This window comes from Lactuca saligna, chromosome 4 (assembly GCF_052625555.1).
Source record: "Lactuca saligna cultivar CGN05327 chromosome 4, ASM5262555v1, whole genome shotgun sequence".
NCBI lineage: Eukaryota > Viridiplantae > Streptophyta > Magnoliopsida > Asterales > Asteraceae > Lactuca > Lactuca saligna.
The window spans coordinates 246,909,932-246,982,020 of record NC_136420.1 but is presented as its reverse complement, the minus strand read 5'-3'; the positions used below and the strand labels follow the sequence as shown (position 1 = coordinate 246,982,020).

The window sequence follows — 72,089 nt, the reverse complement described above, 5'->3', positions numbered from 1 at the left end:
GTCGCACCCGATAAAGTTGTCGTAATTACGACTTAAATAAAACTAAATATTTTCTAAATGAAATGGAAATATTTTAATGTTTTAATATCTGTTCCAACACTTTTAAAAAATTAATAGAAGTCGCAATAATTTATTTGAAACAAAGTTAATGGAAAATTTTGGAACTTAATGGCTTTATTAACGAAAACGGGTTACTGTGACGGAAAATAAATCGCGGGTTGTCACACTACGCCTAGTGTACTTCGCACGTAAGTGATCCGGAGCCAGCCATGTCAACCCTTCCTTCGTGTAACTCCATGTATATCGCATAGGTGGCACGTCCGAGACCGAGGACATGAGCTGCTACCACGCCTCGTACGCCCAGCGTACACCGAGGCTTCAGTTATCTATAAAAAGGGTGTGAGACAGCCTGATTTTGTTTGGAAACTTTCACTCTCTTACACCCTATACTCAATATTTAGCCCACTTTTAACCCCTCGAAGCCACGATAACATCTCCAACACCCGAAACAAGTCCCAACACTCCGAAGTTCCCAAGAAAATCATATTTCCAGTTGAATCTCTGCCCGTGGAAGGTCCAGTTTTCAACTAAAGCCCCCCCCCCCCCCCCCCCGATTCATCATAGAAATCCAATATTTAGAGTTGAAGTATTGCCTAAATTAATTGACGGTGAGTTCAATATATAGGAACAATTGTATGTTATGTGTTATAGAGCATGTCTCGTATCGATAATATACTTTTGATCATGTAAAGCATGTATTGTATAATTTATGGTATTGGATTTGTGCCTTTGACCATGTAAAGCATGACTCGTATAAATTTTGATATTGGTAATGGGCTAGGTAACGTTGAAAGCCTGTATACGCTAGCAAAATGATAATCAGAAATTGTATATTTTCTGTGCCACTTGGCTGAACTTTATTGATGTATATCAAGTATTGAAATTGTTATGTCTCATTGATTGTATATATTTGAATCAAATCATTTATTGATATGGAAAGCTTATCACATGATTCACATATGCCTTTGTTGTTCCTTGTTCTTCTTGCTTCTGCCATATTGATTTATATATACGGCATACCATTATATTGTATCTATTATTGAGCTCATTAAGCGTCATCGCTTACCCCTCTTAGTGTTTAACAATTGCGGGAAATAAGCATCCAGTATAGTCTTATACTGTTGGAAGTTTTAGAATAGTTTATACTATAACTTTGTATTTGAGTTTTCGTATGTATAAATTATAATATCCTGGGTAATTTTGGAATATATTAAACTTAGTCGGTTTGTATCCAGTCTTTTGTATTAAGACAATCAATGTATAATATAATATGTTTATGAATATACATGTAGCATTTTTGGAGTAACAATGTGTCAATTATGAAAGGGGTTCTTTCAATAATACATTAGAAAGTTAGAAACTTTTATGCAAGAAGGTTGTTTAAAGGAATGTACTTTGAATTTAAAACTTCATTTCCGTGGAATTATCTTGTCACGATCTCCAAAGGAATATTTTGTGATATCGTTGGTCAAGTCTCTGTGACTTTTAGTACCTAGACATTTCAAAAGAATCATTGCATGATAGTTTAGAATCTGAAACTTTCTAGCATAGACAAGAATTAGGAATTCTTACACTTACAATAAAGATTTGGAATTGTGAAATGAGCATCATTGAAACGTTGTCAATCGATTTATTTCACAAAGAAAGGACCATAGGTAAACATAGTGTGCATGCTAGGAGCATGGCATGACTCTTGTTTTAATTCAAGAATTAAGTTGATTGATCAAAACATTAAACAATGAATAATGAGTAATCAATATGGCTCGAAATTTTAGGGGCCATATAGGATTAGTATTATTCTTGTGTTTCACTTTGCAGGTTTTGACTTCCCGAATAACTAGGTTATTCAAAACCATCCATAATTGATCATACTTTGGAAGTAGGTATTGAGGCAAGACTGTCATGAATGGGTTTGTAGTTTGACTAGGTGTTTTAGACATAGCTGCAATATTCATGAGAACTCCTGGAATAAGATTCGAGTGTTGGATTCTACCTACGCTCATTTGAATCACTTCATGGATTTTATCACGAGTGATCATGAGACAATAATATCTTATATTCTTCAAACCAAGACATGTGAGTTGTAATTTACAAGTCGGTTGCACACTGACACATGTAAACGCACCAGTAACTTGGTGTTATAAAACATATTATTGTATGTGATTTGATGAGTAAATGCAAGCAAACATTTGAGTCGAATTTTATCCATTCCTTTTATCCTTGGAGGGATAAAAGCGATATATGTGGGCCCTTCGATGATTTAGTGACGACAAACCAAAGTGCTTGGCCAAGCCTGGACTGATTTGATTTGTCCAATTAGTCGGTCATCATAAATCGGAAATCGGGAAACAACAGATGGACAAAGAGAATGATTATAATCCATGTCTCAGTCCATATTGTGACAACCCAAAATTTCTATCTTGTACAAACCCTACATTTTAATCAAATTCAAGCTTATTTATGCTAACTGTTAGCTCTGTTTAGAGTCCGTTTGGGTGTTTTAACCTTAATGCATCAAAAGAACAAATTAAAGGAAGTACCTTCTAGTGTTTTTGTGTTTAAATCAAGCATTAAACACCATAATGAGGTGTTTACGGCCAAACTTTATGAGCTTGGGCCGTAAACTCAACTTTGGCCGTGAACTCATGCTATAAGCATGAGTTTACACCTTTTCTTCACCATTCCTTCCTTTCAAGATCAAGAACCTCCAATTCCCTCTCAAGTATCATAAGATCTTCATTCTAATCTTCCAAAAATGTAATCATTTATTTTCTTGATTTGTTGTTACAACTACTTATCTAGTGGTTATACATGATTTCATCCATGAAATCCTTTCTTTTTCATTGATCTTCAAGTGTTCGTCATTTCACCAAGAGCACACACTAGTGTTCTTGGACTTTAAACACTCTTACAAGCCTCCTATAAGTAAGTACACTACTCTTGTCACACCCCCAAACCAAGGATGGCGGAAACGTCTGGGGGTGGAGGACTTCATGTACAGTATCACAACAACGCGTATAATAGTGCTCAAAGTAAATACAACCAACACAAATATAATTGCAAAAGTTACACCAAAGTATATGTTTACATGTTTCAAAAGCAATTACATTATGATGACAAAATAAATTGTTGACGGTTTAGCGTCCCATCCTCAAAGCGATGAAGTTTTCCTGTTTCACTGATTTCCTGAGAATACAAGTAGTTTTAAAGAGTGTCAACACAAAGGTTGGTGAGTTCATAAGAGTTTTGTTTGAAGTAGAAACCGTTTTTCCTTGTAAAATCGATTTAGTTTGATTTCCAGAAAATCCAATATTTTCTTAGTTAAGTATGAATAGAAATAATCCTACATGATGCTGTAATGAACCCTAGAGTAATCCGCAGAGTTCCTCTATAATCGTCCAACATATAAAGTTATATAAGACTTAACTTAGATAAAACGTTGAATATAGTGGGTCTGCCCTAGGTCCACAACCCAACGAGGAACAGGAGATGAGGCGGGCACCACCAATTCTAGGCCAATCAAGACTAAATTCTTATATGACTCAACATATACGCTCAGCGACTATAGTTGAAGTCTAACAATTTTAGAGGATGTGTAGTTTTAATATCATAATAGCTTTGTATAGAGACCCGGTACTTCGTATTTGTACCCATAGAGATAAAAGGTGATAAAACTCATTTAGGTTTTAAAAATAAAATCCCGTAAACTTATGGATTGTTCCCTATGTGAGCCGTTATAATCATACTATGACTATGTGAACCTGCCACGACGTTCTCAGTGTCGCGAAAAATGAAATGACATTTGTCACCCGTAGACCTGCAGGTCCAACTGTAGCTAGCAGAAAGGTGTGGGGTGTCAAACCCAATATAGATCTATATACAAGTATCACGTTCTCCCTCAAGGAGATTCTGATTATAACTACCAGGAATTATATCCCGCACTCGGACGTACGGGGAGATAGAGAGATAGAGAGAAAGAAAAGATAGAGAAACTCACAATATAGGATAACAAGTTTATTGTTCCCTATGTGAGCCGTTATAATCATACTATGACTATGTGAACCTGCCACGACGTTCTCAGTGTCGCGAAAAATGAAATGACATTTGTCACCCGTAGACCTGCAGGTCCAACTGTAGCTAGCAGCAAGGTGTGGGGTGTCAATCCCAATATAGATCTATATACAAGTATCACGTTCTCCCTCAAGGAGATTCTGATTATAACTACCAGGAATTATATCCCGCACTCGGACGTACGGGGAGAGATAGAGAAACTCACAATATAGGATAACAAGTTTACGTTAAATGTTTGTGAATATAAATATTTCTTGTATGAATGTACCCTTTTTGTACGAGTGCGAAGAGTGATGTATCATAAACTATACCTATTATAGTTTATCTAAAATGTATGTAATATGTATGAATCCTTTTATGGAGATGTATTAGTGTTGTGAATTTATCAAACCATAGATTAACTTACGTGAGATGTGTGCGAATAGAAATCTTTCTTATATGAATGTACACTTCTGGTACGAGTGCGTAGAGTGATGTATCATAAACTATACCTATTATAGTTTATCTAAAATGTATGTAATATGTATGAATCCTTTTATGGAGATGTATTAGTGTTGTGAATTTATCAAACCATAGATTAACTTACGTGAGATGTGTGCGAATAGAAATCTTTCTTATATGAATGTACACTTCTGGTACGAGTGCGTAGAGTGATGTATCATAAACTATACCTATTATAGTTTATCTAAAATGTGTATAATATGTATGAACCCTTTTATGGAAATGTATCAGTGTTATAAATATATTCAAACTATACTTTTTATAGTTAAATAATACGTGTTCCAAAATGAATGGATAATATTTAATATGAATGTCTTAGTTTCAGTTCATAATGATAAACTAACTAGGAAACACATTCAAACATTAAAACTTATGATTATACACTTTGCTCAACATAATACAAAGTGTTATGATATTTACATGCTGTTGGTAAAATTTAGCAATTCTGCCCTGTTTCGGAAAAATCCTAGAAAAATCATACAAAGTCGAAAACTAGATCCGTAAATTCTGAGAGTTCGCAAAATGTGTCTAGTTTGCTCATAATTTTTATCACAATTTATAATGACCTCTAACTTGGGTGAAAAAGTCCATAATCACAGACTGGTCCGGATTGTTGTTTGAAATGATAGGCAGTTTTGTAAAAATCGCCATAAATTGTAGAAAAATCGTATGGAGATGTGCAAGTAGCCATTTTAAAGCTAAAAACTTGAACTATTTGCACCTTGTACAGTTTTGAAAACAAAAATGTGTAAGATGCCCAAAACAGTCCGTGAATGGAGTTGAACTTTTCTGATGAAGGCTGTTAGAAAAATCTAGTTATGTTCTTAGTGTTTTAACTTGTATTCCCCCCCTGAAAACTTGAGAAAACATAAAAATGTAGGGGTATGAACTCACCTTGAGTGATTTCAGTAGATGATTGTTGAAGAATGGAAGTGTTTAATTCAAGAACACTTGGAGATGCCTTGAAGGTTTTCGAGAATCTAACATCATAGTTAGGGAGTTTGTGTAAGCAACCAAAGATTTGAGTAGAATGAAGTGAAATAATAATAGGGAGGATGAATTTTTACTTACTAAGTGTGGAAGAACACTTGAATCCAGCCTTGGATCTCGAAAATTTGACTAGAAGAGTTTGAGAGAAAAAGTGATGTTTGTTACTTAGTGGAATGAGAGAAATGAGAGAAAATGAGGAGTGTGGTTGATTGTTCCAGCTCAAAAACGTGGGAGTGAGTGAAATTTGAGTGTAAGGGAACATTGAAGTGACATAGGTAAGGTGGGGAGGTATGGCTGGTCATAGAGTGGGTGTGGGGTGGTTGCTTGTGATCATACGTCTTTGGACTCAAAAGTCAAGAACAATGTCTTATAATAGTCTATATCCCATTTTTAGTTTAATTTTCTAAATATATGTGTGGTTGTCTATGTGTGTGCATCTCTTTAAAAATTCTGCAATTTCATCATTATATGACCCCCATTTGCGAAGTTGAGTATTTATTTCCAAAAATGCGAAACTCCAGGGACAATATTTGAAATCTTCTGTTTTCTTCCCCAATTCGCATTCTACTGTGAAATACTTCGCATCTTCATTCTTACACCCTTCGCATCCCTTCGCATTAATCACCTTCGCATTTTCATTCTTACACCATTCGCATCCCTTCGCATTAATCACCTTCGCATTTTCATTCTTACACCATTCGCATCCCTTCGCATTAATCACCTTCGCATTTTCATTCTTACACCCTTCGCATCCCTTCGCATTTTAATCACCTTCGCATTTTCATTCTTACACCCTTCGCATCCATTCGCATTAATCACCTTCGCATTTTAACCTAATTAATCAAATGCGATTCACAAAATTTTTCATTCCAGATGCGAACACAGTTTAGTTCTTGAACTCTAAACTTGCGAAATCAAAATTTTCATATGTTGAACCCATATGCGAATATTAACCCAATTGACTTCAAATTGATTCATAGATGCGAACACTCGATTGTTTTACTTTCGCAAAATGAGCATCAACAACTCCACAATCGAGTTTTTAAATTCTTGCAACCAACAATTTCATAGTCCTTGACTTCGCGTTTTTCTTCACGAATCATCCCTCAATCATCAATCCAAATGCGAATCAAAAACTCATATGTTCTTGCTTTATCGATTCATCGACCTAATACACAAGGTTAGTTGAGCTGACCGGTTTGACTCGTTGACTTTATTTGACTTTGAATTGACCAGAATTTGACGGTTGTCACAACTCTTAACTAGCTACATGCTTAATCTTTTTTTAAACCCTTAGAAAACATCAATAAACTCAAAGAACATATGGTGTTTATGGCCAAGGCAATCTCCTTGGGCCGTAAACACTAATAAGTGGTGCATTTGTGCAACCACTCCTTCCTAAGGCCTAGAACTTGGTCTAGAACACGTCCAACTTGAACTAAGGACCTTAAAAATCAAAATGGTAGAATTCACCATGGGTTTACGACCGTAAACCCATTAGGGAGGCAAACCCTAACCCGTAAACTCATGGGGAGTTTGCTCTTGGGCCGTGAACTCCAATGTACACCCCTACAACCCTTAGATGCAACCCTTTAGGGTGCTTATACTTGTTAAATTAGTTGTTTAATGACTAATTAGATGCATATATGTGTCATTATTGTTCTAACTAGGATCATTGCGTGTGCTTAAGTCTTCACTTGACACCTATTATCTTACACTTAAATCAAAGTGTTTTCCATGTTCTAGGGTGCCTATACTTGTTAAATTAGTTGTTTAATGACTAATTAGATGCATATATTGTTGGATTAATGTTTAAGTCCATAACTATAATTGGTAAGACTTGACCCGACCCGGCATGGTCCATTTGGGTTGCATACCATCATCCACTTGGATAGACTATAATGAGAGAAATAAGACACTTATGGTTATTAATATATTGCAAGTTCTAGTATATTAATAATAAGAATAATAAGATTATTTAATTAGTATTGATCAAGAATTAATCTAGGATTAATTAAGTGATCAAAAGAAGACTAATTAAATATATGGGTTGATTGTGTAAATCATCCATACTTATATAGTGGGCTAATGCTCCATGGATAATCAAGTTGGGCTAAAACCCATAGGATGGTCCATGGATGCTCCATGGTGTATTTGAATCCATGGATCCAAGGAAATGGAAAGCCATGACAATTAAGGATTTACCCTAATTGTAACACTATATAAAGATCTTATCCTTGACAAAAATCGGCCACTAGAATCACATTAGAAAGTGAAGAAAAGGGCTAGCTGATTTCATGAAGTGTAGAACTCTCTCAAGTTATTCTAAGTGTTTTGATGATTGTGATTCCATTTGAGGCTTCCACACTATTGGGGCTAGGCACTCAAGCTTCATGAAGACTTTCTACATCAAAGAGGTATGTATTCTATCTTGTTACACTCATTGTTTTGTATGCTATATTAGGATAATACCTTGGATGTTCTTATTTGCATGTATAATAGAGAAAACATAGATCCAAGGTATTTAGGGTTGCATGTACACTTAGGAGTGTTAGAATGCTCAAAACCCAACAGTGGTATCAAAGCCTAGGCTTGTTTTCTTGTTATACCTGCAAAACTGCTTAAAAATCGAAAGTGATGTTGTTTGATCATCAGACTCGGCGAGTCCATCAAGGGACTCGGCGAGTCCATGCCTAAAAATTGATCAAAACGATCCAACTCGCCGAGTCGGTTCATGCACTCGACGAGTTGGACCCCAGACAACATATTTTCGAGGTTTTTGGCTAGAAATGGACTAGGAACATTACCCTAAGTTGTTTTTGAACTTATAAACTTGTTTTTTAATGTGGTAATGTTCTTGCTAATCCATTTTCAAAGATAATTGTCAATAGATTCATGTTTTGTATTAGTTTAAGGTTTAGACTAATTACATGAAGAAGTTTGATATGAATTATCTTGTTCTTATGAGTTGCTTAGATTAATAGAAAAGTTAATTGAAATAGTTGTTTTCAATCCATTTTAATCTAAGAGTTGAGTATAAAATGTGTTTGTGTAACTTGTCCTCAAGTTACATGAAGAGTCACATTAAAGACTCATAAAACTCATAAAAGTTGGTAATGGTTACAAAATGAAGAGTCTTGTGCAATTGAATTTTTTTTTTATGACTCCATAACTTGTCCTCAAGTTATGGAAGTTCAAGAGTCACTTCATTAATAAATAAATAAATAAATAAATAAAGTGTAACCTTAATTAATTCCATAAGTTATAAAAATAAAGAAAAGTTAATTCTCTTATTAGTTTAAAGTCTTTCATAAGTTATGGAACTTGAAGAGTTTTTTGGATTAAAACTACTTTAAACACATAAGTTATGGAATTAATTAGTTTTGAATAGTTTCAAAACTTGCCCTCAAGTTTTGGAATTTGAAAAGTTTTCACTTATGAATACTTTAATTCCAAGTTAGCCCTTAGAATTCTAAAGAGTTAAAACTCAACACTTATACTATTTATAACATTAATGGTTAATTATTATATATATGTATAAGAACAAGTCGTTTTACCGTTAGTAGGCCTCATTCACTAAACCGGTCTCTAAGGTGGGTATAACGTTGTTGCCTATAAAATGGTGACTTAATGGGTATATACTCTCACCCACCGCTTGCTTGACTGGTGGAGGGTCGTTAGCCGAACGGGTAGGATAATGACTTTAAATTCTCCCTTCATTAAAAGTATTAATGATAAGTACTAAGTAACTAAACTCTTAATAATTCCCAATCTTAGTTACTTTAGGAAAAATGTGAATTTGGTGCTAGCCCATGGAATTCACACTTTGTACCTTACCAAGTCGTTGGTGGAGCGTGTGTGGTTAACCGGCACACTAACTTGGACTAGTAAGGACCACGAAGGGTGACTTAATGTTTGTCATAGATCAATGGAGCGTGTGTGGTTAACCGGCACATTGATTAGGTGATAATATTAAGGGTTCCAAGTGAATTGGTATGGTTATTCACACCTTGTTTTGTGATCCTCGGCATCCCAGTCACAAAATTTGAGAGGGCACACTCGAGATTGAAACATGCCATTGAAAAGTTCAATGAATCTCAAAAGATCTAGGAAATCAAATCCAATAAAAACCTAATAAATTATTTCGTTTTTCATGGTGGAAATTGGTGAATCGTCATTCGCCTACCTTCAAATATTTTATAGCTTGGATTACGGCATCCCTCTTCCAAATTATAAAATATTGTGTTGGGTCCTAGCCTTAATATTTCATATTGGGTGTCATATTAAGGACTTTAAATCAACTATCTTGAATATCTCCCAAAACATGTCTGGTTTAGACATTTTATGATCTTCCCAAATCTCTTGAAACTAGCTTTCCTAAATGAAGATGATGTTCCAATGGAAATCATACTTCTTTCACCTCCTCCAATTATTCTCCCTACCCCACAAGTTCTTGAAAAGTTTAAGGTCACTCGAGCCCTATTGGCAAGTAAAGGTCTTGGTGTGGTCACATCTTGGAGATGTAGTCACATATTGACAAGCCGGGAGAGTTGGGTGTCAAAGTCTTGAGAAAGTTGGTGGTTCAATCACTTTCTAAGTCACATAGTGAGTTCTTTTGGAACACCTATGAAAAAGACTATGACAAGACCCTCAATGATTTTATCTATTTGTTAAGATCAACTTCCTCAAAACTTGATGGACATTGACAATAGTGACACAGGAAATCCAGAAAAGCATTCTCTTCCCAATGGAAAGGGACCGGCCATAGTCAACTCGGTTGACCAAATGGTAAAGAGAAAAACTAAGTCTGTGATAGTCCCGTGTACCATTATCAAAGGGTCCATATGTTTATATTGCCAAAGAAAGGGGAATTGGTTGCAAAGCTGCCATAATTTACCTAAGGATGTTAAAGTCGATAAGTTTGACTCTACTTCAGGTAAAGTCCACTATCTAACTCTGCTAAGTTTCTATTTGGAGATTCTTATTACATAATGTGAATGGGTCACATGCTGATGTGTTTTAAGAATCAAAGAAAAGGTAAAGAAACTTAAAGAAAGAATATGCTGAATCTTATCGCGTAGATGGATTTCTATCGCGTAGTTTGAAGATCGGATTCTTGAGCTACTTCTTAAGAGTTATAATATATTGCTTGTGAATAGATAACAACAAGATTTTCATGTGGGTTGTAAGGATAAGTTTTTCCGCAAAGTTTGAAAATAAAAGAAAAAAAAGGGGTTTTAATTTTGTTTATTTTAAAAATATCCTTACAATGGCATCTGAGGAACATTGTTGCTTATATGTTTCCAGTAATAGCAATATTGGAAAGTGGATTTGATTCTTTCATTTGTGGTAGTGTCTGAATTTACCAAATGAAGAAAGTTTTTCATCACCCAAGTTTCAATTGGACAGAAACTTGGAATCATACAAGTTGTATTGCATGATGAATGAGAATTTTCATCTCTGAAAATTAAGACTAATTCTTTGATCACATGTATATGTGAGTCAATTGAAGGACTAAGGAATTAGGTACATGTCACACCCCCAAACCAAGGATGGCGGAAACGTCCGGGGGTGGAGGACTTCATGTAGAGTATCACAACAATGAGTATAATAGTGCTCAAAGTAAATACAACCAACACAAATATAATTGAAAACGTTACATCAAAGCACATGTTTACATGATTCACATCAATTACATTATAATACAAAATGAATTGTTTGACGATTTATCGTCCCATCCTCAAAACGTTGTTGATTTCCTGTTTTCACTGAATTCCTGAGAATACAAGTAGTTTTGAAAGGTGTCAACACAAAGGTTGGTGAGTTCATAAGAGATTTCGTTAGAAAAGTAAATCGTTTTCCTTGTAAAAGCGTCAGAATATGTATCCAGAAAATCCTATATTTTCTTTAAAATCTGTGTAAGGTAGTCTTATGACTGAAGACCAAAATGTATAAGTAATCTTTCTTATTAATAGAAAATGTTATGTATTTAAATGGACATGGACATGTTTGAACTAAATGAAATTTCTATATGTTCTCAGGTTTGTTAATACATTATATATACGTTGTCCTAAATTAGAGGACCGAGTAATAACAAGTATTGACCATACTTAAAAGTATAAATGTGGTTTCAAATGATGTGTAGTCGTAACTACCAAAACCAAAAGTGTACAGTAATATCTGTACTCATAGAGATAAAAAGGTAATTTTAAATCGACATAAAACTCATTTAGGTTTTAAAAATAAAATCCCGTAAACTTATGGATTGTTCCCTATGTGAGCCGTTGTAATCATACTATGACTATGTGAACCTGCCACGACGTTCTCAGTGTCGCGAAAAATAAAATGACATTTGTCACCCGTAGACCTGCAGGTCCAACTGTAGCTAGCAGCAAGGTGTGGGGTGTCAATCCCAATATAGATCTATATACAAGTATCACGTTCTCCCTCAAGGAGATTCTGATTATAACTACCAGGAATTATATTCCCGTACTCGGACGTACGGGGAGAGAGAGAGAGAGAGAGAGAGAGAGAGAGAGAGAGAGAGAGAGAAATAGAGAAACTCACAATATAGGATAACAAGTTTACGTTAAATGTGTGTGAATATAAATATTTCTTGTATGAATGTACCCTTCTTGTACGAGTGCGCAGAGTGATGTATCATAAACTATACCTATTATAGTTTATCTAAAATGTATGTAATATGTATGAATCCTTTTATGGAAATGTATTAGTGTTGTGAATTTATCAAACCATAGATTAACTTACGTGAAATGTGTGCGAATAGAAATCTTTCTTATATGAATGTACACTTCTGGTACGAGTGCGTAGAGTGATGTATCATAAACTATACCTATTATAGTTTATCTAAAATGTGTATAATATGTATGAACCCTTTTATGGAAATGTATTAGTGTTATAAATATATTCAAACTATACTTTTTATAGTTAAATAATACGTGTTCCAAAATGAATGGATAATATTTAATATGAATGTCTTAGTTTCAGTTCATAATGATAAACTAACTAGGAAACACATTCAAACATTAAAACTTATGATTATACACTTTGCTCAACATAATACAAAGTGTTATGATATTTACATGCTGTTGGTAAAATTTAGCAATTCTGCCCTGTTTCGGAAAAATCATAGAAAAATCATACAAAGTCGAAAACTAGATCCGTAAATTCTGAGAGTTCACAAAATGTGTCTAGTTTGCTCATAATTTTTATCACAATTTATAATGACCTCTAACTTGGGTGAAAAAGTCCATAATCACAGACTGGTCCGGATTGTTGTTTGAAATGATAGGCAGTTTTGTAAAAATCGCCATAAATTGTAGAAAAATCTTATGGAGATGTGCAAGTAGCCATTTTAAAGCTAAAAACTTGAACTATTTGCACCTTGTACAGTTTTGAAAACAAAAATGTGTAAGATGCCCAAAACAGTCCGTGAATGGAGTTGAACTTTTCTGATGAAGGCTGTTAGAAAACTTTTGATAGGTTCTTAGTGTTTTAACTTGTATTCACCCCCTGAAAACTTGAGAAATCATGAAAATGTAGGGGTATGAACTCACCTTGAGTGATTTCAGTAGATGATTGTTGAAGAATGGAAGTGTTTAATTCAAGAACACTTGGAGATGCCTTGAAGGTTTTCGAGAATCTAACATCATAGTTAGGGAGTTTGTGTAAGCAACCAAAGATTTGAGTAGAATGAAGTGAAATAATAATAGGGAGGATGAATTTTTACTTACTAAGTGTGGAAGAACACTTGAATCCAGCCTTGGATCTCGAAAATTTGTGTAGAAGAGTTTGAGAGAAAAAGTGATGTTTGTTACTTAGTGGAATGAGAGAAATGAGAGAAAATGAGGAGTGTGGTTGATTGTTCCAGCTCAAAAACGTGGGAGTGAGTGAAATTTGAGTGTAAGGGAACATTGAAGTGACATAGGTAAGGTGGGGAGGTATGGCTGGTCATAGAGTGGGTGTGGGGTGGTTGCTTGTGACTTGAATTTTTTTTTTTTTTTAACTTGCAAGGCACAATGGAATATATTACTCCTATAAAGGAAATTGACTCAATCAAGGACGATTTCACAATTAAAGTTCGGATCATACGTCTTTGGACTCAAAAGTCAAGAACAATGTCTTATAATTGTCTATATCCCATTTTTAGTTTAATTTTCTAAATATATGTGTGGTTGTCTATGTGTGTGTGTCTCTTTAAAAATTCTGCAATTTCATCATTTTATGACCCCCATTTGCGAAGTTGAGTATTTATTTCCAAAAATGCGAAACTCCAGGGACAATATTTGAAATCTTCTGTTTTCTTCCCCAATTCGCATTCTACTGTGAAATACTTCGCATCTTCATTCTTACACCCTTCGCATCCCTTCGCATTAATCACCTTCGCATTTTAACCTAATTAATCAAATGCGATTCACAAAATTTTTCATTCCAGATGCGAACACAGTTTAGTTCTTGAACTCTAAACTTGCGAAATCAAAATTTTCATATGTTGAACCCATATGCGAATATTAACCCAATTGACTTCAAATTGATTCATAGATGCGAACACTCGATTGTTTTACTTTCGCAAAATGAGCATCAACAACTCCACAATCGAGTTTTTAAATTCTTGCAAACAACAATTTCATAGTCCTTGACTTCGCGTTTTTCTTCACGAATCATCCCTCAATCATCAATCCAATTGCGAATCAAAAACTCATATGTTCTTGCTTTATCGATTCATCGACTACACTCATACAAATGCGAACAATACTCAATTTCAAAATCGATTGAAACTTATAGCAAAGTTAAATCCAACTTCGCATTCAAAGCAGTGTTATTGATTGCATTCATGAAATACTAACAAGATAATATATTATAATACAAATATACATATTTTAGGTGGTGAAATCGTAACAGCCTAACAATTTGGTATGCAACTTTATTAAATCAATAAAAAAAGTTATGCAAATTGGAAAAATAAATAAAAATATATCTTTTGTTGTTTTAATTAAGGAAATAAATATTTTATATGAATACTCACCAGAAAAATGCATATTATACATTCCCGATGAGTATGCAACATGGTTTTCATCAGTTTAATTCATTGATTAGTACGAAGGCTTAGGAAATTTTTAACACAAACTTTTCTCCTGTGATGTTTTCCCATTAACATAGCAAGTTATACAATACGAACATAACACTAACCCTAATACACAAGGTTTAATAGAGTTGACCGGCTTGACTTGATGACTTGACTTGACCGAAATTTGACGGTTGTCACATCATCCCCCCGTTAAAGGGAATTTCGTCCCGAAATTTGAATTTAGGAAAGGAGTAGGCATGAATAATCAAGCTGAGAAGTGAGGATACTTCTTAATCGACCGACTCACGCCCTCCCATGTGACTCTAGGTCCGTGGTTAATATTCCAGCGAACTTTCACTAATGGGAAGTGGCGTTGTTTCATCCGCTTGACCTCGTTCCATGGTCACCATGGTTCTTCTGAGAAGGTGAGGCTCTTGTGGAACTCGATCTCGTCGAGGGGAATTGCAAGAGTCTTGTCGGATAGGTACTTCTTGTAAATTTGGGACGTGTTGGGTAGAGTGTACTTTACTAAACTCGCGGGAGTAGATTGAAGGAGCGAGTTACAGGGCTGATTCTGACAAGAATCTCGAAAGACACAATTATTTGGGGTATTGGCTTTCCATGCTTTCCGAAGCGTACTAAGCCTTCCCAGAGTGAGTGTTTCTAGAGGAATTCGGTCGGTCATACCGGAGTTCTAGAGGTTTCTTCTTCTTGTTTCTCTTCCTGTCAAGGGTTGCTCCCTTTAGGGTCAAAGTTGGGAGGGGTTTCGTATTTTTCGAGAAGTTCCAAAGGAACTAAGACAGTAGGTCAGCAAGACCCCAGAATCTTGGCGTATTTCTGCTAACGCCTTCGGTGCTGACTGTTTCTCTATGGTTTTGATCAATTGAAAGGTTCCTTATGAATTTCCACCCTGGGTAACGATGTGTCTTGGGAATTGAACTCCTCAATTCCTAAACTCGTATCTGGAGAACTTTGGGTAATACTTCTCTTATCGTATTTCTTCCGTGGTTTGTTGTAGCTGCTCTCCTTGGTTTCCTTCTTACTACGAGGGTAGATAAGTAAGTAATTTGTAATGACGATGATGAGTTGATCCTAGTAAGAAGGGTACATCATATTTATTACGTTCATGACTCCAACGAGTGGTTTGGTCCTATCTGAGGGTTATCACTACGAACTTTCAGCGTTCTCATCGAAATTGGAGGATTGTTCTTGGATATCCTTCTTCCATACTCGTGACTGGTGATATTCAGATCTCAGGCCCAATTCCTGAAGGGTACCTCGTTTCTTGAGGTTGGTCGGCCTATTCGTCAATGCGAGGCAGATAGTAAGGGTTTCTATTAGAGATGTTGTCGGGGCCTCTGAAATCGATGGAATTGTGAGCAAATTTGTCTCTCTAATTTGAAGAATAAGACGAGGGCTTTTCAGGGTGGGAAACTTGGTTCTTCAATTTCATTGTCGAGTAGTTCGACAGGTTTGACCTGACAGCTCTTGTAGCTCGGTAGGAAGTATGTGGGTTGGGTTTACGTGACTAGGCCTTTTTGAATGGTAGGACATTCACTCGTCCTTCTAGGCAACCTTAGCCCGAAGCTCATGGCAGGACTCGTACCATATCTGTCCCAAGCTTCTATGCTTGAATCTTGTCTGATACATGTGTGACATTCCCGAAGGTCTCCTGCAAATACAAGTGATAAGGCTTCGGGAAGTATGACACTCCTCTGGTGCGTGTTTTGGAGCTCCACAGTGAGAGGTGACCCAAAGGTCCGTGCTGGGTGTTTACGAGAGACGATAGTTTCGATAATCAGGGGTTAGGCGAAAAGCCCCTTTTTATAGTCGTTTACTCAAGAAGACGAGGGCAATATCAATCAAAATTGGAATACGACAACACTATCTTTTTAGATAGCAGGAGATAAGTTGTATTCGAAGGAAGAGATCACTAGAGTGATAGAGTGTCCTGTATTTCTTTTCTGTGTGTTCCGTTTTGTTTAATGTTATGATTATTGTAGATGATTCATACCACAGTGTCTAGCACTGGTAGCGGGTGTGTTTTCGATAGCCAGTAATGATACTTGATATCATGACTCCTGGAAGGTCTCCTTACGATCGAGCGGTATATGATTGTCGTATGAAAATTGACATCGTGAAATTTGTCGAGTGGGTGACCCCACTCAACCCCTAATACTAGACATGGAATCGGAGCCAGGATGGAATTATCTATTTCAAGACTTTAGTATTTTGATTTTAATTTAACCCCGATGTATGGACTAGGTCATCACAACTTACAGGTAATGCTCCTAAGGTCACATATGAATGTCTTTGGTTTGATTTGTATGAGAGAGAAAATATTTCAGCTACTTTTTAGAAAGAAGGTTACTTTAGTAAGCGTACTAAATTCATTACAAACATATAGTACTTAAACGTATTGTCGTTGGGAACATTACAAAAGTCCTAACATGGTTCCCTTACTGCTCCTGTTGGTGTGTTCATCACATTCCTCCTGTTCCTTCGTCGTTCTTCTCAGTTGGACATTCTCTCTTGAAGTGTCCCGTTTCACCGCATAGGTAGCATATTGGGCCTACCTTGGTGCAGTTGATTGAAGGGAGGTGATGGGCCGAGGCCCTACAGAAACGAACGGTATGCCCTTTCCTGTTGCAGTTTTTACAGTGCATCTCCCGGCAAGCCCCATGGTGATGAAAACCACATTTGTTGCACTTTGGGAGTGATCCCTTATATGGTCTGGCAGGCATTTGGGTGGCAGACCCTGAGGCTAGTGTCGAGGCATTTGTCATGACTGTTGTTGTAATGGTGGAGGCGGCCTTAGGCTGTTGTCTTTTAGTGTATCCCTTTGATTTGTGGCGCTTTTTCATGTCCCAAAACTTTCTCTTCTTGTTCGTAGGTTTGTGGCCTGATGAATTTTTGCTGGTAGGTACCCATTGGTGTCCTTGATTGTTACCACAATTTGTATTGTAAGTATCGCTTCCACCCTTGTTGATGTTGTTAGTATTGAAATGCCCCATGACGGCTGCCACGGCTGCCGTGACTGCAGCTTGAAATGTAGCAGCGTCTATCTGAAGTGTTGGCGTCTTGCTAGTTGGTTTGTTGACTCTTGGTGAAGACATAGCTCTGTTTCATGATGAAAAACGACTTCGTTAGTGGAAATGATTGTCTTAAGTGCATCTCTACAATTTATATTTACGCATATAAATTTTTGCACATTACTGTACTATCCTTAGTGTCTCTGCTAACGCTCCCGAGATAGAGTTATGGCAGTAGGTAGGAGTAGGTTTCATACGGACGTTAAGCTTTACTCCTCTTTAGAATCATGTTCGTCCGAACACCTTGGCTGAGGAATTTTGATGGGATTCCGGTGCATTAGTGCTGGTATGATCGCACCCATAGGTCGATGAAGAAGAAACTTCTCAACTAATGTTTAAAGGGTGAGACGATAATGAGTTTATAGAATGGCTATATGTCGCGAGTTTTCTAACTAAGTTTATCTCATATCGATCTGAATCAAAGTTCGGTTGTTTAGGGTGTTCTGAAAACAATTATAATGAGATTCTTTGTATAATAAACTCATGTATTTTAGTAGTTCGGTATTCAAGTGAAACCTTATACTTGACCCAAGCTAAGTCCTTATCACGACCTACTGATGTGTGCTTAGTTATATAATTAAGGCTAGTTAGTCCTTCGAGTCTGATAGATACATCCTAAGCCCATCTTGTTAATATGACTCTAGAAATCATGGTTTCAGTGAAATTTTTTTTTTTTTTTTTTTTTTTTTTTTTTGACCTCGAAGCAGGTCTACTTCACATTCGTGCATGGGCGGGTTTTGATAGAGGATAGATTTCTCGATTAGAATGACCACTTAATTTGTTGTGTCGCGATTTCACTTACAATAGAGTAGCACCAGCACATACTTATGAAGTTAATTTACCAGGTCTGGTGAGCGGTACGAACTCTACTTACGATGATCCATCCCTTGTGATGCCTGAGGCAAGGTCGATGTAGTTTTGTAGCTTTGCCAATCAGCGCTTGGCTACCATCATCCTTTCTTTGAATGATGTGTGTCCTACCCCTTTTTCTCTCTTTCCTCTTCACGAGTGGTGATAAGGTTCTGGAAAGAGAGTTGGTCTCGGGAATAGTAGTATAATTCTGAGTCACCGGTACATGAGATGGTGGGGTTTATAGTGGCGCGCAGTTTTCTGAACTCAGATTGTAATCTTCCTGTTTTGATCCCCGATGATCGCGATCCGCCGGGTCTTTGCCGGGAGGGCTCTGTCCGTCAGTCCCCCGTGGTTGAGGTCATAGCACCCTCGTTGGTCTCCACATGGTGGTTGTTGTCATTGTTGTCGACATTCAACTCTCGATCACAATTTCTCAACGGGTCACAGGTTCATTATAGTCGAAACGGTTCACGGAACCCTTGCTATGCATGGAGGATTGATTACCTCCGGCCCCGCTTATGATTCTTCTCATAATCGTTCACCATTCCTCGAGTTCGGATTAGGAAAGTAAGGGTCATCCGGTAAGTAGGATTTTGCTATGCCGTATTTGCGAGAATAGGAGGGGAGGAGATAAGTACTATGCGTCTAACTCTATTATCAATTTCTTATAGGGGGAAATCCTTATTAGTTACTTCTATAATGACATAGTGCATACTAATTACATATAACAAGATACGATAGACCTTCGAATAAGTGATCCCACTCTAAGTCCACCTCCAAACAAGGAAAAAGGAAGTAAAGTAATGACCACAAATTCTAAGTCTATAATTTCTAAGTTATATATAACCTTAAGGTATCCACCTAGGGACTATAGACCTATCATTGAGGATCTATTTACTTTTCATATAAATTATGATATTACAAACTACTCCCATAGTATTTTAAACTCATGTTCTATTCTTATGTTCTCATTGTGGTAGTGTTGGTAAGTTTTTAGACTTGTTGCTGTATCACAACTATTCTTGGGCATGTGCTAATCACTCCTCGGACCAGCATAGTTGATCAGGCTATGCCACTCCCAAGACTGACCATACATCCCCGAGCTTACCTGTGATATTCAACAATCATTACTTTTCTTTTGTTCTAGAGTGGTGCTGACCTTAATATGTATGTATGCATGTATACCTTTAATAAGAAACTATTTATTTCTAAAAGTATAGTTGTTTTGAAACTTTAAATCAGAGACTTAGTCCCAATGCATTTATAGTTTGTATATCTTTTGTGGTTTGATATACTGAGTTCACTATAAACAATGCTCTGATACCAATCTGTCACACCCCCAAACCAAGGATGGCGGAAACGTCCGGGGGTGGAGGACTTCATGTAGAGTATCACAACAATGAGTATAATAGTGCTCAAAGTAAATACAACCAACACAAATATAATTGAAAACGTTACATCAAAGCACATGTTTACATGATTCACATCAATTACATTATAATACAAAATGAATTGTTTGACGATTTATCGTCCCATCCTCAAAACGTTGTTGATTTCCTGTTTTCACTGAATTCCTGAGAATACAAGTAGTTTTGAAAGGTGTCAACACAAAGGTTGGTGAGTTCATAAGAGATTTCGTTAGAAAAGTAAATCGTTTTCCTTGTAAAAGCGTCAGAATATGTATCCAGAAAATCCTATATTTTCTTTAAAATCTGTGTAAGGTAGTCTTATGACTGAAGACCAAAATGTATAAGTAATCTTTCTTATTAATAGAAAATGTTATGTATTTAAATGGACATGGACATGTTTGAACTAAATGAAATTTCTATATGTTCTCAGGTTTGTTAATACATTATATATACGTAGTCCTAAATTAGAGGACCGAGTAATAACAAGTATTGACCATACTTAAAAGTATAAATGTGGTTTCAAATGATGTGTAGTCGTAACTACCAAAACCAAAAGTGTACAGTAATATCTGTACTCATAGAGATAAAAAGGTAATTTTAAATCGACATAAAACTCATTTAGGTTTTAAAAATAAAATCCCGTAAACTTATGGATTGTTCCCTATGTGAGCCGTTGTAATCATACTATGACTATGTGAACCTGCCACGACGTTCTCAGTGTCGCGAAAAATAAAATGACATTTGTCACCCGTAGACCTGCAGGTCCAACTGTAGCTAGCAGCAAGGTGTGGGGTGTCAATCCCAATATAGATCTATATACAAGTATCACGTTCTCCCTCAAGGAGATTCTGATTATAACTACCAGGAATTATATTCCCGTACTCGGACGTACGGGGAGAGAGAGAGAGAGAGAGAGAGAGAGAGAGAGAGAGATAGAGAAACTCACAATATAGGATAACAAGTTTACGTTAAATGTGTGTGAATATAAATATTTCTTGTATGAATGTACCCTTCTTGTACGAGTGCGCAGAGTGATGCATCATAAACTATACCTATTATAGTTTATCTAAAATGTATGTAATATGTATGAATCCTTTTATGGAAATGTATTAGTGTTGTGAATTTATCAAACCATAGATTAACTTACGTGAAATGTGTGCGAATAGAAATCTTTCTTATATGAATGTACACTTCTGGTACGAGTGCGTAGAGTGATGTATCATAAACTATACCTATTATAGTTTATCTAAATTGTGTATAATATGTATGAACCCTTTTATGGAAATGTATTAGTGTTATAAATATATTCAAACTATACTTTTTATAGTTAAATAATACGTGTTCCAAAATGAATGGATAATATTTAATATGAATGTCTTAGTTTCAGTTCATAATGATAAACTAACTAGGAAACACATTCAAACATTAAAACTTATGATTATACACTTTGCTCAACATAATACAAAGTGTTATGATATTTACATGCTGTTGGTAAAATTTAGCAATTCTGCCCTGTTTCGGAAAAATCATAGAAAAATCATACAAAGTCGAAAACTAGATCCGTAAATTCTGAGAGTTCACAAAATGTGTCTAGTTTGCTCATAATTTTTATCACAATTTATAATGACCTCTACCTTGGGTGAAAAAGTCCATAATCACAGACTGGTCCGGATTGTTGTTTGAAATGATAGGCAGTTTTGTAAAAATCGCCATAAATTGTAGAAAAATCGTATGGAGATGTGCAAGTAGCCATTTTAAAGCTAAAAACTTGAACTATTTGCACCTTGTACAGTTTTGAAAACAAAAATGTGTAAGATGCCCAAAACAGTCCGTGAATGGAGTTGAACTTTTCTGATGAAGGCTGTTAGAAAACTTTTGATAGGTTCTTAGTGTTTTAACTTGTATTCACCCCCTGAAAACTTGAGAAATCATGAAAATGTAGGGGTATGAACTCACCTTGAGTGATTTCAGTAGATGATTGTTGAAGAATGGAAGTGTTTAATTCAAGAACACTTGGAGATGCCTTGAAGGTTTTCGAGAATCTAACATCATAGTTAGGGAGTTTGTGTAAGCAACCAAAGATTTGAGTAGAATGAAGTGAAATAATAATAGGGAGGATGAATTTTTACTTACTAAGTGTGGAAGAACACTTGAATCCAGCCTTGGATCTCGAAAATTTGTGTAGAAGAGTTTGAGAGAAAAAGTGATGTTTGTTACTTAGTGGAATGAGAGAAATGAGAGAAAATGAGGAGTGTGGTTGATTGTTCCAGCTCAAAAACGTGGGAGTGAGTGAAATTTGAGTGTAAGGGAACATTGAAGTGACATAGGTAAGGTGGGGAGGTATGGCTGGTCATAGAGTGGGTGTGGGGTGGTTGCTTGTGACTTGAATTTTTTTTTTTTTTTTTAACTTGCAAGGCACAATGGAATATATTACTCCTATAAAGGAAATTGACTCAATCAAGGACGATTTCACAATTAAAGTTCGGATCATACGTCTTTGGACTCAAAAGTCAAGAACAATGTCTTATAATTGTCTATATCCCATTTTTAGTTTAATTTTCTAAATATATGTGTGGTTGTCTATGTGTGTGTATCTCTTTAAAAATTCTGCAATTTCATCATTTTATGACCCCCATTTGCGAAGTTGAGTATTTATTTCCAAAAATGCGAAACTCCAGGGACAATATTTGAAATCTTCTGTTTTCTTCCCCAATTCGCATTCTACTGTGAAATACTTCGCATCTTCATTCTTACACCCTTCGCATCCCTTCGCATTAATCACCTTCGCATTTTAACCTAATTAATCAAATGCGATTCACAAAATTTTTCATTCCAGATGCGAACACAGTTTAGTTCTTGAACTCTAAACTTGCGAAATCAAAATTTTCATATGTTGAACCCATATGCGAATATTAACCCAATTGACTTCAAATTGATTCATAGATGCGAACACTCGATTGTTTTACTTTCGCAAAATGAGCATCAACAACTCCACAATCGAGTTTTTAAATTCTTGCAAACAACAATTTCATAGTCCTTGACTTCGCGTTTTTCTTCACGAATCATCCCTCAATCATCAATCCAATTGCGAATCAAAAACTCATATGTTCTTGCTTTATCGATTCATCGACTACACTCATACAAATGCGAACAATACTCAATTTCAAAATCGATTGAAACTTATAGCAAAGTTAAATCCAACTTCGCATTCAAAGCAGTGTTATTGATTGCATTCATGAAATACTAACAAGATAATATATTATAATACAAATATACATATTTTAGGTGGTGAAATCGTAACAGCCTAACAATTTGGTATGCAACTTTATTAAATCAATAAAAAAAGTTATGCAAATTGGAAAAATAAATAAAAATATATCTTTTGTTGTTTTAATTAAGGAAATAAATATTTTATATGAATACTCACCAGGAAAAACGCATATTATACATTCCCGATGAGTATGCAACATGGTTTTCATCAGTTTAATTCATTGATTAGTACGAAGGCTTAGGAAATTTTTAACACAAACTTTTCTCCTGTGATGTTTTCCCATTAACATAGCAAGTTATACAATACGAACATAACACTAACCCTAAAACACAAGGTTTAATAGAGTTGACCGGCTTGACTTGATGACTTGACTTGACCGAAATTTGACGGTTGTCACAGTACACTAGGTGTGCGCTGGTCAAGGTCCACCACAAAGATTGATTTGTCATGATTTACTAAAGATTAGTAAATATGATTATACTTATCAGGTTAAGTGTAATTCTGTAACATTGGAAAGGTTCCAATGTATGGCAGAGCGAATAAGAAGAATCAAATTAGGCAGAAGGATAAAAGTTTCTCAAATCTGAAAAGATGAGAGAGTACTTTAGTATCAGTTTTATGATCATCTTAATGATTTAGAAACCATATCACAAATTCATACTCTAAGGACGTCTTAGTGCATTGTTATGGCTAAGAAGAGAGGTCATGAATTGTTGGATTGGTTAAGATCAAGAAGATGAGTCATACTTCGTTCCAACACAATTCTTAGAGTCTTACTCCAAGATTGTAACATTGAGTGACATAAAGTAAGGTTTAAAACACTTATCAAATGTAGTGTGAAATGTTTCTACTCTTGTACATTTGAGATTGGTAAGTTGTGATGTCTTGGATGAGACAAAGACCAACTAAGACCAATTGTGTGAAGTGTTAGTCTTGATAAGAATCCGCACTATCCCTTGAATATTTGTTTTGTCAAGGAATGATTCTTAACTGGGGAAACTTATATGTCAATGGGACAGTGGGAGCCTTAAAGATCCTGAAAGAGTTTCAAGATTTAATCAAGAGTAAAACCTGTAATTTATCACTAGCACACGACTTAAGGTTTGCAACCTATCGTGTTGACATAATTCTCATTTCTGTACCTACTTCAAATAAGTTGGATTTGCATGTGAGTTCTCAGAGTTCAACTTGGAAACATTGGTGGGCCTTGTGTTACCAAGGTGACAAGAAAGTAAGATTGAATAAGTTTAATCCATGTAAGGCTGAATTTGTCACTAACCTTGTCTTGTGATTATGGTTTTGACAAATTCACATGGATAGGAACTCATACACTATAAAATCTAAGTGTCATAAGGTTTCTCTCCGATTCATGAAAATGATGGTGAGGAAACGCTTTCACTAAGTAGATTTTACGTAGATAGCAATTATGTTATTTGCATTTTCAAAAGTTGTTAATGGAGCGCGTGTGGTTAACCGACACGCTAACATGGACTTGTGAGAAATGGCAAATGCCTAAGCAATTGAGACTATGATTACGACATCCCTTTTTATAGTTCTGAAAATTGTTTAGACACACATGTGAGCTATCTAAGAAAGGGTGTATGAATCTAAATTTCAGAAGTCCAGCAGATTTCTGGAAATATGTCAGAGCTAGTGGGAGCATAAGTGTTATTCTGATAATCATCATGTTAGTGGGAGCATGATTATTATGATTAGTATTGAAAGCTAGCAATGTTAATTATAGAAAACAAAGTTTCAATCCGTGAAGTTGCAGAGGTTGAAAAGTTGTTTTGCTATAATTAAGGGAGAGGAAATTATACTTCATTTCAATTCTAAAGCTTAGATTGAGAATTTAATCATCTTTAGTCAAGAATATATATGAATTTTGTGTTGGAATGGTTCAACTTGAAGAAATTCTATATATATTGTGTTTTCAAATTCGATTATGATTCTAAAGCTTAGATTGAGATTTTAATCATCTTTAGTCAAGAATATATATGAATTTTGTGTTGGAATGGTTCAACTTGAAGAAATTCTATATATATTGCGTTTTCAAATTTGATTATGATTACGGCATCCCTCTTCATAGTTGAATTTTGAAAAACATGGCAAATAAAAATATTGTAGCAAAAGACTGGTCTAGTATCATGTCTTTATGTGAGACATCATGAATCGTGTCCCATATGCTTCAGATATAGGATCGATTTCATGTGCTATAATATTCATCCTTTCTAAATTTTCCAAATGCTTAAGGCATTTAGAAGGGAAAAGTCTAGAACTGGATATGACTAAAGTGATTAAACAATTGTCAAGGACAATCTAAGGTTTAGCAAAGATTGGTTTCTCAAGGACAATTAGAAGTATAGTGATAATTCTGGAGGGACCATATTGACATAATCTGTAAGGAGGAAACTCTTGTTCAGAAGTGATAGTCAAAATGGGATCTGGAAATGTTTCAAAGTTAGAAATTATTCAATCTATGTAAGATTTGGAAACTTAATGCAAGAAGGATGTTCCCAAGGAGCTGATCTCCTTTGGAATGCTCTGTAATGGTTGTTGTCAAGTCTTTCTGACTTCGTGCATAATCATTACAAGAGGGTCAATGCATATAAGTTTAGAATCTAACAGATTTCAGTAAATGACATGAATTTGGAATTCTTGCATTTACAATAAGGATTTGGGATTGTGAAATGAGTATCAATGGAATCATGTTCAATTGATCTACATCACAATGTAAGAATCATAGACAAACATAGTGTGCATACTTGGGGTATGGCATAACTATTGTTTAGAAAAACAAAGTGTACATGCTAGGAGCATGGGACGACTGTTGTTTTTATTCAAGTCTTAAGTTGATTATTTGAAACATTGAATAATGAGTAATCAATATGGTGATAAATAAAAGGTGGTTTTATTTATATTCAAAAGGGTTCTGAGACCATATTGGATTCGATTATTATTGTGGTTCACTTTGCATGTTTTGACTTCCAAAATAGCTAGGTTATTTTTCCGAATGACTAAGTTATTTAAACACTCCACAGTCGTTCATATGTTGGAAGTAGGTATGAATCAAGATTGTCATGAATCGGGTTTGTAGATGGCTAAATGGGTTTAGTCATGGCAATGGTTGCTACAACATTCATGAGTGCTCATAAGTTATGAGTATTGGAATAAACCCACGCTCACTTGTATCACTTCATGGAATTTATCTCGAGTGATCGTGAGACGGTAATATCATATAAATTTTCAAACCTAGAGATATGAGTTGTTACCTATGAGTTGGTTGTGCATTGATTGCACATAAACGCATCAGTAACTTGATGTTATAAAACGTGCCTTTGTGTACAATTCAACAAGTAGTAGAACAAGTATATGAGTCGAAGTTTATCTGTTCCTTCTAGAAATAGAAGCGATATCTGGGCCCCTCGATGATTTTGTTGTGACCTATGTACCGGCCGGTCAGAACTGAATTGATGTGTTCGATTAAGTTCTTTGTCAAACGAATCGAAAATCGGGAAACAAACTGCTGGACAATAAGTACGACGTTGTTCCATGTATTTGTCCGGCTGATATCATGAGAACAGAGGATTATATGATTCCTTATCTAATGGACAAGTTATTGACAAGGTCAGAGTTCATCTACAAGGTCAGAGTTCGACAGAAGCTTTTGAGAGCTACGATTGCCAGTTGGTTCCTGAAGTCATACGCAATAATAGTTTTAGACTTATCCAAGTGGGAGACTGTTGGATTAATGTCTAAGTCCATAACTATAATTGGTAAGACTTGACCCGGCCCGGCATGGTCCATTTGGGTTGCATACCATCATGCACTTGGATAGACTATAATGAGAGAAATAAGACACTTATGGTTATTAATATATTGTAAGTTCTAGTACATTAATAATAAGAATAATAAGATTATTTAATTAGTATTGATCAAGAATTAATCTAGGATTAATTAAGTGATCAAAAGAAGACTAATTAAATATATGAGTTGATTGTGTAAATCATCCATACTTATATAGCTGGCTAATGCTCCATGGATAATCAAGTTGGGCTAAAACCCATAGGATGGTCCATGGATGCTCCATGGTGTATTTGAACCCATGGATCCAAGGAAATGGTAAGCCATGACAATTAAGGATTTACCCTACTTGTAACACTATATAAAGATCTTATCCTTGACAAAAATCGGCCACTGGAATCACATTAGAAAGTGAAGAAAAGGGCTAGCCGATTTCATGAAGTGTAGAACTCTCTTAAGTTATTCTAAGTGTTTTGATGATTGTGATTCCATTTGAGGCTTCCACACTATTGGGGCTAGGCACTCAAGCTTCATGAAGACTTTCTACATCTAAGAGGTATGTATTCTATCTTGTTACACTCATTGTTTTGCATGCTAGATTAGGATAATACCTTGGATGTTCTTATTTGCATGTATAATAGAGAAAACATAGATCCAAGGTATTTAGGGTTGCATGTACACTTAGGAGTGTTAGAATGCTCAAAACCCAACATATATGTGTAATTATGTTCTAACTAGGATCCGTGCATGTGCTCAAGTCTTCACTTGACACCTATTATCTTACACCACTTGTTCATCCAAGCTACTCACTACAAGTGAGTTCATACCCTTTAATCAACCTTTTAAATGATTTTAAATGCTTTTATGGGGGGGAATACAAGTTGAAACATTATAGTTGTTATATCAATCACATGTGATTAATTACTATCAAACAATGGATTTACTATGCTTTTACCTATTTTATCAAGCAAACTACTTCAAACAGTTTTCAAACTCTTTTACATGTTAAACTCTTTACCAAACTCACTTTTATATATCAAACCTTTTCTATTACAGCTTTCAAACTTATATATTCTTAAAACCATGTCTAATACATATATAGTTATATAAGTAAGGATTGAAGGACTTAGGACTGACAAATCACTTTATTTAATGTTCCTTGTTTGGTTGTGGACTTATAGTATCCGATTGTTAGTCCGAGTGATGTTGGATCCTTAGTTATATATTATGTATATATGTATAGATATAAAGGCTTTTATCTCAGTTCAATACATTCAGTCATACAAACAATTCTACTAGTAAACTATAATAGGTATAGTTTAGGGATATACTACTCATTACTTCTAGTTCAATGAGGCATACAAAGAGTCAGTTATTTCATGAATCAATACTTACTATTATGAGAAACTATACAAGTATACTATGATGAGAAACTAAGAGAACTTACTATTATCAGAAACTTTACAACTATACTATGATGAGAAACTAAGAGAACTTACTATTATGAGAAACTATACAACTATACTATGAGGAGAAACAAATAGAGAATACTATAATGAGAAACAATACATTCACTACTCTAGTATATACAATACATATACAAGTATACTATAACCTAAATGTGAACCACTGTTTCGGGGCATGTCATCACTATCATGGCTCGATTTGTATCCAGAGTCTCCTGGAGAGAGAGCGTAAGTTTGATTATAGATCTATACTGGATTGACTACCCTACACCTTGCAGCTAGCTACAGTGGGACCTGCAGGTCTTCGGGTGCCAAATGTCATTACTTCCGACATCTTTGATCGTCGTGTTTTATATAATAGTATGGTACAATCAAATCACATTATACCTTGATAGAAATTCGGTTTAAGGTAGATAGTACAACAGTAGTTACTAAATACAACGCTACATTACTACATTATTTTCCCTTTTGCATTCACTTTGTGATCATTTCACATAAACGATAATGTATAAACTATATTTTTGTTAATGATAGTTACACTTGGAAAAATTACACACTTTTACAAGAAACAAACATACAAAATAGTCGGGCCTTGGTAGAAGGCTACTTTTAGTTGAAAATATAGTATTTTCTAGGAGTTCCAAACATTTACAAACATTGACATACTTTTACTACAAACATTTACAATCTCATACTTCAAACACTGTTACAAACATTTTGATAGAAACAATGACACTAAAATGCTTATGAACTCATCAGCTTTAAAGCTGATAAACTTTTTCAAAATAACTTGTATTTTTAGGTCATCAGTTGACAGGTACCGATGCCAACTTTTGAGAAGATGGAGCGCATTCAAGACTCATATTTTATTTTGATTCATATTTTGGTGTCTTATAAAATATACATAACACATTTGTATTAAATTATATTATTAATGCAATGGATGATGTTGTTTTCTTGTTTACTATTATTTTGTGTTGTGATACTGTACATGATGTCGTCCACCCTCGAATGTTTCTGCCATTCTGGTTTTGGGGTGTGACAGATTGGTATCAGAGCATTGTTTATAGTGAATTGAGTATATCAACCCATAAAATATATACAAACTATAAACACAACAGGATCCAAGTTAAGACGACATTCAGATTGAGTATATCAATCCATAAAAGATATACAAATTATAAATACTGCGAGCGTATTGGTCAATCCGAATGGTATCAGAGCATTGCTTATAGTGAATTGAGTATATCAACCCATAAAAGATATACAAACTATAAACACAACGGGATCCAAGTAAGGACTTAAAGAATACAGCATGTCGTCCTTACTTGGATCAATTCTTCATCGTATTCATTGATTGCATACTGATCTACTCTCGAAGTAAGGAGGAACATAGCAATCATTTGTGACAAGTCCTAGAAACCTTACAATCGGAGAAGCTCTATGCGAAGTTCTATAAATGTGAATTTTGGATCCGAAGAGTCGAATTCTTAGGACACGTGGTTAGCGAAGAAGGAATCCACATGAACCCTTCCAAAATTAAAGCCATTGAGAACTGGTCAGTATCAAAGACGCCTATAGAAATTTGTCAATTTCTAGGCCTCGTTGGCTACTCCCGCAGATTCATACAGAACTTCTCTTGGATTGCAAAACCTCTTACAACACTAACCCAGAAAGGCGTGGCCTTTGACTGGGAAGAGAAGCAAGAAAAAGCTTTCAAATGCAGAAACGAGCCTTATGCACCGCACTGATACTATCCCTCCCTGAAGGAATAGAAGACTTCGTGGTATATTGCGATGCATCCAACCAAGGGCTCGGTTGTGTTCTGATGCAACGAGGTAAGGTCATCACCTATGCCTCAAGGCAGTTGAAAACACATGAGGTTAACTACACCACACATGATCTTGAGCTAGGAGTAGTTGTGTTTGCTCTGAACATCTGGAGACACTATCTGTATGGTACGAAAAGCACTATCTTTATGGACCACAAGAGTTTACAACACATATTTGACCACAATGAGCTCAACATGAGACAACGATGGTGGGCCAAGCTACTCAATGACTACGAATGCAAAATTCGTTATCATCCGGGTAAAGCTTGATGGGTTTTGAGCATTCTAACACTTCCTAAGTGTACATGCAACCCTAATAACCTTGGATCTATGTTTGTCTAATTGTCATGCAAAGTTGAATTCCAAGGTTATATTCCTATCTAGCATACATGGGGAACAATTTTATCATAAAGTGTAGATATAATAACTTACCTTGTTGTTGTTTGTGTTCCTTGAAACCTTGTGAGCCTAGCACCCCAAGTGTGATGCCTCAAATGCTTCACACAACACCAAATGCTCTTGGAAGAACTTATGAGAGTATACACACTTCTCAAAATCGGCCAAGCCCTCTTATTTCTTAGTGTAGCCGATTTTAGGTGGAGAACATGTTACTTATATAGTGTTGACACATCTAGGGTTAAACCCTAATGTGTCATGACTCTTCATTTCCATGACCCATGGGTTTGTAACTCCCATGGAGCATCCATGGAGCATCCTATGGGTGGAACCCAACTTGATAGTCCATGGAGCCTTTTAGCCCACTATACAAGATATGGATGATTTACATAATCAACCCATATATTTAATTAGTTATCTTTTGATCACTTAATTAATTCTAAATTAATTCTTGATCAAACTAATCAAATAATATTATTAATATATTAGAACTTATAATATATTAATAATCTCCAAGTGTTATTTCTCTCATTTATTCTATCCAATTGCATGGTGCCATGCAACCCAAATGGACCATGCCGGGTCGGGTCAAGTACATACCAGAAATAGTTATGGACTTAGACACCTTATCCAACAGTCTCCCGCTTGGATAAGTCTAATAACTATTACTGCAAGTATGACTTCAGGAACCGATCGGCAATCGTAGCTCTTTTCAAGGTTTCTCGAAACTGAGAAGATGATGGTACGCCACTTAAGATAAGTGATCATATAATCCTCTGTTCTAGATATCAGTCGGACAAATACATGGAACAATGTCTTACTTATTGTCCAACAATTTGTTTCCCGATTTCCGATTTGTTTGACAAAGAACTTCATTGAACACATCAATTTAGTTCTGACCGGGCCCGATACATAGGTCAAAACAAAATCATTGAGGGGCCCAGATATCAGCTTCTAATCCAAGAAGGAACAGATAAACTTCGACTCATATGTTTGTTCTACTAGTCATTGAATTACACACAAGAGCGCGATTTTATAACATCGAGTTACCAATGCGTTTTTCGTACAATCATTGCATAACCAACTTGTAAGTAACAAATCATATCTCTAGGTTTAAAGATTTATATGATACTACCGTCTCATGATCACTCGAGATAGAATTCCATGAAGTGATTCCAGTGAGCGTGGGTTGAGTCCAATGCTCAGAACTTATGAGCACTCATGATTGTTGTAGCCTTGTCCAAGACCTCTACAACCAAACATGACAGTCTTGATTCATATCTACTTCCGACATATGACCGACTGTGGAGGTTTGAATAATATGTTATACCAAACAAAATTATTCTGGAAGTCAAAACATGCAAAAGAAATATAGTAAACGATCGACAAGAGATAGCAACACTTTACTCATAAATAAAACACTTTTATTCATCATCAAATGTCAATTACACTTTACAAATTTCGAGGTTATCTAACTACTAAATCTAATATCATCCTTCATCCCTATGCTCCGAGCATGCTGGAGATGCTTAACCCGAGTCAGTCCCTTCATGAGGGGATCTACCGGATTCTCATCTGATGATACCCTCTTTGCCACGAGGAGTCCTTCTTCGATCCGATGTCTGATGAAATGGTATTTTCTGTTGATGTGTCTGGATCTCCCGTGATCCCTTGGTTCCTTGGCTAAGGCAACAGCACTTTCACTATCACAGAAAATTTCCATTGGCTCTTTAATAGCTGGTACAACTCCAAGGTCTCCAATGAAGTTCCCCAGCCATAATGCCTCCTTTGCCGCCTCGCTAGCTGCAATATACTCTGATTCACAAGTAGAATCTGCCACTGTCTCTTGCTTGGAACTCTTCCAAGAAATTGCTCCTCCATTTAGGGTAAAGACCCAGCCCGACTGAGAGCGGAAGTTATCCCTATCAGTCTGGAAGCTAGCATCACTATTGTCACACCCCGAAAACCAAAGGCGGAAACGTCTCCGGGGTTGACTACCACGTTGTGTATCAAATCCAATGTACATAGTATTCACAGTAAACAAACATTACATTACATATATATGAAAGTTTACATGTGTTTCAAAAGTAAAGTTATACAAATATACATATGCATCATGTTAACAAAAGTTGAGACGAGTCTTCTACGCACTCCGTCTTCGCCAAAAGTGATCACCGGGTACCTGTCTAACTTGGACCTGAGAATACAAGCGGTTTGAAAATCAGCATAAAGCTGGTGAGTTCATAAGCGGTTTTGTTTTATGAAAATGTATCGGTTTCCTTTAGTTTCCGAAAAGATTTGTTATCCAAGAAAATCCCATATTTTCTTATGAGAAGTTGGTTAAGTTATCATTTGTTACCAATTCGGTTATATATTGTATTTACCCCAGGAAAATCCCATATTTTCCTAATTGTAAGATCAATGGTATATCATAAAGTATAGTTTAGCACACAAAACTATATAATGAAAATCTTGGGATCACTATCCCGAAAGACATATAAGTTAGTTTGAGATATTCGAAAGTACGGTTCAAGATCATGGGACTATCATCCCGAACTAACACGAGATAAGTTAATGTATATATGTAAATATAGATTTGAAACCATGGGATCTCTATCCCGAATAAGATACAAATTTTAGAACTCATGGGATCACTATCCCGTATAAGATATAGATTTAGAAAACCTTGGGATCACTATCCCGTATATAGATTTAGAAAACCATGGGATCACTATCCCGTATAAGTTATCGATATGAAACCTTGGGATCACTATCCCGTATAAGATATAGTTAAAGATCATGGGGAAAGACATCCCGTACAGATAATAGACATAAAACCATGGGATCAATATCCCGAACTAGATGCCAAATAGTTTAGTTAATACCATGGGATCACTATCCCGAAAGAGATATAAGAATAAACCATGGGATCACTATCCCGTATATAGATTTAGAAAACCATGGGATCACTATCCCGTATAAGTTATCGATATGAAACCTTGGGATCACTATCCCGTATAAGATATAGTTAAAGATCATGGGGAAAGACATCCCGTACAGATAATAGACATAAAACCATGGGATCAATATCCCGAACTAGATGCCAAATAGTTTAGTTAATACCATGGGATCACTATCCCGAAAGAGATATAAGAATAAACCATGGGATCACTATCCCGTATAGGACATAGATATAGAATAGTTTGATAATACCATGGGATTACTATCCCGAAAGAGACATAGAAAATAGATACAAAACCATGGGATCACTATCCCGAACGAAATAAAGATTCTGAACCCAAACTGTGAATAAGCTGGTATTAATACATATTGTGAGTCGGGTAACCATACTGATACGACAACGTGACCTCCTTGACGTTTGTCAGACGTCGAACGATATCCAGAAATTTGTCACCCTAGGCGTGCCCGCCTAACTGTAGCTAGCAGTTAAGGTGTGGGATTGTTAGTCCCGAATAGATCTATTCACAAATTCCGCGCTCTCCCTCCAGGAGACTCTGGTTACACTTCCGGAGAGGATTTACTGATCATCCATAAAGGGTAGTGACTATCTCACAAGCTAGTACTAAACTATTCACAGGGTTCTTGTAAGATATTGACATACAGAAAGTTATGAAACATAGTACAGTAAAGTATAGATACATACATGAAATCATCGGATAACATATTCAAATGATACGGAGATAAACTGAACAAACATAGTTTATCTAATAATTTTGTATAGATGTCAGTATACGATAGAAAGAACAGTAAAGACCCCCAAATTATTCCCATAATAATTTGATTAATTTGATTGTTTCTTAACTAAAATCCATTTAGTTGAAATCGAGTAGTCATTCCTTATGCTCAGCATAATACATAAGGAGTAAAAGAGTTTATAGATTTGTCATATATTGTTTGAAACACATCAATGTTGTGATTGGAAAACGGTTATGGTTTGCTTGTATTCCCCCCTGAAAACATTGAAAACAGTGAAAAAGCCGTAGTGGTATGAACTCACCGGACGAGATACGAGACGGTTTGGATGCTAAGAGTTGAGCCGGGACTTGTAAATGCATGAGGTTCCTAATTATGAAGTAATGATACACATTTGTATCTAATTAGGACTTAGATTGATTGTCGGATAGGGACAATTGCTTCAGGTCGCGATAACACTCCGATACAAGTGTTTGGTGGGACCCGGGTGGCGTTTAGGGACATGAATGGTACAAGGGACTTGGGAAATGAGTTGGGACATCAAAGGAACACTCCCCTTAAGGGAGTTTACGGCCAAAACACCCTTCCCCATGAGTTTACGGCCGTAAACTCATGATGGGTGTTTTATGGTGCCTTTTGGACTTCCAACACTTAGGGGATGATTTCTAGACTTGGTTTAAGGACTTGGAATGGTTCAAAACATCAATTTGACCCTCTTTGAGGGAGTTTACGGCCTAGCATGGCTCCAAGGCCGTAAACCCTTATTTGTCCAAGAAAATGGTGTTTATTGTTGCTAGAACAAATCACATGTGATTGGTAGAATAAATCCAAGGCCTAACATGAGTTTGCATGGGACATATGAATGATTTATGGAGTTTACGGCCCATGAAACCCCCTTCATGGCCGTAAACTCTAGTGTGTGATGTTCCAAGGTGTTTCAAGGTCTAGAACATGCATGAATGGACTTCTAAAATTCATCTAAGGGCCTTAGGGGTGTGTAGTTTGCATTCTAACACCAAAAATTTTGGAGTTTACGGCCCAAGAACATGTCTTGGCCGTAAACCCTTAGAAACCCCATAAATGTTGTGTTTTAGGCCCTCAAAGTATTTTTGATTGGTCCCTTGATTTATTCCAAGGCTTTTGGTGGTGTTGGATGGCTTTCTAACACCTTAGAATGAGATTTATGCCAAGTTTTGTGGAGTTTACGGCCCAAGAACTCTCCTTGGCCGTAAACTCATCTAAGTCCCTTAAAATTAATGTTTCAAGTGTCCAAATGCAAGAATCAAAGTCCTATAATTCATACCTAAGCTATAGGGGTGATTTGGAAGGGTTTAAGGGCATGAAAACCCTCATTATGTGAGTTTACGGCCCAAGAATGTTCCTTGGCCATAAACTCCTCCAAACATCACAAAATGCAAGTATTACATGTTTAGATCACATATATTAAAGTCTCATAGCCATATCCAAGGTCCAAACTAGTCAAGGAAGGGTTTCAAGGCTCAAAACCCCTTATCTTTGGTGTTTACGGCCTAAGCATCTTCTTAGGCCGTAAACTCACATACATTGTTCCATTTTCTTGTTTAAATCTAGAATTTGAAGGCTAAGGATGTTATAGATTAAGGCTAGGGAGGTACCTTAAGGATTTGAAGCCTTAAAATTGAGTTTTGGACACTAAATCTTTGGATTTTGGAGAGAGGTTAGAGAGAGAGTAGTGAGAGAAGGAAAAAAGCTTCAAATGAAGGCTGAAACTCGTTTATATAGTTCCCAAAGTTTGCACACGGTGGAATTCTACCCGATACCGATGCTAACCGCGGCTTTTGGTCGCACCCGATTGAGTTTCCGTCACCCGACAGGAACATTTTTAAAACTTATGAAATAATGATTTCGGGTGAATAACATAAGTTCCTGAGTGCTTTAGACACTCATTAGGATAAAATAAACATATAATTTATACAAATAAATTCCAAAGAGAAATCGGAACGAATCCGATAACGGCGACCTTTCGGGTAAAACGGGTTTTGGCGATGAACAATTTCGGGTTGTTACAACTATACCCTACAACTCTCAAGTCATCACTCCCACCGAGGGTAAGGACCCAGTCCTTAGTCCTTCGTACGTACTTGAGAATATTCTTTACCGCAGTCCAGTGTGCCTTGCCAGGGTTCCCCTGAAACCTGCTAACCATGCTCAGGGCAAAAGCTACATCAGGTCGAGTACAAGTCATAGCATACATGATCGATCCTACAGCCGAAGCATAAGGTACTCGACTCATTTGTGCTATCTCAGCCTCAGTGTTAGGGCTTTGTGTCTTACTCAGTTTGGCGTTACTCTGGATGGGCAACTCTCCTTTCTTGGAGTCTTGCATTCTGAATCTCTTCAGAACCTTCTCCAAGTAGGTACTTTGACTAAGTCCAATTAGTCTTTTGCTCCGATCTCTCAAGATCGTTATCCCCAAAATATAGGCAGCTTCACCAAGGTCCTTCATAGCGAAACACTTTCCAAGCCAGGACTTTACTTCCTGCAGGGTTGGAATGTCATTTCCTATGAGTAGTATGTCATCCACATACAATACCAAAAAGCTAACTATACTCCCACTAGCCTTGACATATACACAAGATTCATCTTCACTCCTAGAAAAGCCAAATTCCTTGACCTTTTCATCAAAGCAAAGATTCCATCTGCGAGGTGCTTGCTTTAATCCATAAATGGATTTCTCAAGCTTACACACTCTATTAGGGTACTCGTTGCTGACAAAACCCTCTGGCTGACTCATGTAAACATCTTCAGCCAACTTCCCATTAAGGAAAGCGGTTTTGACATCCATTTGCCAAATTTCATAGTCATGAAATGCGGCTATAGCTAACAGAACCCGAATAGACTTAATCTTGGCTACCGGAGAAAAGGTCTCATCATAATCCACTCCAAGAATTTGAGAGAAGCCCTTTGCAACCAGTCTAGCCTTATAAGTGTGTACTTTACCATCCATGTCGGTCTTCTTCTTGAAGACCCATTTGCACCCTACAGTCCTTCGACCTGGTACATTCTCAACCAAGTTCCAAACTTGATTGTCATACATGGATTGTATCTCGCTATCCATAGCCTCTTTCCATTTAGCAGACTCGGGGCCTGCCATGGCTTCCTCGTAGCTGTTAGGGTCATCTTGACTTACTAGTGTCTCATCACTAATAAGTGTCCCACCTTCTGCAGTAATATGGAATCCATAGTAATGCTCAGGTGCACTCCTAACTCTCGTGGAACGCCTCAGAGGTACAGATTCGTCAATTGGCTCAACAGGAGTTTCCTCCTCAAGTTGAGGGCTAGAGTTTGAAGTTCCTTCACCACTTGACTCTTGAATTTCTTCAAGATCAATTTGCCTCCCACTGTCTCCTTGGCTTATAAACTCTCTTTCTCGAAAGACTCCTCTTCTTGCTACAAAGACCACATTGTCACTAGGTCTGTAGAAGAGATAACCAAAGGATTGTTGTGGGTAGCCGATGAAAATACACCTCTCGCTTCGGGGTTCGAGCTTATCATGAGTCTCGCGTCTCACGAAAGCCTTGCATCCCCAAATCTTGATGTGGTCTAGTTTAGGTACTTTACTAGTCCACATCTCGTGAGGAGTTTTGGCAACTTTCTTTGTAGGGACTAGATTAAGGATATGGGCGGCAGTCTCTAAGGCATACCCCCATAATGAGATTGGTAGCGAAGCTCGACTCATCATGGAACGAACCATGTCCAACAAGGTTCGATTACGCCTCTCAGCCACACCATTCAACTGCGGTGTCCTGGGAGGTGTCAATTGTGAGACAATCCCACATTCCTTTAGATAGTCGAGGAACTCTGAACTAAGATACTCACCACCCCGATCGGATCGAAGCATCTTAATGTTCCTGCCCAATTGATTCTCGACTTCCTGTTTAAATTCCTTAAACTTCTCGAAAGTCTCTGACTTATACTTGATTAAGTAGACATATCCATATCTACTGTAATCATCAGTAAAAGTCAAATAATAACAATTAGCATCCCTTGTGGCATGTTTGAATGGTCCACACACATCCGTGTGTATAAGGTCCAACAAACCTTCACCCCTTTCACACGAGCCTGTGAAGGGTGACTTTGTCATTTTTCCAAGTAAGCATGATTCGCAACTATCATTTGACTTTAGGTCAAACGACTCCAAGACTCCATCCTTTTGGAGTTGGCCTATGCGTTTCTTGCTTATATGTCCAAGACGACAATGCTATAATGATGCTTTATCCAAGTTATTATTATTAGTAGAATCAATACACAAAACATTATTTCCTGAGTTATCTACAACAGATACAGCTTCATACACACCATCACAAGGAAATGCTTTAAAATAAAGTACATTATTAAAGAAAGCATTAATCGAACCAACTTCATTATCAAACGAAAAGGTGAAACCTTGTTTGTACAATGCATGAAAGGAAATAATATTTCTTGCCATTTCTGGCGAATAACAACATTTATTCAAATCTAAATTTAACCCACTACTTAGCGATAAAGTATAAACTCCAATCTTGGTGACAGGTGTAACTTTCCTATTCCCCATGATTAAGTTTATTCTTCCTTGCTCCACATTCTCACTTCTTCCTAGTCCCTGCAAGTCACAACAAATATGAATACCGCAACCGGTATCAAGGACCCAAGATTTCGAATGGGGTGAGTTATTAGAAATGATAGTGTAAATACCTGCATGGTTGGGTTTGACTTTCCCATCCTTCACATCCTGCTGGTACTTTGGGCAGTTCCGCTTCCAATGAGCTTTTTCATGGCAATAGAAGCATTCAGCCTCTTTTGGGTCAGAAGAAGGAGTAATGAAACCTTTCTTGGTTCCACTTGAAGAAGAGCCATCAAGGGTCCGAGCCTTGGTACCCTTCGAAGATCTCTTTCTCTTCCTCCCTCGACTTTGCCCGATTGCCAAGACCGGAGTTGAGTCTGGAGTAGGAGTGATAGCAACCGACTTCCCCTTAAGACCTGTTTCTGCGGTCGTGAGAAGTCCCTGAAGTTTGCTGAGGGTGACCTCTTCCTTATTCATGTGATATGTCATGCGGAATTTATCATAGCACGATGGTAAGGAGTGCAAAATGATATCTATTGCAAGCTCCTCAGGGAAGTTCACATTGAGCTTCAGCAATCGATCCACATACCTTTGCATTTTCTGCATGTGGCTCGTGACGGACTCTCCGTCCTTCATCATGGTTGTTATCATGGAGCAGATGACTTCATACCTCTCTTGTCGTGCACTTTGATGGTATCTTTCCATCAAATCTTGGTGCATTTCATAAGGGTAGAAGTCCTCATAAGGCTTTTGGAGTTCAGTTGTCATTGTGGCCAACATGATGCAAGCCACCTTGGTTGCATCTCTTTCATGAGTATGAAAGTCAGCGATCTCCTGTGGAGTTGCAGTGGACTCATCAATTTCCTTAAGCTCCTTGTCAAGGACATATTCTTTGTCCTCGTAGCGGGTAATCATCCTGATGTTTCTGATCCATTTATTGAAGTTGGATCCATCAAAGGTGACTTTCCCACACAAACTCATAAGAGTAAAGGAGCCATTAGGATTCGAGCCAGAAGCATTATTTGAAGACATCTGAAAGAGAAGAACAAGTTTAGTATAGATTTAAGAGAGTCCTTAATAAAACACCCAAATGTAATATTAAGGCTAGGATCCAATCACAATATAATATAACTTAGAAGAGGTGTGCCGTAATCTAAGCTATACCATATTTGAAAGGTAGGTGAATGACGATTCACCAATTTCCACCACGAAAACCGAAATATTAGATATTTAGTTTTTATTGGTTTTAGAAATTCCTAGATTCTTTGAGATCCAATGAACTTTTCAAAGGCATGTTTCAATCTCGGGAGTGCCCTCCAGGTTTTGTGACTGGGATGCTGAGGATCACAAAACGAGGTGTGAAGTAACCATGCAAATCACTTGGTACCCTTAAAGTTTATCACTCAATCGATGTGCCGGTAAACCACACACGCTCCACCGATACTATAATAAACCTTAAGTCACCCTTTACCTACCTTGTTAAGTCCAAGTTAGTTTGCCGGTTAACCACACACGCTCCACCAACGACTTAGACAAAGTGTAAAGTGTAATTTCATGGATTAGCACCTTATTCACATTTTCCTAAAGTAACTAAGATTGGGAATTTAATAAACATTTAGTTACTTTATTATATTCATCATACTTTGAATGAGAATTTATAAGTCCTTGTCTTACCCGTTCGGCTAACGACCCTCCACCAGTCAAGCAAGCGGTGGGTGAGAATATTCACCCATTAAGTCACCATTTTATAGGCAACAACCTTATACCCACCTTATAGACCGGCTTCGTGAATGAGGCGTACTAGCGGTAAGACGACTTTATTCTTATACATATATATATAATTATTAAATCATCATAATATAAGTATAAGGGTTGAATTTTAACTTTTAAAATTCTAGGGGTTGGAACTTAAAGTTTTAACTTAACTTTACTTGTTCCAAAACTTGAGGGCAAGTTTTGTAACTTTCAAAACTTTTCATTTCTTGTAACTTATGAGTTTAATAGAGTAATAAAATGAAGACTCTTCATTTTTCTAACTCTTGTGTTTTCTTAATGGTTTTAACTCAAGTGTGACTCTTGGTTTTCCATAACTTAAGGATAAGTTATGGACTCCATTAAAACACATTATGATCAAGAATTAATCTACCACATAGGTTACAAATAATTCCTATGATTATCTAAAACATCATAAGAACAAGAACATGATTATGAACACAATCAAAAATTACATTTAAAACTTTGTAATTTTGATAACTAGTTGTTGTAAATGAATTAGCAAAGACATTACACCACCAAAAACAAGTTTTCAATTACCAAAACAGTTTAGGGTAATGTTTCTAATTCATTTCCAGCAACTGAATCGAAATTCTGCACTCAGTCGACCCTACTCGCCGAGTGCATGAACTCACTCGCCGAGTTGGTTGAAGATACTCATGGACTCGACGAGTCCCCCCTATAGACTCGACGAGTCCATTCGCAGACAGCAAGATTTCTGATTCTGTTTTCAACTTTTAAGCACAAATAAGAACAAACAAGCCTAGGCTATGATACCACTGATGGGTTTTGAGCATTCTAACACTTCCTAAGTGTACATGCAACCCTAATAACCTTGGATCTATGTTTGTCTAATTGTCATGCAAAGTTGAATTCCAAGGTTATATTCCTATCTAGCATACATGGGGAACAATTTTATCATAAAGTGTAGATAGAATAACTTACCTTGTTGTTGTTTGTGTTCCTTGAAACCTTGTGAGCCTAGCACCCCAAGTGTGATGCCTCAAATGCTTCACACAACACCAAATGCTCTTGGAAGAACTTATGAGAGTATACACACTTCTCAAAATCGGCCAAGCCCTCTTATTTCTTAGTGTAGCTGATTTTAGGTGGAGAACATGTTACTTATATAGTGTTGACACATCTAGGGTTAAACCCTAATGTGTCATGACTCTTCATTTCCATGACCCATGGGTTTGTAACTCCCATGGAGCATCCATGGAGCATCCTATGGGTGGAACCCAACTTGATAGTCCATGGAGCCTTTTAGCCCACTATACAAGATATGGATGATTTACATAATCAACCCATATATTTAATTAGTTATCTTTTGATCACTTAATTAATTCTAAATTAATTCTTGATCAAACTAATCAAATAATATTATTAATATATTAGAACTTATAATATATTAATAATCTCCAAGTGTTATTTCTCTCAATTAGTCTATCCAATTGCATGGTGCCATGCAACCCAAATGGACCATGCCGGGTCGGGTCAAGTACATACCAGAAATAGTTATGGACTTAGACACCTTATCCAACAAAGCTAACGTAGTAGCAGGTGCCCTAAGTCAGAAAGAATATTCTGGTCGAAGAGTCAAATCATTGACCTTGACTATCCATTCGCACCTGTCCACCCAAATCAAAGAGGCTCAACTCAAAGCTTTGAAACCCGAAAACGTGACGGGTGAATCCCTTTGAGGGATGGATAAGAACTTGGAAGTCAAGGGTAGCGGAGCCTTATATCTCATGGACTGGATCTAGATACCGAAAGACGGTGGCTTCAAACACTTGGTCATGACCGAGGCGCACAACACTAGATATTCTGTCCACACTTGTTCGGATAAGATGTATCTGGATCTTAAAAAGTTATACTGGTGGCCTAACATGAAAGCAAAGATTGCCACCTTCGTAAGTAAATGCCTTACTTGCGCTAAGGTCAAGGTGGAATACTAGAAACCCTCAGGTTTACTACAGCAACCTGAGATACTAGAATGGAAGTGGGAACGGATCACTATGGACTTCATAACCAAGTTACGCAAGACAACGGGTGGACTTCATACCATTTGGGTCATCGTCGACACATTGACAAAGTCCGCACACTTCCTACCTATCAAAGAAACAGACAAGATGGAGGAGCTTACAAAAACATACATTCATGAGATCGTATGACTGCATGGTATTCCTATATCCATTATCTCCGATAGAGATAGTAGATTCACTTTGCGGTTTTGGCAATCACTACACAGTTCCCTTGGAACAAGGCTGGACATGAGTACAACCTACCATCCACAGACCGACGGAAAAAGTGAGAGAAGTATTCAAAACCTGGAAGATATGTTGCGAGCCTGTGTGATTGACTTTGGGAAGGCATGGGATACTCATTTACCCCTTGTCAAGTGTTCCTACAACAATAGTTATCACACGAGCATCAAGGCTGCTCCATTTAAAGCTCTCTATGGTCGGAAGTGCAGATCCTTTCTATGCTGAGCTGAGGTGGGTGACACCCAGTTAGCTAAATGATGAGTTCCTGACAGCACTCTTATAGGTTCGGAGATCATTTGGGAAACGATAGAGAAGATCGCTCAGATTCGTGAACGATTGAAAGCCTCTAGAGAAAAGCTACGCGGACAAACGAAGGATACCTTTGGAATTCCAGGTGGGAGACCGCATTCTTTTGAAAGTCTCACCCTGGAAGGGCTTGATATGCTTCGGAAAGTGTGGAAAGCTCAATCCAAGATACATAGGGCCTTTCAAGATTCTCGCTAGAATCAACCCTGTAGCTTGCAAACTCAACCTACCCCGCAAACTTAGTAACATACATTCTACTTTCCACGTCTCAAACTTGAAAAAGTGGCTATCTGATGAGACTCTTGTAATTCCACTAGACAAAATCGAGATCAACGAGAGCTTCAACTTCGTGGAAGAACCTGTAGAGATCATGGACCAAGAGGTCAATCAAACGAAGCAAAGTCGTATCCCAATAGTGAAGGTTCGCTGGAACGCTAAGCTAGGACCGAAATTCACTTGGGAGCGCGAGGATCAAATGAAATTGAAATACCCTTATCTTTTCACTTAGTTATTTGTAACTATTTATTGCTTAAACTCTAATTTCGGCACAAAATTCTCTCTAACGGACTTTTCCTGTTTCGGCCTATTAAAAATATATTAATAAAAATAAAGTCAAAATTAGCCGATGGAGTCTAAACGAAAGTTGTAGAGCATGATATCATCTACACATGGATATAAAGAACGTCAAAAACGGAGCTCGTATGCAAAAGATATGAGTTTTTGAAGTTTTTAAATAAAAATAAATGAAAATTCGAACCTTATCCGAGGATGTAGGCTCCGCGTACACGAAGCTACGCCCAATGTACTTCGCACGTAAGTGATCCAGAGCCAGCCACGTCAACCCTTCCTTTGCAAAAGCCACATATATTGATCCATGCATGGATCATGAAAGCCCAAAATGTGATGGATTAGTGATTACTAGTGGGCTAGAAGGTGGTTTGGGCTCAATGGTTGGGTTGTGCATGGTGACCCACAAATTGAATTAAGGTTGCATTAAGACTAGGGCAACATTTTTAAGGCTTCATAAGTGCTAAAACCGTTACTATTTGCTTCATAAAGCCTCCTAGCCGTTTTTGACACTCTTTGGTGGATTAGGGTTACACTTTAATGCTTATGATGACTCCTTAATGCTTCTTATGGCTCCTTAAGCAAGCATAGCCGTTTTTTTTTTCATTCACAAGTCTAATGGACGTTTTTTTTTGTGTTCTTTCAAGAGTTACCTTAATTTCTATTTACTAGTTTTAATGAATAATTGGTTGGTTGGCTTGTAACCACCAAATTTGTAATAAAGGCTTCATATAAAGCCAAATTATGCATGGAAAAAGTAATGCACGAATTTTAATCAAAGAACCATTATTTTCACTTTGAATTATTGTTATAATTCTCAAATTATCTTGTTGGGACGTGTTCTTGACTTTATACGAACTCAATCCAATAGGTCTTGGATTGTTTTCATCGGTATACAACTTAATAGGTCTTGAGTTGTTACTATACTAATGTATCTATTTCTTTCCATTCACATATCATTTGTGGTTGCTATTCTCTCTTAATTTACCTAAACACTACCCTACTCACTAAATCAAGCCCATACACGCATCATAAGTGGTATCAGAGTGCAGAATGGATTTTGATGATCCAGAGTTCCTACAAAATCTTCGAGAAGCATTACGAAACATCCAAGAAGGTGGAAATCGAAGGTAACCCCGCCGTGGTGAACATAGGGTTGTGGAAGAATTCAAGGTGTCTGAATTGCCTAAATTTGTTGGTGGAACTGATCCTGAATGCTACTTGGAGTGGGAAAGGAAGATTGAAAGAATGTTCGAGTACAAAGAAGTGGATGATGAAAAAAGCTGCAAGTATGCCATTCTCAAGCTAAGTGGTGGTGCTTCATTGTGGTTTGAAGGGCTTAAGGCCAAGAGAACCCGTGAAGGCAAAGAAAAAAATTTGTTCTTGGCTTTCTCTAAAACGAAAGCTAAGAAAGAGATATGTTCCTTCTACTCATAGAATGGCCACTTACAAGAAGATTGCTAATTTGAGGCAAGGAAAAATGAGTGTTGGAGAATACATTGATGAATTTGAGAAGTTGTCCTTGATGGGGGATATTGAAGAAATTGAAGAACAAAAAATGACTCGTTTTCTAAAAGGGTTGAACTACAACATTGCCAATGTTGTGGAGTTATATCCTTATGCTGATTTTGGAACTCTTTGTGGTTTGTGTTTGAAGTTGGAGGGGCAAACCAAAGCACGTCATGGTGGGAGTTCAAGTTCAAGTCTCGAAAGTACCAAGTCAAAGTTGTGGTCCAAGCCCGAGTCTAGCAATAGACAAAATTCTGTTTCTACTCCTTCTGGTTCTAGTAGTGTTCCCGTTGCTCCTAAACTTACTAGTGGTACTAAAGAAACTAGTTTGGCGAAAATTAGATGTTTCAAGTGTCAAGGTTTTGGTCATTACCAAAATGCTTATCCAAACAAAAGGGTGGTGACTTTAAGGGAGGCCATTGAATGTCGTGAAGAGTTGGAGGAAGAAGAGAGGTTGACGGGTATTTTTTATGATACACAACAAGAAGAGGAAGAAGAGGAGGAGGTAGAGTATGAAGCACCGGTGTATGATACAGTTTTGGTGCTTAGAACCCTTAAAACTCAAGGGGTTCAAACCGTCGCTGATGTGGATCAACGAGACCAATTGTTTCACACCAAATGTTTGGCTAGAGACAAGTGGTGTAGTTTGATTATTGATGGTGGAAGTTGTACTAATGTTGCTTCTAATGAAATGTTGACCAAATTGGGTTTGTCTACAACAAACCACCCAAAACCATATGTTCTTCATTGGTTGGATGATGGAAGCAAAATAAAGGTGACAAAACAGGTTAGAGTTGGTTTAACGATGGGGTCTTATGAAGATGAAGTGTTGTGTGATGTTATTCCTATGGATGCATGTCATATTTTGTTGGGGCGTCCTTGGCAATTTGATAGGGACGTGTTACATAGAGGGAGGAGCAATGAATATGAGTTGAAACACAATAATAAAAAAATTGTGTTAAAACCCATGTCCCCAACGACCATAAGGTCCATGATTTCTAAACAAGTAAAAAAACCTAATCTTTCTATGTTTGCTAGTGAAAGGGAGGTAGAGCAAGTTCTTGACAAAGGTGATGTTATTTACATGCTTGTGGCCAAAGAGCATGCAAAGGTGGAGAAGATGGTGCATGGAGAAAACACTATTGCTGATTTGCTTTTGGAGTTTCAAGATGTGTTTCCAAGCGAATTACCACCAGGTTTGCCTCCAATCCGCGGTATCGAACACCAAATTGACCTTATTCCGGGTGCTCCTTTGCCTAATAAAGCTGCCTATAGATGTAATCCGGAGGTGACAAAAGAGTTGCCAAAACAAATTGATGAACTCATGAAAATGGGTTATGTTCGTGAAAGCCTAAGTCCTTGTGTTGTTCCAGTTTTGTTGGTTCCAAAAAAAAGATGGTTCTTGGAGGATGTGTGTTGATAGTAGGGTTGTTAATAACATCACCATAAAATACCGATTTCCTATTGATGGGTTTTGAGCATTCTAACACTTCCTAAGTGTACATGCAACCCTAATAACCTTGGATCTATGTTTGTCTAATTATCATGCAAAGTTGAATTCCAAGGTTATATTCCTATCTAGCATACATGGGGAACAATTTTAACTTAAAGTATAGATAGAATAACTTACCTTGTTGTTGTTTATGTTCCTTGAAACCTTGTGAGCCTAGCACCCCAAGTGTGATGCCTCAAATGCTTCACACAACACCAAATGCTCTTGGAAGAACTTATGGGAGAACACACACTTCTCAAAATCGGCCAAGCCCTCTTGTTTCTTAGTGTAGCCAATTTTAGGTGGAGAACATGTTACTTATATAGTGTTGACACATCTAGGGTTAAACCCTAATGTGTCATGACTCTTCATTTCCATGACCCATGGGTTTGTAACTCCCATGGAGCATCCATTGAGCATCCTATGGGTGGAACCCAACTTGATAGTCCATGGAGCCTTTTAGCCCACTATACAAGATATGGATGATTTACATAATCAACCCATATATTTAATTAGTTATCTTTTGATCACATAATTAATTCTAAATTAATTCTTGATCAAACTAATCAAATAATATTATTAATATATTAGAACTTATAATATATTAATAATCTCCAAGTGTTATTTCTCTCATTTAGTCTATCCAATTGCATGATGCCATGCAACCCAAATGGACCATGCCGAGTCGGGTCAAGTACATACCATAAATAGTTATGGACTTAGACACCTTATCCAACAGTCTCCCACTTGGATAAGTCTAATAACTATTACTGCAAATATGACTTCAGGAACCGATAGGCAATCGTAGGTCTTTACAAGGTTTCTCAAAACTGAGAAGATGATGGTACGCCATTTAAGATAAGTGATCATATAATCCTCTGTTCTAGATATCAGTCGGACAAATACATGGAACAATGTCTTACTTATTGTCCAACAATTTGTTTCCCGATTTCCGATTTGTTTGACAAAGAACTTAATTGAACACATCAACTTAGTTCTGACCGGGCCCGGTACATAGGTCAAAACAAAATCATCGAGGGGCCCAGATATCAGCTTCTAATCCAAGAAGGAACAGATAAACTTCGACTCATATGTTTGTTCTACTACTCATTGAATTACACACAAGAGCGCGATTTATAACATCGAGTTACCAATGCATTTTTCGTACAATCAATGCATAACCAACTTGTAAGTAACAAATCATATCTCTAGGTTTAAAGACTTATATGATATTACCATCTCACGATCACTCGAGATAGAATTCCATGAAGTGATTCCAGTGAGCGTGGGTTGAGTCCAATGCTCAGAACTTATGAGCACTCATGATTGTTGTAGCCTTGTCCAAGACCTCTACAACCAAACATGACAGTCTTGATTCATATCTACTTCCGACATATGACCGACTGTGGAGGTTTGAATAATATGTTATACCAAACAAAATTATTCTGGAAGTCAAAACATGCAAAAGAAATATAGTAAACGATCGACAAGAGATAGTAACACTTTACTCATAAATAAAACACTTTTATTCATCATCAAATGTTAATTACACTTTACAAATTTCGAGGTTATCTAACTACTAAATCTAATATCATCCTTCAGCCCTATGCTCCGAGCATTCTGGAGATGCTTAACCCGATTCAGTCCCTTCGTGAGGGGATCTGCCGGATTCTCATCTGATGATACCCTCTTTGCCACGAGGAGTCCTTCTTCGATCCGATGTCTAATGAAATGGTATTTTCTGTCGATGTGTCTGGATCTCCCGTGATCCCTTGGTTCCTTGGCTAAGGCAACAACACTTTCACTATCACAGAAAATTTCCATTGGCTCTTAATAGCTGGTACAACTCCAAGGTCTCCAATGAAGTTCCTCAGCCATAACGCCTCCTTTGCCGCCTCGCTAGCTGCAATATACTCTGATTCACAAGTAGAATCTGCCACTGTCTCTTGCTTGGAACTCTTCCAAGAAATTGCTCCTCCATTTAGGGTAAAGACCCAGCCCGACTGAGAGCGGAAGTTATCCCTATCAGTCTGGAAGCTAGCATCACTATACCCTACAACTCTCAAGTCATCACTCCCACCGAGGGTAAGGACCCAGTCCTTAGTCCTTCGTAGGTACTTGAGAATATTCTTTACCGCAGTCCAGTGTGCCTTGCCAGGGTTCCCCTGGAACCTGCTAACCATGCTCAGGGCAAAAGCTACATTAGGTCGAGTACACGTCATAGCATACATGATCGATCCTACAGCCGAAGCATAAGGTACTCGACTCATTTGTGCTATCTCAGCCTCAGTGCTAGGGCTTTGTGTCTTACTCAGTTTGGCGTTACTCTGGATGGGAAACTCTCCTTTCTTGGAGTCTTGCATTCTGAATCTCTTCAGCACCTTATCCAAGTAGGTACTTTGACTAAGTCCAATTAGTCTTTTACTCCAATCTCTCAAGATCCTTATCCCCAAAATATAGGCAGCTTCACCAAGGTCCTTCATAGCGAAACACTTTCCAAGCCAGGACTTTACTTCCTACAGGGTTGGAATGTCGTTTCCTATGAGTAGTATGTCATCCACATACAATACCAAAAAGCTAACTATACTCCCACTAGCCTTGACATATACACAAGATTCATCTTCACTCCTAGAAAAGCCAAATTCCTTGACCTTTTCATCAAAGCAAAGATTCCATCTACGAGGTGCTTGCTTTAATCCATAAATGGATTTCTCAAGCTTACACACTCTATTAGGGTACTTGTTGCTGACAAAACCCTCTGGCTGACTCATGTAAACATCTTCAGCCAACTTCCCATTAAGGAAAGCGGTTTTGACATCCATTTGCCAAATTTCATAGTCATGAAATGCGGCTATGGCTAACAGAACCCGAATAGACTTAATCTTGGCTACCGGAGAAAAGGTCTCATCATAATCCACTCCAGGAATTTGAGAGAAGCCCTTTGCAACCAGTCTAGCCTTATAAGTGTGTACTTTACCATCCATGTTGGTCTTCTTCTTGAAGACCCATTTGCACCCTACAGTCTTTCGACCTGGTACATTCTCAACCAAGTTCCAAACTTGATTGTCATACATGGATTGTATCTCGCTATCCATAGCCTCTTTCCATTTAGCAGACTCGGGGCCTGCCATGGCTTCCTCGTAGCTGTTAGGGTCATCATGAGTATGAAAGTCAGCGATCTCCTGGGGAGTTGCAGTGGACTCATCAATTTCCTTAAGCTCCTTGTCAAGGACATATTCTTTGTCCTCGTAGCGGGTAATCATCCTGATGTTTCTGATCCATTTATTGAAGTTGGATCCATCAAAGGTGACTTTCCCACACAAACTCATAAGAGTAAAGGAGCCATTAGGATTCGAGCCAGAAGCATTATTTGAAGACATCTGAAAGAGAATAACAAGTTTAGTATAGATTTAAGGGAGTCCTTAATAAAACACCCAAATGTAATATTAAGGCTAGGATCCAATCACAATATAATATAACTTAGAAGAGGTATGCCGTAATCTAAGCTATACCATATTTGAAAGGTAGGTGAATGACGATTCACCAATTTCCACCACGAAAACCGAAATATTAGATATTCAGTTTTTATTGGTTTTAGAAATTCCTAGATTCTTTGAGATCCAATGAACTTTTCAAAGGCATGTTCCAATCTCGAGAGTGCCCTCCAAGTTTTGTGACTGGGATACCGAGGATCACAAAACGAGGTGTGAAGTAACCATGCAAATCACTTGGTACCCTTAAAGTTTATCACTCAATCGATGTGCCGGTAAACCACACACGCTCCACTGATACTATAATAAACCTTAAGTCACCCTTTACCTACCTTGTTAAGTCCAAGTTAGTGTGCCGGTTAACCACACACGCTCCACCAACGACTTAGACAAAGTGTAAAGTGTAATTTCATGGATTAGCACCTTATTCACATTTTTCCTAAAGTAACTAAGATTGGAAATTTAATAAAACATTTAGTTACTTTATTATATTCATCATACTTTGAATGAGAATTTATAAGTCCTTGTCTTACCCGTTCGGCTAACGACCCTCCACCAGTCAAGCAAGCGGTGGGTGAGAGTAAACACCCATTAAGTCACCATTTTATAGGCAACAACCTTATACCCACCTTATAGACCGGCTTCGTGAATGAGGCGTACTAGCGGTAAGACAACTTTATTCTTATACATATATATATAATTATTAAATCATCATAATATAAGTATAAGGGTTGAATTTTAACTTTTAAAATTCTAGGGGTTGGAACTTAAAGTTTTAACTTAACTTTACTTGTTCCAAAACTTGAGGGCAAGTTTTGTAACTTTCAAACTTTTCATTTCTTGTAACTTATGAGTTTAATAGAGTAATAAAATGAAGACTCTTCATTTTTCTAACTCTTGTGTTTTTAATGGTTTTAATTCAAGTGTGACTCTTGGTTTTCCATAACTTAAGGATAAGTTATGGACTCCATTAAAACATTATGATCAAGAATTAATCTACCACATAGGTTACAAATAATTCCTATGATCATCTAAAACATCATAAGAACAAGAACATGAATATGAACACAATCAAAAATTACATTTAAAACTTTGTAATTTTGATAACTAGTTGTTGTAAATGAATTAGCAAAGACATTACACCACCAAAAACAAGTTTTCAATTACCAAAACAGTTTAGGGTAATGTTTCTAATTCATTTCCAGCAACTGAATCGAAATTCTGCAATCAGTCGACCCTATTCGCCGAGTGCATGAACTCACTCGCCGAGTTGGTTGAAGATACTCATGAACTCGACGAGTCCCCCTATAGACTCGACGAGTCCATTCGCAGACAGCAAGATTTCCGATTCTTTTTTCAACTTTTAAGCACAAATAGGAGCAAACAAGCCTAGGCTCTGATACCACTGATGGGTTTTGAGCATTCTAACACTTCCTAAGTGTACATGCAACCCTAATAACCTTGGATCTATGTTTGTCTAATTATCATGCAAAGTTGAATTCCAAGGTTATATTCCTATCTAGCATACATGGGGAACAATTTTAACTTAAAGTATAGATAGAATAACTTACCTTGTTGTTGTTTATGTTCCTTGAAACCTTGTGAGCCTAGCACCCCAAGTGTGATGCCTCAAATGCTTCACACAACACCAAATGCTCTTGGAAGAACTTATGAGAGTATACACACTTCTCAAAATCGGCCAAGCCCTCTTATTTCTTAGTGTAGCCGATTTTAGGTGGAGAACATGTTACTTATATAGTGTTGACACATCTAGGGTTAAACCCTAATGTGTCATGACTCTTCATTTCCATGACCCATGGGTTTGTAACTCCCATGGAGCATCCATGGAGCATCCTATGGGTGGAACCCAACTTGATAGTCCATGGAGCCTTTTAGCCCACTATACAAGATATGGATGATTTACATAATCAACCCATATATTTAATTAGTTATCTTTTGATCACTTAATTAATTCTAAATTAATTCTTGATCAAACTAATCAAATAATATTATTAATATATTAGAACTTATAATATATTAATAATCTCCAAGTGTTATTTCTCTCATTTAGTCTATCCAATTGCATGGTGCCATGCAACCCAAATGGACCATGTCGGGTCGGGTCAAGTACATACCAGAAATAGTTATGGACTTAGACACCTTATCCAACACCTATTCCTAGAGTTGATGATTTGTTGGACGAGTTGCATGGTTCTATTGTGTTCTCAAAAATTGATTTCAGAAGTGGTTACAATCAAATTCGTATGCGTGAAGGGGATGAATGGAAAACAGCCTTTAAAACTAAACATGGCTTGTATGAATGGACCGTGATGCCTTTCGGTCTAACTAACGCACCTAGCACTTTCATGCGACTAATGAATGAAGTGGTAAAATCTTTTTTGGGCAGGTTTGTGGTTGTGTACCTTGATGATATCTTGGTATATAGCAAGAGCTTGGAGGATCATTTGGTGCACTTAAAACAGGTTTTCGAGACGCTTAGAGCTCAAAAACTCTACGGTAAGCAAGAAAAATGTTCGTTTTTAGTGTAAGAAGTGGCATTTTTGGGTTCCGTAGACCCATCCAAAATTGAAGCAATCAAGTCATGGCCTATTCCTACTAACATTTCTGAAGTTAGATCATTTCATGGTCTTGCTTCTTTCTATAGAAGATTTGTTCGTGATTTTAGCACCATTGCAAGTCCCATGACATGTTGTTTGAAGAAAGTAGTCTTTGCATGGGGAGAAGAAGCTCAAAAGGCATTTGAGAAACTCAAAGCATTATTGTGTGATGCTCCTATTTTAGCTCTTCCAGGTTTTTCTCAACCATTTGAAGTGGAGTGTGATGCAAGTGGAGTTGGTATTGGGGCTGTTTTGATCCAATCCAAACGTCCTATTGCTTATTTTTCTGAAAAGTTGGGTGGTGCTCGTTTGAATTATTGCACTTATGATAAGGAGTTTTATGCTATTGTTCGTGCTTTAGATCATTGGAGTCATTATTTGCGTGCAAATCATTTTATTTTGCATTCTGATCATGAATCCTTGAAGTACATCAATGGGCAACAAAAGTTGAGCACAAGACATGCAAAGTGGGTGGAGTTCTTGCAATCCTTTCATTTTCCATGCAAATACAAGGATGGCAAAAGCAATGTGGTAGCTGATGCACTCACGAGGCGTTACTCATTATTGGTGACTTTGGATGTTCGTTTCTTGGGATTTGAAACTCTAAAGGACCATTATCAATCTGATATGGACTTTGGAGATATGTTTTTTAAATGTGCAGGTGGTCCTAATGGTGAATTTGTGATTCAAGATGGCTTTCTATTCAAAGGCAATCGCCTTTGTGTCCCAAAACATGCAATACGGGAGTTGTTGATTCGTGAAGCTCATGGCGGTGGTTTAGTTGGTCATTTTGGCATTACCAAAACTTTGCAGGTACTTAAAGAACATTTCTTTTGGCCGAAGATGTTGGGGGATGTAACCAACATAGTGGGCAAGTGTGTTACATGTCATATGGCGAAAACAACTTTCAAGAATGGTGTTTACACTCCTTTGCCGGTTCCTATTCGTCCTTGGGAAGATGTGTCCATGGATTTCATTATGGCTTTGCCTAGAACTCAAAGGGGGAAGGATTCCATTATGGTGGTGGTGGATAGGTTTTCAAAAATGGCTCACTTTGTGCCATGTCATAAAACCAATGATGCATCTAATGTGGCTGATTTGTATTTTAAAGAGGTGGTTCGTTTGCATGGTATTCCTAAAACAATTGTTTCTGATAGGGATTCCAAATTTCTAAGTTACTTTTGGAACACTTTATGGAGGAAAGTGGGTACTAAGTTACTTTTTAGTACATCCCATCATCCACAAACGGATGGGCAAACAGAGGTTACTAATGTGATGGATCATGAAAGCCCAAAATGTGATGGATTAGTGATTACTAGTGGGCTAGAAGGTGGTTTGGGCTCAATGGTTGGGTTGTGCATGGTGACCCACAAATTGAATTGAGGTTGCATTAAGACTAGGGCAACATTTTTAAGGCTTCATAAGTGCTAAAACCGTTACTATTTGCTTCATAAAGCCTCCTAGCCGTTTTTGACACTCTTTGGTGGATTAGGGTTACACTTTAATGCTTATGATGACTCCTTAATGCTTCTTATGGCTCCTTAAGCAAGCATAGCCGGTTTTTTTTCATTCACAAGTCTAATGGACGTTTTTTTTGTGTTCTTTCAAGAGTTACCTTAATTTCTATTTACTAGTTTTAATGAATAATTGGTTGGTTGGCTTGTAACCACCAAATTTGTAATAAAGGCTTCATATAAAGCCAAATTATGCATGGAAAAAGTAATGCACGAATTTTAATCAAAGAACCATTATTTTCACTTTGAATTATTGTTATAATTCTCAAATTATCTTGTTGGGACGTGTTCTTGACTTGATACGAACTCAATCCAATAGGTTTTGGATTGTTTTAATCGGTATACAACTTAATAGGTCTTGAGTTGTTACTATACTAATCTATCTATTTCTTTCCATTCACATATCATTTGTGGTTGCTATTCTCTCTTAATTTACCTAAACACTACCCTACTCACTAAATCAAGCCCATACACGCATCATATATCGCATAGATGGCACGTCCGAGACCCGGGAACTGAGCTGCTACCACACCTCATACGCCCAGCGTACGCCGAGGCTTCGGCCAGGTATAAAAAGGGTGCGAGACAGCCCGATTGTTTTTTGGAAACTTTCACTCTCCTCTACCCCGTACTCTATATTTAGCCCACTGATAACCCACAAAGCCCCGATAACATCCGCGACACCCGAAGCAAGTCCCGACACTCTAAAGTTCTCGCGAAAATCATATTTCCAGTTGAAACTCTGCCCACGGAAGGTCCGGTTTTCAACTAAAACCTCCCGGTTTTGTCATAGAAAGCCATACTTAGAGTCGAAGTGTTGCCTAAATTAATTCACGGTGAGTTCAATATATAGCAACAATCGTATTTCATGTGTTATATGTGCAAGGTGCTTTCCTGTGTGAAGGTTCTAGTTAGTGGTTTGGTCTAGGCTTTCGTTATAATAGTTTCTTTTGGGTATGTATGCAATTTTGGTAGTTTGGTTAGTAGTTTACAACCTTGTTATGAGTTTACATCCCCGTAAGCTGTTTACGGCCGTAAACCCGGATTCGGCCCAGGTCCACTATATATAGAGGTTATGTAGGTCATTTGTGGTTGTTGATGCCACCAGTGTTCACGGTCACAGAGCACATTGTACCAGACGTCTTTGTTCAATATAAGTGTGTGAAAAGCTTGTTTTAATTCTGTTTTCTACTCGGTTTCTGTCACACCCCCAAAACCGGAATGGCGAAAACGTTCGGGGGTGGAGGATGTCATGTCAAGTATCACGAGATATGTATATAGTAAGCAAGTAATGAACAACCATTTCATTTAGAAAAAAAAAGTTTTTACAATGTGTGTGTTCACAAAACATAGAAGTCATAAACAAATAACAAAACAAGACTTGAAGTTGTAATGCTCCATCTTCTGAATCCCAGGACGAGCACCTGTCTAATAGTCTCCTGAAAATACAAGTTATTTGAAAGAGTTGATCAGCAATTAAGCTGGTGAGTTCATAAGATTTTAGTGATATGAGTAAGCTGTAAAATGTGGAAAATGTATATGTAAAAGTGATGTAAGTTGTAAGTTCTGTTTTTATAAGTTCGCCTGTTCCTCTAGAAAATCCTATATTTACTACTTTAATGGAAGTTAAGTAAAATGACACTACAAGCCTTTTTATGCATACTAAGTGGGTACAAGTTATATATACATAGCGTAAATAAACAATCGATTGTGTGCATCTGTCCTAAACTCACAACCCAGCGGGGAACAGCAAGTAAGGCAGATAGCACACATTCCATTGGTTGTTAGATCGTTGTCATATATAACCTTGGTATATTCACTTGTTACTCATGGATTTATTTGTAATGTTTCTTTTATATCTAATGAAGAGTTCTTGTAAGAAAACCTATTTTTCTTATAATAAGATATTGACTATGGTGATTACCTTTATAATAGCTTTGTTTATACTGCTATATATAATTTGATATCGGGTAGATAGTTAATTGGGGGAATTTGCCGTAAGCCCACATCCAACGGGAACAGGACGCCGGTGGAAGACACACATTTAACTATATATTGGATATTAGTTTTATATATAACTATGGTGTATAAACTAAGGTGTTATAGAGTTAATTCACTTAAAGTCTTTAAAACTGTGCTAGCTTAATAAAATGGATTAAGCCCTTAACTGGGAAATCACTAGTTTTGTATACCAAAAGTACTGACTTTGAAAAGTAAGTTTTCTACTAGAATAACTGTGCGTTGACTCTGTGTCCTATGACCTGATCCTTACTTGGTAGCCTTATGATGACTTAGTGTATAATAAGTATAAATATATATAGATTTGGGTAGATAATAGATTGGGTGACCTCGGTGCAAGCCCACATCCAACGGGAACAGGACATCCAACGAAGAGCACACATCCTATTAGCTGTAGGGATCTACTTAGCATATATGTATCCTATAGTGTATACACTAAGGAATCATAAAGTTAGCATCATGATCCTAACCTTCAATCATAGCCTTCTACCAAGGCATCTTCTATTCTGTGTTAAACCCGACTGTTCCTTTGTAAATTGTAAAGTATATTCTCCCTAATTTATAACTATCTTGACTAGAAAATAGATTAACTTTCAAGTGGTATTGTCATTTTATGAAAGTAATGGGAAAAGTAAGTACACAGATGTCGTTTATAATGACATGCGGATGTACTAATAACCTGAAAACATATTTGTCTTATTACGGTCATAATGTGAAAGCTAGAACCCCTACTAAACGCTCTCATGAAAGGAGATTAAGGGAACCCAACGCGACCCAAGCAAATCCATGCAAGCCGTGTAATTCACATTAAAGTTATATGATCATGTATACCCAATATAACTATCACTAATGCGTTAGTGATTCATTGGTATAATTAGATCCTGTTTGTGTGTTCTCATGCTATAGCAACTTAATTTGTTATGTTCTGTTCTGGTAATATTTGATTCTCTTCACTGTTCGTTATGTTCTGGTATTGTTTCTTTGTGAGCTTCATTGTACTAGAAGAAATGAATAACATTCTCCTAAACTATACCTATAATAGTTTACTAATGCTCTACTTGGACTGTTACTGAAAAAACTCGTTTCTCTACTAAGTTATGCTCTTACTTTAAAAACGGAGTTTTGTATAACTATAAAGTAAAATAACTTTTTGAAATGTTTTGACGACTTATAAATAACATAAGTAACATTTTGAAAGATGTTTAACAACAAACATTTACACAATTATCATTGTGTTCAACCTGTATTCCCCCCCCCCCTTAAAATAGTTAAAATAGTTAAAAGATTCATTACGGGGTATGAACTCACCTGATGTGGGTGATTCAAACGGGTATGCGTGTAAGGATGAGAAGTTCCATGAATGAAGTCCCGAGACACAATAAGTCTTAAATGACATATAAGGACACATATTGACATGAATATAGTGTTTATAAAAACTATATGAAAGGAAACACCTTCCGGGACTAGGAAACACCTTGACCAAGTGTTGGAATCACCCGTGATTCAACATAGGAAGGTATAAAGGACTCACATGAGTTTACTACCATGAGTTCACGGACCAAGGGAGTTTACGGCCAGAAACTCATGGTTACTCATGGGTTAGTGCAAGTTTGAAAGCTGGGGAATGTTTTAGGGACATTAACTTTAACCTAGGATGAGAAAGACCACCTTCTTTGGAGTTTTTGAGGAGTTCACGGCCCAAATGAGTTTACTACCATAAACTCATGGCCATTTATGTTTATGAGGGTCCTAAAGGTCATAAGGAAGCATTCTAAATTCAAGCCTAAGCCTTAGGAAGTGTTTGTGGCATCAAAACACCCCTAACTTGAGTTTTTGGCCCTTGGACCATTTTGGCTTATGTTTGCGGCTGTAATCACCTATGGGTGATGGTATTTTGATTGCTTTGAGTCCTAAACACATCATGGTAAAGTGCTACACGTGTCTCTTGGCTTATGGAAGGCATTTAGGGCACTTTGGCACCATAAAATGGAGTTCACGGCCCAAGGACTTCCTTGGCCATGAACTCACTTCTAGCCTTGTTTCTTAATGTTTTGGGGGTCTAAAACAAGTAATTTTAGTCTCTAGGTTTAGTCCCAAGGCTTGGTGGGACATTGGGCACACTTTGTCCCTTATAAAGGAGTTTACTCTCCAAGATGTTCTTGGGCGGTAAACTCCCAAATCTTGTTGTTTTGATATGATTTTCATGTTATTAAGTCATATAACACACTTATATACACTCTAGGTTGAAGTACTCACAATTGGGGGTGATCGGGTGAAGATCCTAGAGAGAGAAATCGGGTTTTCTCTAGTTGGAAATGTCACAAATGAATTAAAAGTGGCTAAGTTTTCCTTATATAGTCTCGGGAGATTTTGATCCAAATACGATTTTTGGACTGTAATATTTCAAACTCTTGAAGGTTTTGGCACTCATTGTAACATATTAAACCCTAGTGTATCCTCTCTCCTGATATCATCTGGTAGCACTAACTTTAAAACACTCAAACTTACTCTAACAAGCTTGAAAGTTAGTAAAAATAGTTTTGACTTCTATTGAAGTGGATGGTTGTACAGAATGGAAAGTTTTGGGTTGTCACAGTTTCTCATTCCATTTATTGTGTGATTGCTTGATCATTGGTAAAGATTCGTTTTCAGGAGCTTACGAGTAGTATCAGAGCAGAACCGGTGTCAAAGCGTCATTCAATCAAAAATTTTCAACCGTTTGAACTCATATTCGTTAGTGTTCAAGATTAGAGTTTGGTGTTTTCATAGCAAAAGGAGTCAAATCTGCATCAAGCTTGCGTTTACTGCGATTTTTGGGAGTTTACTGCCAAAGGATTATGACCGTAAACCCTATTTACGGCCATAAACTCAAGAACATTCAATAGGTGTAAAGTGTGTTCTTGAACCGTAATCAGTGCTTCTTAATTTCAAATTTTGACAATTTTATTTTTCTAATTTTTAAGTTTTAAAAATGGATTCTCAAAGTCAAACACATCATCATGAAATGGATTCTGTTATGGGCACTACTACACGCATTCCAAGACTGCTGTCTGCTGATGGTTTTCCTAAATGGAAATACCGGATAGAGAAGTACATTAATATGAAGGACTTCAAGATTTGGAGAAGCATCATTAAGAATACCATCAAAATAACCACCACTGTTGCAGGACAAGTCACTGACAAAGCTATTGAGAACTACACAGATGAAGATTTTGAGAAGGTTGAGGAGCAGGAACGAGATTTGGCCACTCTAACCATGGCCCTGTCTTCAGATACAGCTCAAGGTTTTAGGGAGTATACTTCAGCAAAGGCTTTGTGGGAAACCCTAATTGAGGTATATGAAGGGAATGAAGACATGAAAGAGAGCCGCCAGGATATGCTGCGACAAAGGTTTAATATCTTCAACTACATTCCTGGAGAAACCCTGGAGGCACAGCTGCAACGATTCACAACACTCACCACTGAGATGACTGTAGCTAGGATCTTTTTCACAAAGTCTGAAATAAATAAAAAGTTATTGAATGCTCTCCCAAAGTCATGGGACATGAATGTGGTTGTTATCAAGAAGACCAAAGATCTAAGTCTCCTTACTCTTGCTGAAATGATGGCGATCATCAAGGCTTGTGATATTGATGATAAACAACGGGAGATAAATCATGTGAATTCATACTCAGCTGCAAACCTTGGGATCTCATCTAACAATGCTCTTTCATCTCTCACCTTTTCCCCTACAGGTCAGCCTTTTGCTGCTCAGCAAGCTCAGATTCAATCCTTTTCCACTCCATCAGCCACTCCACTTCCTGCTGCATCATCCATGCCTTTCTCTCAGAACCAATCTTTTTTTGCAACTCAAGCTGCTTCTTCCTCTAATGTGGCTTCTTACTCAAATGCCAAGGAGTGTGATAAAAATCTTGCTCTCGCCACAAGACTTGTTAACTGCTACAATGCTCTTGTAGCTAGAGATCTTCCACCACAATTGTCATTTGCTGATTTTGATTTTAAGAAATTTGATGTGTCAAGCGAAGTAGTTGTAAATATGATAGATCATTGTTTACAATTCAAAAATAACCAGCAGAAAGGTCTAGGATATGATAAAGTGTCACCCCCCCCCCCCCCCTTTAATCATACATATCAGTATCAACCTTTGTCCAAGGAGGAGACTGCTAATGAACCATTCATGGTTTATGGCAAGCCTTCTGGTTTTGTTTTGGGAGGATTTATTAATGTTGAAAGTACTAACATTTCTACTTCCCCTGCAGATCAATCCTTAGATCAGTCAAAGCACAAAGTTGAAGGATCTGTTTCTGATAACAAACCTGAGTTTGAATCTGAAGTTTTAGTTTCCAATAATTTTTTTTTTGATGTTCAAAAAGACAATGTTTTTCATGATACTTCTGCATTTGTTTCTTTTGATTTAAATTCTTTTGAAGTGTTTGATGAGTTGGTTGATGATTCTATTGCTTGTGGTGTTTCTAATGAAAATATACCAACTCCACATGTCATTTTATCTGATGCACCCTCACTTATCTCACAACCAGCTTCTTGTTCATGTTCATGTGGGAAAAGTAAGGGTGTTAGTAAAGAAAATAAAACTGAACAAAATTGTACCAATTCATATAACGACAAACAGACTTGTTTTAATTGTGGTGTCGGTGGTCATATAGCTAGAAATTATCCAAATAGGATCTTTGTACATTATATGTCACCAAGAGGAGAGAACGATTCTGGAGTAAGGTCTTTAACTAGAAAGTCCTCAAAGACTCGTTCTCAGAATGATGATTGGAAGGATGATCGAAGTACAAAAAGGGCATGTTTTCAAAAGAATAAAAGGATTTTTCATGACAGAGTCACCAACTATTTTCCAAAACCGAACAAGGCTCCGCCAAGAACGGTATTGTCAAGGAGTTCTCCTGGGTCTTCAACCGCTTCTGGTAGAAAGCCCAAGTGCTCAATGAAAACAGATAAGAAACACATTTCAAAATCTCCAGTGAATGTTAAGAAACCAAATTATCAATGGATGCCCAAAATAACTTCTTGTCAATCACCAACATCCTCGAAAAAGACTTCAAATATTGATAAATCTAATAAAATGAAGGGTAAACACGGGAAAGTAATGACCTAGGTTCCCAAATCTAATTAATCCCGCTCATCTTGCAGGGATAGTTGCGGAGGAATGTCGTCGGAGCTTGGTTCGTTGACAGCGGCTGCTCCCAGCATATGACAGGAGATATCTCTCAATTGAACAACATTTAAACCTTTAATGGGGGATATGTTTCCTTTGGGGGTGGAGAAGGTGGAAAGATCACTCAGAAAGGAACCGTTACAAATGGAGTGTTAAGTTTCGAAAATGTCTACTTTGCTCACGAGTTAAAGCATAGTTTGTTGAGTGTGTCTCAAATATGTGACAAAGGCTATTCTACACATTTCACTGACAACGAATGTATGATTCTCAAGTCAAGCATTGTCATCCCAGAAGAATGGATTCTTGTCAAATCTAAGAGGGATGGACATGCTTACATTATTGATATGAATAGCAACCTTCCAGAACAAGTAACGTGCCTCTTTTCAAATGTCTCATAACAAAATGCAATGCTTTTGCACTGAAGACTCGGTCATGCTAACGCCAAAAACTTAAATCATCTTGCGAAGAATGAGATGGTCTGTGGTTTGCCTGTCAAAGAATTTATAACTTTTGGAAAGTGTGTGTCATGTGCACAAGGAAAACATCATAGAAAACCACACGTGCCGAAACAGGTTAACTCAATCAGTCAGGTACTCCAATTGCTGCATATGGATCTATTTGGACCAGTCAACATTCTCAGCATTAACAGAAATTTGTACTATTTAGTTGTGATTGATGAGTTCTCTCGTTTTATGTGTGTTTTCTTTCTATCCAACAAAGTTGGGGTGACTGATCTAATTAAGAAATTCATTGTGTTGATTGAGAACCAAACCAGCAATCGGGTGAAGGCGCTTTGTACCGACAACGAAACAGAGTTCAAGAATTCTTTTCTAGATCATTTTTGCGTAGAAAAGGGGATTATGCATAAATAAAGCTCCACTCACACCCCTCAACAAAATGGTGTTGCTGAAAGGAGAAATAGAACTTTAAAAGGCGTTGCAAGGACGATGCTGTGTGACTCCATGTTACCGGTTTTCTTTTGGGCTGAGGCGATTAACACTGCTTGCTACGTTTAGAATCGTGTGTTGATCAATAAAGCTTAGATGAAGACTCCGTATAAGATTTTATATGGTCACAAGCCATCAGTCAGTCATTTCCATCTATTTGGATGCCCTTGCACCCTTCTTCACCTAGAGACCAACCCAAAGTTTAATGCCAAAGCTGATGATTGTTACTTTGTAGGGTATGCTGCACGCACCGCATATAGAGTCCACAATAAGAATACAAAGCAGATTGTGGAATCCTATTACGTGCGCTAGTTGGAGGAGAATGAAATAGATGCTCGAGTGGGTCCAGATTGGTTGTTTGATTACACATCGCTTTCCAAGTCCATAAATGCGTCTTTAGATAGCTCATCTGGGTCTTTCTCTAGTTCGAAGAATGTTTCTGAAGACGAAGATGAAGAAGTTGTCTACAAACCCCCAACGGTATCCTCTTCACCATCTGAGGGGGAGCCCTCTGCCTCACCTGAGGGGGAGTCATCTGTACCACCTGATAGTCCAAAATCTCTAGTTAAGAATGATTCTCCTGATGCTGAGGCTACATTGCTCACTCTTGTAGAAAGAGAGTTCATGTCTAGAGATGCTTCCGCTGTCAATTCAACCTTTATGGAACTACTATTTCCTGAAGACATTTCTAATGAGTTTGTAGCGGAGTCATCTGGTGTGGAACAATCAGCAAACGAAGGAGGTATCAAGATTCACAATCTTCCCGTCTCACTTAATGACATCAACCAGGAGATCCCTCAAGAATTCAATGCGATCATCCGATCGAGAACATCATGGGTCAGCTGGGCGATGGAGTTAAAACCAGAAGTCAGAGTGGAGATGTCAATACATGTCTCTACTCTTGCTTTATCTCTCAAATAGAGCCCAAGAATGTTGAAATTTATCTAAATGAGCCCAGCTGGGTAGAGGCTATGCGTGAAGAGTTAAATCAGTTTGAAAAACTCGGGGTTTCGAAATTGGTTGAGTTACCAAAGGGAAAAATGTCTCTTGACACACGTTGGGTCTATCAAAACAAGCAGGATGATTCAGGGGTTATAGTGCGAAATATAGCTAGATTGGTGGTTCGCGGGTTTCGACAAGTTTAGGGACTTGATTACACTGAGTTTTATGCTCCAGTAGCACGCTTGGAGGCTATTCGTATCTTCCTTGCATATGCCTCCTACATGAATTTCACGATATATCAAATGGACGTCAAGACAGCTTTCTTGTATGGCAAGGTGAAGGTAGAAATCTACGTTGATCAGCCCACTGGGTTCATTGCCTCGAAGTTCCCTAATCATGTCTACAAGTTGGACAAGGCATTGTATGGGTTACATCAAGCTCCTCGAGCGTGGTATGCGACTATTACAAAGCATTTACTCGAGCATGTATACTCTCATGGCACTATCGATCAAATTTTGTTTATCAAGCATGTTGGTAATGATCAGATTCTGGTTCAAATCTATGTTGACGATATTATTTTCGGGTCGACCAGTTCGCAACTTTGCAAGGAGTTTGAAGGCGTCATGAAAAAGCGGATTGAGATGAGTTCGTTGGGAGAAATGACCATGTTTCTAGGGCTTCAGGTTAAACAAAATTCAACCGAAATCCTGCTCCATCAAGCTAAGTATGTGGAGGATATTCTTGAGAAGTTTGAGTTTCAAGACGCAAAACCTGCTTCAACACCGATGGCCAAAAGACCCCTGCTGACTCCAGATACAGAGGGTGAATCCGTAGATCAGACTTATTACAGATTGATGATCGGATCGTTGATGTATCTTACTGCAAGCCGTCCAGACATCATGTTTGCAATTTGTCAATGTGCACGTTATCAGGCTAATCCTAAACTTTCACATCTTATTGTTGTCAAAAAAAATTTCGGTGTATCAAAGACAGTCCAAAATTGGGTCTTTGGTATCCGAGGAATTCCGAATTTGATTTATATGCTTTTGGTGACAATAATTATGGAGGCTGTGAGCTTGATAGGAAATCTACTTCAGGAGGGTGTCAATATCTTGGTGACAGGATACTGTCGTGGAAGTGCAAGAAACAACACACTGTCTCAACATCAACAATGGAAGCGAAATATATTGCTGCATCTACTTGTTGCTCCCAAGTTATCTGGATCCAACATCAGCTGTTGGATTACGATTTAAATTATTTAGAAACCCCTATTTACTGTGATAATGAGGCCGCAATTCAAATTGCTAAAAATCCTGTCCAACATTCCAAAACCAAGCACATTGATATTAAAATTCATTTTATCAGAGATTGTTATGAGCGTTCACCCATCCACCTGGAATAGGTTTCCACTGCTTATAATGTGGCGGATCTATTCACCAAGCCTTTTAACAAAGCTCGATTCGATGTGCTTGTGGGATTTTTGAAAATGATTCGTTTTGAGGATTAGTTTTTCTTTTGTTTTTTTACTTATTTTAAGTTTTTCATTTCATTTTCTTAATTTTTATTTTCTACTTGGTTTTTGGCTAGGTTAGTTTAAATTTGCGCATTTTTATTTCATTTTTGTTTCATTCTCACCCATGCACAAATTTAGGGGGGAGAAATAATCAAAAATCCAAAAACAATAAAAAAGTATAGAAAATTATAAAACTATGTTGCTAATAGTCTTGTTTGTAGGTGTTGTGACGGGAAGTGATATTACCAAGTGATAAAGGGCAATCTAAATCTGTGTAACATGCCAAAGCTGAAATGTCTACAATCTGTGTTCGATGCGCTGGTAGGCACATAAATTTTAAATGGACTTGACTAGGTAGATTTGAACTTAAGGAGATTTGATAAAATTAACCTAGTTAGATCCGTATAGCCTGACACTACGACACTCAAATAGGTATAGCAGGGAGATATACATCAGAATCTACTGGTCACATCAAAAGAACCCATATCTAGAGCTGTAGATTAACGTTTCCTCGATGTGCGGATTCTATCCTTAATCCCGGTATTGATGGGGTGACTGGGGAATTCCAATAAATTAGGTTTGTAGAAGATTATTTTCTTTCTCTCTGTCTGTTAGTCATATGTCGCCTCTTCCATTTTCTGCCATTAGCTTACGACCATGGGTTTACGGTCGCAAACTCTAGTTTGACCGTAAACTCTATGTTGACCGTAAATTTGACTTTGGTCAAAATAATTTACTCTTTTTGGGCTAAATTTAAAATTGATTTAATAAAATGAAAACATTAATGGCTCAGATATCATTGCTTTCTTACCTGGCCTGTTTTACTGCAGATCAAATGGCAACTTTAAAATTTGCATATATGCATTACTTGGTGATTGTCCTGACAGATCCTCCTACAATACACGGAGAGTTCAGATCGATGATTCACAAGCTAAGGGAGTGCTGCTTAGCATCTGCTATTACTGTCAATCCGATGATTTATCAAAATATCATTAGGGAGTTCTAGCAGAACGCTAAATTGAGAAGAGATGACGATGGAGCTGTCACTGTCGATGCGGTAGTTATGGGATGTAAGATTGTGATCAATGAATAGTTTGTTAGAGAAGCATCGTTGATCGATGACCAGCCCAGCTATCCAACATAAACTGGAATTGAGGACGCTCAGAAAGTGCTTGGAAAGATGGGATACGAAGGCACATTTCCTCCCACCGTGAAGAAGCTACTGCCACCATACTGGAGGTTTATGGATCATGTATTTTTGAGCTGCATTTCTGGAAGAATATCTGGTGCTGATGAGATCTCTTTAAGTAACACCGGAGCCATTGCTTCTCTAGCAGCTGGGATAAAATTCAATTTTTCAAGATTCATTTTGGATGAGTTTGTGGTAAACATAAATGCTATAACTTGGGATACTTTCTTGATGTATCGCAGGTTCGTTCAGTTCTTCATTAATATTTAATTTCCAGACATGGTTAAAGAGGGAGATACATTAGACATGAAGTCCTTGGGTCCTCATACTCTCAGGCTCATCAAGCAGAACCACAAAGGCAAGGTTATCTTTCAAGGACTGCATCCGCTGGTAAAGTTTGGCAAATTTGCTGAACTAAATGAATGTTCCGAATCTCATGGTTCGTCAGAAAAAGTATCATTAGAGCCTGATTCTTCAGAAAGGGTGGTATCTGAAGATGTTATTATAGTTTCAGACCAGGGAGAAGATGATGAAACAGCTGGTTAGAAGGTTTATATTGTTGAGGAACATGACGATTCGGAAAGGGTGACTATAATGAAGGATCTTCGAAGAATGCAATTGAAACTGACGTTTCTGAAGATATTGATCTTACAGGGTTTGATAAGGATGAAATTCATTTCAATTTTGGAATCAATGAAGATCTCTTGTCAAATGACAATCTCAACACATTGTTAGATGATATCGATGATGTTGCTCCCCAAGCAACAGAGATGCGGGCTTCTGATGACGTTCTTGAATCAAATGTTCCTACTTCCAAGCCAGTGGCTGAAGCTACAACATCAATGGAGACAATATCATGGATTCCTCCCCGTGATGTTGTTGCTCCTATAACCGAGCCATTTTCCAATGATCCAACAACAATGTCAACCTCTCAACCTCCATTGAAACGGAGAAGACGTGACCCGAGGCAGGTAACTCTTGTTGCTGATCTGCTTCAAGACCTGACAGCTACACCAACTACAACTCCACTAATTATTTCAACAAAACCTTTTTCTGTATGCCCCTCTTCTACATTCGAAGCTGGGGATTATTCCGTTCCACCAGGGTTCTCTCCTCCTAGAGGCAGATCGTGATGCCGCCTCTATAAGGCTTGCTCTGCATCTCGCTCAGAATGGAAGTGTTGATCCTTCTTCTCGCGGCAAATGAATTTCTTTCAGAGAAGGTCACCAAGGAGTAGATAAACCATTAGTTGATGAGCTTCAAAAGAAGATCAATGTCCTGGATCAGAGGAACATTGAACTTGATATTCAAGTCAATGATTTATTGAATGAGAATGCCAAACTGAAATCTCAAGTCTCTGGTATTCAGGATGATTGAGCGATAAAGACAAAGCAAATCTCTGATCTTCAAGCCCATTTTAATCTCGTTACCTCCAGTTACTTTGATTTGAAGAAGAAGCTTGAAGGAGATCTTAGTGACAAATAAAAAACATCTGTAGACGAGTATAGGATCAATCTACATGTACAAGCTCATCCTGTTGCCATGCCAACCGTTCAGACTTCACGGGTTGTAAATTGTTTTGATGAGGAGCCCGCTCATTCTCCTCATGTTGCGGCAATTATACATGATAGACAAGCTTAAGCTGCTAAAAAGGGACAACTCTTGTTTAAGAGGAGCTCTGACAAAAATGCACTTGGGGATCAACCAACATTCACCGTTACGGATCTTGAGGTCATACACTTTAGAGATACGTATGGTGATAGGTCTGGGATCATTTAATGGGGATTTCATGATACTCTAAACATGTGGATAGTATGAAGAAAGAGTGGCGACACTGAGCTATACAAAGACTATCATGATTTCCATTCATGGACTAGGGTGGATCTATCAGAGTTATCACAATCTCCTTTTGCAAATCCCTCAGATAATCAACAGGCAACTCAATTCAAGCACTTCCTAGAAGACCAGGTGAAAAGGGTTTTCCTTCGATGAAGACTGTTGAGTCTGTTCTCAAGCATTATCAAGACGTCATAGATCCGAACACTGGTCATCCACTTCAGGCGGTGATCTGGCCTGCGACCAATAAGGTTAAACAAATCCATGTGCTTCAAAGTTATCCAGATGGATCCCTAAGCTCCATGCTTTACTGGGTTTTCGATGAGACTACAATGTCTGCTGTTATCAAACTTAAAGATGGATGCATCTGTCTTTATGATCGAAGGGATTTGTTCTAGTTCAGGAAGTGGGATATTCATCATCTGAGTCGTCATCAAATTAAAGTTGCAGAGGAGATTTTTGAGCAATCCGTGAAAGAGGACGCATCCATAGTTGTCGAGATCATCAATAAACATATGTGGAATGGAGCAATGGGGCAGGTAGATGTGATGGTGGTCGACAAAGATTAAATCCGAGCTAGCACCAAACCAAGGGGGAGATTGAAGGAACTAGTTAGTGGTTTGGTCTAGGCTTTCATTGTAATAGGTTCTTTTGGGTCTGTATGTAGTTTTGGTAGTTTGGTTAGTAGTTTACGACCCTGTTATGAGTTTACGGTCGTAAACCCAGAGTCGGCCCATGTCCACTATATATAGAGGTTATGTAGGTCATTTGTGGTTGTTGATGCCACCAGTGTTCACGGTCACAGAGCAAGTTGTACCAAACGTATTTATTCAATATAAGCGTATGCAAAGCTTGTTTCAATTCTTCTTTCTACTCTGTTTCTCATTCCATTGATTGTGTGATTGCTTAATCATTGGTAAAGATTTGTTTTCAGGACCTTACACTGTGATATTCTGGTATTGATTTTGAGTCTTTAACCATGTAGAGCATGTCTCGTATTGATAATATACCATTGATCATGTAGAGCATGTCTTGTATAATTTATGGTATTGGCTTTATGCCTTTGACCATGTAAAGCATGACTCGTATAAATTTTGATATTGGTAATGGCCTAGGTAAGGCTGAAAGCTTGTATATGCTAGCAAAATGATAATCATAAATTGTATATTTTTTGTGCCACTTGGGCTGAACTTTATTGATGTGTATCATGTATTGAAATTGTTATGTCTCATTGATTTTATATCTTTGAATTAAATCATTTATTGATATGGAAAGCTTATCACATGATTCACATATTCCTTTGTTGTTCCATGTTCCTCTTGCTTCTGCCATATTGATCTATATATAGGGCATACCATTATAATGTATCTATTATTGAACTCACTAAGCGTCATCACTTACCCCTCTTAGTGTTTAACAATTACAGGAAATAAGCATCCAGTATAGTCTTATATTGTTGGAAGTTTTAGAATAGTTTATACTATTACTTTGTATTTGAGTTTCGTATGTATAAATTATAATATCCTGGGTATTTTTGTAATATATTAAACTTAGTCGGTTTGTATCCAGTCTTTTGTATTAAGACAATCAATGTAAAATATAATATGTTTATGAATATGCATGTAGCATGTTTTGGAGTAACAATGTGTCAATTATGAAAGGGGTTCTTTGAAGAATACATTATAAAGTTAGAGCTTTTATGCAAGAAGGATGTTCAAGGGAATGTACATTGAATTTGAAACTTCATTTCCATGGAATTTTCTTGTCACGATCTCCAAAGGAATATTTTGTGATATCGTTGGTCAAGTCTATGTGACTTTTAGTACCTAGACATTACAAAAGAATCATTGCATGATAGTTTAGAATCTAAAACTTTCTAGCAGTGACAAGAATTAGGAAGTCTTACACTTGCAATAAAAATTTGGAATTGTGAAATGAGCATCATTGCAATGTTGTCAATCGATTTATTTCACAAAGAAAGGACCATAGGTAAACATAGTGTGCATGACTATTGTTTTAATTCAAGAATTAAGTTGATTACTCAAAACATTAAACAATGAATAATGAGTAATCAATATGGCTCAAAATTTTAGGGGCCATATAGGATTAGTATTATTCTTGTGTTTCACTTTGCAGGTTTTGAATTCCCGAATAACTATGTTATTCAAAACCATCCATAATCAATCATACTTTGGAAGTAGGTATTGAGGCAAGACTGTCATGAATGGGTCTGTAGTTTGACTAGGTGTTTTAGACATAGCTGCAGTATTCATGAGTACTCCTGGAATAAGATTCGAGTGTTGGATTCTACCTACGCTCATTTGAATCACTTCATGGATTTTATCACGAGTGATCATGAGACAATAATATCTTATATTCTTCAAACCAATACATGTGAGTTGTAATTTACAAGTCGGTTGCACATTGACACATGTAAATGCACCAGTAACTTGGTGTTATAAAACATATTGTTGTATGTGATTTGATGAGTAAATGCAAGCAAGCATTTGAGTCGAATTTTATCCATTCCTTTTACCCTTGGAGGGATAAAAGCGATATATGTGGTCCCCTCGATGATTTAGAGACGACAAACCAAAGTGCTTGGCCAAGCCTGGATTGATTTGATTTGTCCAATTAGTCGGTCATCATAAATCGGAAATCGGGAAACAACAGATGGACAAAGAGAATGATTATAATCCATGTCTCAGTCCATATGGTGACAACCCAAAATTTCTATCTTGTACAAACCCTACATTTTAATCAAAGTCAAGCTTATTTATGCTAACTTTTAGCTCTGATTAGAGTCCGTTTGGGTGTTTTAACCTTAATGCATCAAAAGAACAAATGAAAGGAAGTACCTTCTAGGGTTTTTGAGCATCAATCAAGCATTAAACACCATAATGAGGTGTTTACGGCCAAACTTTATGAGTTTGGGCCGTAAACTCAACTTTGGCCATGAACTCATGCTATAAGCATGAGTTTACACCTTTTCTTCACCATTCCTTCCTTTCAAGATCAAGAACCTCCAATTCCCTCTCAAGTATCATAACATCTTCATTCTAATCTTCCAAAAATATAAGCATGTCTTCTCTTGATTTGTTGTTACAACTACTTATCTAGTGGTTATACATGATTTCATCCATGAAATCCTTACTTTTCATAGATCTTCAAGTGTTCATCATTTCACCAAGAACACACACTAGTGTTCTTGGACGTTAAACACTCTTACAAGCCTCCTATAAGGAAGTACACTACTCTTAACTAGCTACATGCTTAAATCATTTGTTAAACCCTTAGAAAACATCAAGACACTCAAGAACATATGGTGTTTATGGCTAACACAATCTCCTTGGGCTGTAAACACTCATAAGTGGTGCATTTGTGCCACCACTCCTTCCTAAGGCTTAGAACTTGGTCTAGAACACTACCAACTTGAACTAAGGACATTAAACATCAAAACGGTATAAATCACCATGGGTTTACGGCCGGAAACCCTAGGTCGTAAACTCATGGGGAGCTTGCTCTTGGCATAGTAACTAGAAGATATTGCAAGTAAAGAGAAAAGGGAGCGATTTACCAATCATAGGAGAATGCTCTTCAAAGGTATCAGACGTGAAACTCAAGAGAAGACTGCTTTTACCAACTCCTGAATCCCCAATCATTCACAATTTGAACAAATAATCGAATTCCGACCCTGGAGAAGAATGCATGGATGAAGTTGAACGACAAAACAAACCCAAGAAAAACAATAGATTTAGCAACTGAAGTCAAAGGATGAAAATATAAAGAGAAAGAAA

General features: G+C 37.3%; 1 protein-coding gene across 1 annotated transcript; it reads left to right on the top strand.

The window, feature by feature from the left end:
• The first annotated feature begins 45,478 nt into the window (after window positions 1–45,478).
• Window positions 45,479–46,969, top strand: LOC145040576 (uncharacterized). Its single transcript, XM_078988486.1, has one exon. It carries the CDS (start codon window positions 45,479–45,481, stop codon window positions 46,967–46,969), a length of 1,491 nt encoding a protein of 496 aa, XP_078844612.1.
• The last annotated feature ends 25,120 nt before the right edge of the window (window positions 46,970–72,089 follow it).

Bases quoted from the DNA above. Each gene is read 5' to 3' on its own strand.
- LOC145040576 (XM_078988486.1), top strand. From the start codon at position 45,479: ATGGCCACTTACAAGAAGATTGCTAATTTGAGGCAAGGAAAAATGAGT.